Here is a 72,089-nt window from a genome sequence, read left to right as displayed (position 1 = left end):
TTTCTAAAATTGGTTTGTGCATGAACTAAAACATTTATATAATAAGGAATGCAATTTGCAAACTGTGGCTATAATGTTCATGAATCGATTCGAGTGAATCAAAACCGATTTTGCTTCGATTGTGTCTTGTATACTTCTATAAGATCTAAGCAATTGAACAACTCTCTAACTAGTTCTTTTGAGTCATTTGAACTAGTTATGGTGAAGATGAATATGGTTGATATGAAAGTGCTCATATGGCTAACCATTTGGTTAACTACTGTTGAACCAACTAGGAGTACACGTTTAGGTACGGTTACACAAACCTAAATAAACGTGCATTTCATTTTTGTATAACAAGCTAAGATTCGATCTAACGGTTGAAAGATATTAGCTTGAATCTAATCAGGTTCTCATCTAACGGTGAATATTGAATGCTTTGTTACCAATGTAGCATTGGTTGCAAACCCTGATTTGAAAACTACATAAAGGAGAACTCTAGCAACTGGGAAACCTAATCCCCACACTTCCTGTGTGATACTAGTTGTATAATCTAGAGTCGATTCTCCTTTAACCTTAGGTTTCTATCGAGACCCTGTAGGTTAACGACTTGAAGACTTCATTGTGATTGTGAAGACAGACCCAACTATTTTTTCTGTAATTGCGTGATCTGTTCTTGTTGTTTCTTTCGTATTGGGTACAATTGTAAAATTGGCTTGAGATTAATTTCTCCAATAGGCAAGATAGAAAAGTAGTCACAAACATCTTCGTCTCATCGTTTGTAATTCTGCAATATCTTGGTTCGCTAGTCGATTAAGATTATTGTGAGGTGATTGATAATTCTAGGTTGTTCTTCGGGAATATAATTCCAGGTTATCGATTGGTTCCTATTGACCTTGATTTATCAAAAGACATAACACAACTCGTAGGTATTTCTGTGGGAGACAAATTTATCTATTCTTGTAGAATTTTCTGTGTGATACAGATTTGTTTATTAAAGTCTTCGACTTTGGGTCGTAGCAACTCTTAGTTGTGGGTGAGATCATATAAGGGAATCAAGTGTGTAGTATCCTGATGGGATCATAGACATAAGGAGCGCAATTGTACCTTGGATCAGTGTGAGATTGATTGGGGTTCAACTACAGTCCAGACCGAAGTTAGTTTGTGGTAGGCTAGTGTCTGTAGCGACTTAATACAGTGTGTGTTCAATCTGGGCTAGGTCTCGGGGTTTTTCTGCATTTGCGGTTTCCTCGTTAAGAAAACTTCTGGTGTCTGTGTTATTTCTTTTCCGCATTATATTTTGTTATATAATTGAAATATCACAGGTTGTGCGTTGAATCGATCAATTGGTAAATTCAACCTTGGTTATTGATTGAAATTGGTTGATACTTGAACATTGGTCTTTGGTACCGTTCAAGTTAATTTCTCTTGTGTTCAATTGGTCTCGCAGATTTCTATTTGCTTGAGTAAGTATTGAATCGAGAAATTGAGATATAACTCCTTGATATGCTTTTTTATTAAGATTGAGTTAGACTGTGTAGTTGATTCTCTTAAAAGTATATTGTAGTTAGTTCATACAAATTGCTAAACGAATTATTGGGTAAGGTTGTTAGACCCCCACTTTTTCAAGTCATTTGATGTTAGCTCGGGAAGTTTCGTATTGATCATTCGATCACTTGAAAAGTACCTGAAGCTAATGGTATGTGTGAGATTACCATTGTCTACTTCCAAGGATGTTTCAATGATTGAAATTAGAGTTTAGAACAATTACCCATGTCTGGATACAACACGGTATGCATACCCAGTGTGCGAACTGTATTGTGATGATTCAGGTCCGGAACTCTTGTTTGCTTACCTAGAATGCAAACGGATTTACCTGAGAATGTCCAGAACTCTTGTTTGCGTACCTAGTATGCGAACAGGTTTACCTGAGTTAGGTCTGGGACAGTTGTTCCCGAACCGGGTTTGCGAACGACTTGACTAGGCCAAGGTCCGGAGCTGCTGTTCGCATACCTAGTTTGCGAATACAGTGGTGAAGTTCTAAAATCGGTTATGTATGATTCTCATATTCATGAACTAAAACTTTATGATTTAAGGAATGCAAATTAAATTTGCAAACCGTGTCTTGATATTCATGAATTGATTCTTGTACAAGTACTTTGTACGATTACGAATCAAACCGATTTCAATTCAATTTGTTCATATATATTTCTATAAGATAGTGGACAATTAAATAGTTCTATTTGAAACACTAGATTCATTTGATTATCTATCATGATTGATTCATCTTCATTTTTCATCTAGAAGTGTTAGATGAATACAGCTGAAACAAAAGTGTTGATATGGCTAACTTGGTGTAGATGGGGAAAAACGATTTACTGGTTTTTAAGGAAATGAGAAGACGACCGTACGGAGGAGACTCCTCGAACCAAGAGAAATGTTAAACCTCACACAGATGCACCGCTGCAAAGGGGGTGCTTTAGATTCGAGGTATCAATCTGTAGTACTCTGGCCTAAATCAAGACAATGACCGTTCCAGAGTAAATTCGGTCACAAGAGAGGATGGGTTGATCTGTAGGAGGAAAACTGAGAAATGTGTGGAATCAATGGTAATAAAAGATTGTGGGTGTGTGAATTCTGAATACGATAAGCTCTGAGTGATTGAAATTGCTCAATTTAGATTAGTTGCTCAATTGATGAGTTGATGATCTCGTGTTGTCGGTGAGACGTGAGATTGATGATACTGTTGATGCTGATGATTCAATCATGATTCAGAGACTTATTTATATTGCTGGAATTTTAGACACCATAATCCCATGAAGTGTGACAGTTGATGGAATCAAGGAGTGGGGAAGTGGAGATCGTGTTTGAAACCAGTTGCTCAACGTGTGGATACTTGGTCGATTTTCCACCCACTACCTCGTGGATTCCTTCAACTGATTGTACGACTTGCTCACATTTCATCGTGTGTTTGAACACACGTGTCGTAGACCGCCATACCAAAAGCCTAAGTGATATCCCCCCAAGTGACACGATTGACGTCTCGTGGTTTGTTAGTCAATTGATGACTTCGCGGTTTGATGGGACGATGAGTCCATGTAGTCGTTGAGTTGAACATGATGTTCTGAAACTCATGAATTGAACATGTCATGAGACAGAGGTCGATGGATCGCTGAATATTGATTGTTGAACCAATATTCCTTGGTTTGAGCAAATATTCATCATCTGAGCAAGTGCTGCTCATCTTATGGATTATTGGCAGCGTACCAAAAATATTAATTAGAATACTGGTCGTTGAACCGAGCATAATTAATAAAATTAATGACCATGAGGTAGTCGTAAAATTATTAAGGTTAGAATCTGGAATATGATCCTTGGATTCAGAAACCCTAATTTGATCAATTGATGATCAATTCATGGTTCGTCAGAATTTCAACCATGGGACGAATGAGGGAGCGACTACATGGACCGTGGGTCAACCATGTAGTGTCCATATGCTCACGTGAGCGAATACAAAGAACTCATGAAGAGTTGACGATTTGTTGATGAAATAATGATCAAATGCTGATTTAATCATTTATTCGAAAATGCTCGTCTGAGCCTTAGGTGAGAAAACCTAATTAATTATGACGAGGCGAGGGACCGACCATGGAGTCATGAAACCGGACCTGGGTTGTCACGTGACCGCCTGACGATCACTTCATGAAAATCCAAAGTGTTTGGAAGAGTTTTGGACCTAATACGAGCAATTGTGCAAATTAGGTCAAAATTGTGAAAATTGATGGGACCGGATTCCGTGAGCGAAAGAGCCAATATTGGTCGGTCAAGATAGCGTGCTCGTGTCCCCAAGGCGTTCGCGTCTCAGTCCTGAGAATTTTGATATTTTCTGGCATGCAATTGAGCATCCATTCGAGAAAATATGCCAAAATTAGGGTTTCGACGAAACTGAGGAAAACACCATGAGATGATAAAAAATAATTATAAAATAAAGAATGAGGAGGCGTGGGATTTCCGTGGTCAAGGCATGGTCGGCCGGTCGTGACCACGGTCCCGTGGTGCCTTTTCCTTAATTTTATAATATTTTGATGATTTTATGAAAAATTCATGAATTTTGAGAAATTTGATGAATTTATGGAGTTTCCATGAATTGAAGGAGTTTTCATGAGTTCAAGGAAGCAAAAATATTAAAATAACAAAAACAAGGGCGTGTGGGACCGAAGGCATGGCCGGCCGGCTTGGGCCCAGTCCCACGAGTTTTCCTATTTTTTATGTATTTTTGATGAATTGAGGGAATTTTTCCTAATTTGAGAGAAATACCATGAAATCAAGGAATTTGATGAATTCAAGGAAAACTAATAATAAAATAATAAAACAAAGAGGCGTGTGGGACCGGCTAGGGCATGGCCGACCGGCCAAGTCCCGGTCCCACAAGTTTTCATAATTTAGTATTATTTGATGATTCGTGCAAAATACCGTGAAATCAAGGAGTTTTTTCATGAAATTAGAGAAATAATAATAAAGATAATAAGGAACCGTGGGGTGTGGGGCCGGTTGGGACCAAGGCATGGCCGGTTGGCCAATGGTCACGCCCCATACTCCTTTCCTTAATTTATACTATTTTTTATGGATTTATGGAAGTACCATGAAACCAAGGAGTTCCCTCGAGACGAAGGAGATTTGATAAAATGAGAGAATTTTCATCAAATCATGGAAAATAATAAAAATGCATTAAAAATATAAAACTGGCGTGGGATTGACCACGACACGGTCGTTCGGTCGTGTGTCCGTGCTCCCAGCACCCTGGTCAATATTTTTAACTATTTATTATTTTCTTCCCTATTTTGCATAGGTTCATCGTTTCGTTGTATTTTTGAAATACTCGTTCGTGTAGTGACTGTTAGTGTATCGTCGTTGAATACACCTTTACCATTTGAATCGGGGCTTACTTAGAGGTATCTCAGATGCCCGGTTGATTATTTATTACTAATTTATGAAATTCAGTGGAGAATAATTCATGAAACTAAGTAATAAAATAAATAGATGTTTACTATTAATTCATAGGATCAGCTGAGGATTCGACTACGAATTCAGAATAATAAAGTGAGCATTACCATTCCATGGGATCGTAGATTCGACCACAGAATCTGAGCAATTAAGATTTATCTATTACCATTTTTGAGACCAGTTGTGGATTCGATCATGAAATCGGAGTAATGAGATAATATAGTTGTTTCATTGTTATTCTATGAGATCAAGTCGTGGATTCGATCATAGAATCAGAACAATTGTTTATTGCCATTTCATGGGATCATGTCGTAGATTCGACCATGAAATAGGACCAATTGTCATTGCCATTCCATGGGATCAGGTCGTGGATTCGACCATGGAATAGGAGCAATTGTCATTGCCATTCCATGGGATCAGGCCGTGGATTCGACCATGGAATAGGAGCAATGATAGATTATTCTGGGAATTCAGTAGTGAATGTCACGGCAGAATTAATCTTAATTAGGAATAATTAACTTTGTGGCTCTATACTAGCAGAGCAAGCTGTCTAGGAGCATTAATTATCCCGATATGAGCTTGTCGGTAAGTCATATCCTTTATATAGTCAGGGTAAACTCGTTGTTTGTTCCTGAAGACGTTATCGCTCTATACTAGCAGAGCAAGCTATCTAGGAGTCGTCCATCTCGTGATACTATGTAGAAATAATCACTGAAAGTGTTCAGTATTCATGAGATATGTCGTTGTCCAGTCGTGAGACTACATATCTACATGTACTCTGAGAGAAAGTACTCTCCGTTGAGAATTCGATGAGAGATCCGTGTCTCAATACTCACTTCTGATTACTGGATCAGAGCTTCATATAATTATGAGTTTACGATTTTAGCCCTTGTCGAAAATCCACCATCTACACTTGGGTTAACTCTTATAGAGCCAACTCAATATACACGCTCAGTTACGGTAACCCATATCTAAATATAGGTAAATTTCATTTGTGTGTAACAAGCTAAGACCATCTAACGGTGGAGATTGATTGCTTAATTTCTAAGCAGACTTAGCTTGAATCTTAAATCTGGAGTTCATCTAACGGTGAATATTGAATGCTCTGTCACTAATATATCTTAACTTTGATTGTAAGCAACCCTGATTTGAAATACTATATAAGGGAATACTCTAGCAACTAGAAAACCTAATCTAGACACTTTCATGTGTCTTAGTTGCAAACTAGAGTCGATTTTCCTTTAACCCAGGTTTTCTAAAACCATTATTAGGTTAACGACTTGAAGACTTCATTTGGGATTCGTGAAACCAGATCCAACTATTTTCTCTGTAGTTGCGTATCTGATTTTACTTGTTCTATCGTATTGAGTTTTATCTTCTCTAAGATTTACACGAGATTTATCTCCTATAGGTAAGATATAAAAACTAATCACAACAGCTCTTCTTCTCAGACTCTTGTGATTCCGAAATAACTTCTTCTGTTAATCAGTTAGGTTGTTGTGAAGTGAATAATTTTCTAGGCTGCTCTTTGGGAGTATAAGATCGGATTATTAGTTGGTTCTTGTTCACCTTGATCTATGAATCAAAAGACGGAAAAAACAGAATAAAGGATAGACGTATATGTGGGAGACAGATTTGTTTATAAGTGTTCGACTTTGGGTCGTAACAACTCTTAGTTGTGAGTGAGATCAGCTAAGGGAATCAAGTGCGCAGAATCCGGCGTGGTTATAGAGGCGTAAGGAACGCGATTGTACCTTAATCAGTGTGAGACTTGGTTAGCGCTCAACCACATTTCAGTCCGAAGTTAACTTGTAGTAGGATAGAGTTTGTAGAGGCTTAATAAAATGTGGTGTTCAAATCTGGACTAGGTCTCGGGGTTTTTCTGCATTTGCGTTTTCCTCGTTAACAAAATTTCTGGTATCTGTGTTATTTATTTTCCGCATTATATTTGTTTATATAATTGAAATATCACAGGTTGTGCATAGTTCAATCAGTTGATAAATCCGACTTGTTTGTTGGATAGAGCTTGATTGACACTTGGGTATTGGTCTTTGGAACCGTCCAAGTTATTTCTCATATCAATCGGGATCGCAAATTTCTATCTGTTTGATTTGCTAATTGTATTGAGAAAGAGATAAAAACTCTTTGATATAATTCTTGATTGAGTCTCATTTTAAGTTGGTGCTCTCGGAATTAAATTGGAGTTTAGTCCATGCAGATTGCATAACGAATTATTGGGTGTGGTTGTTATGCCCCCGCTTTTTCAATTGGTATAAGAGTAGGCAAACACGATAAACCTAATAAGTTTGTGTTTGTTTGATCATAAAGTTTTTCCTGATGCGAAATCACTTTGGGAAACTTGTTATGTGAATCTGTCACGCACTCCATAAATCCTTAAATATTGTTCAGAGTTTATTATTCTCTACAAGACCCTTGGTCTCTCAAGATAATCTCGAGTCATCTATGACATTAAAAATCTTAGCCGATGGAAAACAATATAAAGGAAAAGGAAAAGATTCCTCTAAGAAAAGTCGTTGAAGGAAACATGTGGACAAAATCTCAAGGATATGGAACCTCACTATACTGCTACTCATTCTATTTGAGGAATTCTATCATGATGGATCTATTGACAAAGATCTATTTACGGCTTTTGAATATACTTTTAAATTCTTAGAACGACTTAAATCGACTAAAGAAAAAGTTTGTCCAGGTGTTAGTTCCAATTCTGTCAAGTCATGTATTCATGATGTGCAGCCTGACCGCGCGAACAACTCATGTAAAATCGATAAAAATATTTCTACTGAGTTTGTTGCAAGTTCCAAATATCGGAAAATTGCACCCCTCAATCGCAAGAAAGAGGAGTCAAGAAAAACAATTAACCATGTGTATCATCATTACTATGATTATACCTTTGGTACATATCACAAATATCAACCTGAGATGGTGTGTGAGCAACCTCCTGCGCATCTAGCCTCTTGGTAAAGATTTGGCTCCACCCCATCTGTATATAGCTTGAGATGAGGCAAGTAACGGTCTGATTAGCTTTGTGATTTTGTATTTTTTTGGATTATATTTTTTTTTTAAAGTGTAAACTATTTTCAGTTTATAACAAAAGCTTCTTTGCAGAATGCTTCTGGTATTTGAATGTATTCAATGTGTTGAGAAAACTCAAATTGTTTCACACCTTCTATATCAGAGTATTTCTTCCCACCTGAGGTTAAATAATTTTATGTAGTTTTTCTACCATCTTATCACACTGTGATGTGATGAAAATATCAATTATTCTTGTGCTCTGAATGTTCTTGAACAGTTCATTGAGCTAAGAGTGAAAGTGATTATCTTATCACACTGATATAAAATTGTCTCAGTGTGCGAACCTCATGGTTTCGGGATTCCGTCTTGGTTTATTTTAAACCATCTAGAAATCATATTTTCTAATGGGCCACCGTACCTGCACGGGTCCAAGCCCTCTAAAGGGGATATATAGGTTACGGTTCGCATACCTTTTTTATTCCTCTCTTCGTCCGCGTACACGAACAAGGGTTATTCTAGGGTTCGCGTACCGGCTCCATTAAAGCCTAATTGGAGGTAAAAAAAAGGTGAAGAAAGAAATTTATACAAGGAAGTACATCAAGTAAGTCTCTTATCTTGTTTTTTCCCTCAATTTTATTTTGTTGCTATAATGGGAAGGTCTAATGATGATGATAAGAAATCAAGGAAAATTTCTAAAGGTATTGTTACATCCTCTCTCTCAAGTAAGATTGTTCCAATTGATCAAGGCTCTATTAGAATTGCATTTATCAACAATTCTTGTGGTTTAACCTTTGAGAAAATTTCTTCTAGGTACTTCATCCTAGAAGAAATTGGTAAAGGAAAGTGGTCATAAAGAATATTTCGTTTGTTTTGAAAAATACAATCTTGGGAACATCCTCAATGGTCTTGGTGAAGATTTTGACACTTTTACAAGGATCTTTTATGCTAATATCCATGATGTTGATCTTGATAAATTTACCTTCAAGACTATGTTTAATAGGAAAAAGATTCAAATTGATATAGAGTTTATTTCAAAAATTACCAAAACTCTCATGGGTAATTTTCGTGTTCCTAGACCAAAGGAAGAAAAGCCATCTTGTGAAACCATTTCTTATGGTCTTTTTCACAAGAATGTTGATTGGATAGAAGGGAAGTTTCTTAGTATATCTCGACGGATTTTCGGGAAACTTGGCATTTCTAATCTTTGTCCCTCCACAATCGAGAACTCTCGGAGGAGTCGTGAATTTGCGGAGTTGGTCTATTTCCTTGAAATGGGTGATCAAGGTCTTGATATTTGTGGATTTATTATTCTTCAAATGGTCTCGATAACATCACTTAACAAGAAGTTAGGCTTTCCATGCTTAATTGGGAAAATATGTCGTGAATACTCCATAAATCGTATTGGAAACTCTATTATAACTCCCAATCTGGTTCGTCCAAGTAATATCAAACGTATGAAGATGGATCACTACAAGAGACAAATATATGATACCCTTGACGGTTCTTGTGATCATACCACCTTGAGTCTTTTTCAACAAATTCACAAGGGTATGTGTAAGGTCAATTTCAAGGTAAAATGTGTGCAAAAACAATTATGTGTGATTGCTACAAAAATTCCCGAAATCAAGGAGGAAATAGATAAAGTTCAAGCTTCTTGGATGGATTCCAATGAAAATGAAGATGATGTGTAGTTCCTTATTTCATGTCATCTTAAATAATGTCTAGAAAACTTCTTATGAGAATTTATTCTTATGTTTAAGAAGGACAACTAGGGTTTGGAATATCAATTATTGTGATTACACATAGCTATTTCAACGATTTTCATCTTGCAATGTTTTTAGATTTATTTATTTAAATTCTAAAGTTATTTGGAAGATGATTTTTGCAGTATTTAATCTTTTTGATTTTATACATTGCAATTGCTTATGAGATGTATATATATATATGTGTTTGCGTTCGTGAACTGTGCTTATCGCATATATGCTCAGAAGTTAAGTCTATTGTGTCTTTATGCAAATATTGATGAAAGATAGAATGAAATTTTGAAAAATTTCGCAATATTGATCTTTCCATGATCCACTTTTATGTGAAATTACTGTATGGCTCCGTCAGTTTTCTTATGTTGAGTATTTCCGATTGAATTAATCAATAAGATCTTCTTTGTAGTTAATTTATTCGAGTTTACTGGATACAAATCCATGTGGTTTGTTAATGTCAAAAGAAATCCTCCTTTTCTTGTAAAAGTAAGGTCGCTCATGTTGTTCTCTTGGGAATGACATCAAATAGGGGAGAGTTCTTAATTGACTTGTGCTTAATTGCCATATCTTTGTGGGGAGTGCCGCTGTGGAATATTGTAGGAGTTATCTTGTATCTTTATAAACTCCTTGATGAATACACTAAGTTTTGATTATGTGAAATCATCGAAACAAAGTTGATATGTTCTCTTTTAGTCATGAAGTATCTTTTTGAAAATTTCATTATGATCCCATAGTTTTCGTACATTTGCCAATTTATATTGACAAAAAGGGGGAACATTATTTGGTAATTCACACTACATACATATGGTTTATGGATCATTATTTAAGGGGGAGTGGTATTCATTGTAAGATGGAAGTATTGACTAAGGGGGAGTGATACATATCACCACAGTATTATTTCAAAGTTATGATACAATTGGACTCTGATTATCTATAATAATACTATGACATTGTATAACAATGATCGAGAACATCTGTTTTCTTATTGTTATGGCTACGGATCTTCAACAACAATGATGTTGAGTTGAACACGTTAAAAATCGCTAGAGTACTTGGAGTAACGAAGAATTCAAGGAATGTTGGAGAGCTAAGGAAATCAAGCATGATGGATGAGAAGCTACAAAGTTTATTTATTTTGTAATCCATATGTATTGATAGTTTTGTCACTAAAATTGACAAAGGGGGAGATTGTTAGAACATTGCTCGGTCGAACTCGCAAGCGTTGCTATCTCAAGCTTGTTTGTCAAGTTTAGTTGATCAAAACTATATACTTGATTTCTAGTCTACTTATAGCTATGTCTCGGATTAGGATATAATGTGTAGTTAAGCTTTAGACTTCACGGCGTTCACCAGTTGAAGAAGAAGATCTACTGAGGAGCTTGGAGGAATTTCATCAACAAAAGGTATGTGGAGACTAAAACTTACCTATCACTCAGAAGTCTATTCCATTCTATCTTCTAATGAGATTAAGTCGTATAACTATATAGACTTTTACATTGTACACATTTAATATTTCGAGCAGAGTTTATCTCGCTTATCTATTTCTTGAAATATGTGTTGGAAACTTTTTTCTTTAGCTATGTTCATCGTATTCTTGACGAGTTTAATTGGAAACAATCTATTTGTTGGAAACTAAATATTAAGTCAAAAGATGATCATGTGAAAATTACCTTGAACATCTTATATGATTTGTGTGAGACAGTCGATCACTTGAAAAGTACTTGAAGCTAATGGTATGTGTGAGATTACCATTGTCGTCTTCCAAAGATGTTTCAATGATTGAAATGAGAGTTTAGAACAATTACCCATGTCTGGATACAACACAATATGTATACCTAGTGTACGAACTGTATTGTGATGATTCAGGTCTGTAATTCTTGTTTACTTACCTAGTATGCGAACGTATTTACCTGAGAAGGTCCGGAACTCTTGTTTGCGTACCCAGTATGCGAACGTGTTTACCTGAGTTGGGTCCGGGACAGTTGTTCGCGAACCGGGTTTGCAAACGGCTTGACTATGCCAAGGTTCGGAGTTGTTTTCCGCGTACCTAGTTTGCGAGCACAGTGGTGAAGTTCTAAAATTGATTATGTATAATTCCCATACTCATAAACTAAAACATTTATGATTTAAGGAATGCAAATTAACTTTGCAAACCGTGGCTTAATATTCATGAATTGATTCTTGTATAAGTACTCTATACCAGGGGCGTGGCCACATGGAAAGGTGGGTGTGCAATTGCCCACCCAGCCTAACTGGCTCCCAAGCCCAATTGTAATCACCTAAGCCAAATTTTTGGCTTTTAGCCCATTTGCACCCCCTAAAATATGTGTCCATTGGTAACCTGCCTACCCATTTTCTAAAACCTTGCTTCGCCCCTACTCTGTACGATTACGAATCAAACCGATTTCGATTCAATTTGTTCATCTATATTTCTATGAGATAGTGAACAATTGAACAACTCTATTTGAAACACAATTAGATTCATTTGGTTATCTAACATGATTGATTGATCTTCATTTTTGATCTAGAAGTGTTAGACGAATATGGCTAAGACAAAAGTGTTCATATGGCTAACATCGGTTAACTGTTACTGAGCCAACTCAATATACATTTTTAGGTACAGTAACCCATATCTAAATATAAGTATATTTATTTTGTGTGTAACAAGATAAGACCATCTAATAGTGGAGATTGATTGCCTAATTTCTAAACAGACTTAGCTTGAATCTTAAATCAAGAGTTCATCTAACGGTGAATATTGAATGCATTGTTACTAAGCTGTCTTAGCTTTGATTGTAAGCAACCCTGATTTGAAAGACAATATAAGAGATAACTCTAGCAACTGGAAAACCTAATCCCTACACTTTCCTGTGTCCTAGTTGCATGATTCTCATTTAACCTAGTGATGATGGTGGTTTTTAGCTTAGGGTTAAAATCGAAAAACCTTACATCTGGCATGACATCACTATGACCACTAGTGCATTTATTGAATCATTCAACATGCTTACGTAAGAATTACAAGGGTACTTTTTTATATACATGTGTCATGTTCCACGGCAGAACCCTCAGTATTGACCGACATCATCTTCGTACATACCAAACCCTAATTCTCACGCCACCGTGCCAATGGAAAACCATGCCAGCCACGTCTCCGCGCCAAGGCATGCCAACCATGCCAGCCGCACCATCGTGCCAATGGAAAACCATGCCAGCCACGTCTCCGCGTCAAGGCATGCCAACCATGCCAGCCGCACCACCGTGCCAATGGCAAACCATGCCAGCCACATCTCCGCGCCAAGGCATGCCAACCATGCCAGCCACGTCTCCGTGCCAAGGCATGCCAACCATGCCGACCGCACCACCGTGCCAATGGAAAACCATGCCAGCCACATCACCGCGCTAGTGGCAAACCATGCCATCCACGTCTCCGCGCCAAGGCATCCCAACCATGCCAGCCGCACCGCCGTGCCAATGGCAAACCATGCCAACCACGCCTCCATGCCAAAGCCATGCACGACGCTGGCTGCCAAAACGAAGGGTTGCAATAATCAACGATTACCCTTCCATCTGAGATGCATATCTCAGCCGTCCAAGTTCGCCACCCAACGCATGGCAACTTCCATCCCAAGGCCAAACTTCACGGTTTATGCAAACCCTAACTTGGCCGCGCCTAACACATGCCAAAGCCATGCACGACGCTGGATGCCAAAACGAAGGGTTGCAATAATCAACGGATACCCTTCCATCTAAGATGCATATCTCAGCCGTCCAAGTTATCCACCCAACGCATGGAAACTTCCATCCCAAGGCCAAACGTCACGGTTTATGCAAACCCTAATTTGGCCGCGCCTAACACATGCCAAAGCCATGCACGATGCTTACTGCCAAAACGAAGGGTTGCAATAATCAACGGCTACCCTGCCATCTGAGATTCATATCTCATCCCTCCAAGTTAGCCACCCAACGCATGTAAACTTCCGTCCCAAGGCCAAACATCACTGTTTGCACCAAACCCTAATTTTGCCCGCGCCTAAACTATGCCAAAGCCACGCCGGCCCTACCACATGCCGCTAGCTTCCAAAACAAAGGGTAGAAATAATCAACGGCTGCCCTTCCTTCTGAGATACAAATCTCAACCGTCCAAGTTCGCCACCGAAGGCATGCCAACCATGCCAACCATACCACATGTGCCAATGGCATACCGTGCCAGCCACATCTCCGCGCCAAGGCATGCCAATCATGCCACACATACCAATGGCATGCCATGCCGCATCTCCGCACCAAGGCATGCCAACCATGCCACATGTTCCAATGACATGTCGTGCCAGCCACATCTCCGCGCCAAAGCATGTCAACCATGCCAGCCTTTCCTTCACGTCGTTGGCTGCCAAAACGAGAGGTTGCAATGACCAACGACCGCCCTTCCGTCTAAGATGCAAATCTTAGACATCCAAGGTCAACAGCTAACGCATGGCAACCTTTGGCCCAACGCCAAGTCATAATTTTGGCCGCGCCCAAACTATGCCAAAACCCTAGTTCTTGGTCGCGCCTAAACTATGCCAAAATCCTAGCTTGTCCACGCCTAACCATGTCAAATCCATGCCGGCCATGCTTTCATGCCGCTGGCTAACAAACGAAGGGTTGCAATAATCAACGGCTACCCTTCCTCTCAAGATACAAAATCTCGACCGTCGAGGGGCACCACCAAGCTGGCAAGTCTCCCAAGCTCAACTTTCCAAACATCAGCAACATGGTACATGTTTTCCACGAAAACACTCGAGACATCAACACATGTCACAAACTGGGAGATGCTCATTAGGGTATTGGTTTGGCGGTTTTCATCGTGCGGTGTACATTGCGCCCGTTACAACACCGTGTCATAAGAATGAGGTGGTTAGTAAATATAGGGAGTAATGGTGAAACGCTTTCCTTCTCCTCCCATTTGCTCATCCGTTTCTATTTTTTACGAGACCAGAGTACGTTTCACTTCGACTTGTATGATTAGGTCTTACTTATTTCCACCGAACAACAAGTTTTGGTCAGGAGCATACAACACTCAGAAATCACTTGTTAGATTTCCCATCTGTTAGCATTCACTTTCTGATACAAGTCAAACAACTGCTCTTCCAGAATCAACTATTCTGGTCTCAACACTCTCTTCGCTTCCCTCCCAAAAAGCAACCCTTCTCCTTCACTTTGTGACCGAAGCAAGTCTGGAACGGCCATTTCTTGGTTTAGGCCGGATTTGTACAGATTGGTCTCTCAAATCTAAAGTACTCCCTTGCAGTACATTGTTTAGGATTTAAGCTCGTTTCTCACCCACAACACACGAAATTACCGAAACCAGCAGAAACTGTTTTCACCTTCAAACAATTAGCGACCATAGTGGGAGATTAATCTCTCGGTTACAATATCAATTTCCAATTTCCGATCTTATACTTCGACCCGGACATCAAGGCGGTAGAAGCAAACGATCCACTCAGGGATCGACGAATCAGTTACCGGACGTCCCGATTACCCGTCATGACACGGAAAGGCATGACTGGGGACTTCCCAGAGGTTAGAAGCAAATGATCCGACCAGGGATCGAAAACTCGGTTATCAGGTGTCTCAGGGACGACTGGGGACTTTCCACGATCACGGCGGCGTTTCCCACAAAACTCGGACTTTCACCCGAAAGATTCATTTTTCGTTAGGAGATCCGAAAAACCGAGTAAGTCTTGCCTAGAAAAAATACATGGTCTACTACTTCAAATCTTCACAGAGATGATAAAACCGATACCATATTGTTCCCGTGTTTTATTTCGTGCTTTCTACTGTCGCACAACATTCACAATTCCATGGATTTCCTGGGGTACTTATTCTACTTATAGTCATAACCAAAACAACATTATTCTAAAACAATTCATTCCAAAAGAATAATCCAAAACCCTCATAGATAACAGTTATCCATCAATTCAAATCAAACCATAAACCAGGCGCTTTGTTTGCCTTTCGGAAAAAAAAGAGAGGAAATCCAACCCCTTTTATAGGCAAAACACTTTTCGAATTTGAATAAGGAAAGGATTTCTTATTTGAGGTACGTATGGAAAGAGGCAACAGATCCCGCAAGAACAAGCCTCACGGTGCCCAACGGTCCACGCCACGCTAAGCCAGCACCGTGCCAGGCCAACAGCCAACGTCCACGCCAAGCCAGCGCCCATTCCAAGCCAATCCAGCGCTAACAACTTGCATCTTTCCGGCGCCAGCAGCTTGCATCCTTTCCGGCGCCAGCAACTTGCATCCTTCCAGCGCCAGCAGCTTGCATCCTTCCAGCGCTAACAACTTGCACTCTTCCAGCGCCATCTTCTCTGCTCCACAACCAGCCAAAGCAGCGCCATCATCACCCTTCGAAACAACTCCATGGCTCCAGCACTCTGTGATCAAAACCGTGCCATTTCTGCACGATACACCTACGATCACCAGAACCAGAGCCGCTTCCACCACCCCAACGTTTCTTTTAGTATGACAGCTCCAACCGTCACCAGAGACGCTGCTACTTCACCATCAGGGCAAGATACTGGAAGAGCCGGAAGAAGCCGGCCTCCTTTTACCACGGTTGATTTGATGAAAATACAAAAGGTTCTCGTAAGGCTCAGACAGATGTGTTTATAACTCAGGAAGAGATACCGATTTCCTCAAGACACTGACGGAGCGGCCACCATAAGAGTCACGTCAACCCAAGAGGGAGCCGACAAAGAATACTTTTAACATCCGGCGCAGACACTTCAGCAGGACGTGCGTTTATAGATGAAGAGGCTCGCGTTGCTCTTGAACGCCCAGTAGAAGGAAATCAGCAACCCTCCTGAGTTCACAGAGACCCTCTTCCCGCCAGGAGCTGCACGATTTTTGGGGACTTCGCCCACAAAGTCGTGCAGTCTATGATGAAACAGTTATGTGAGATTCTATATTTCTCCAAGGCGTAGCGTCAAGGCATATTTGCATCCTCAACCGCACTGCATCAGGAAAGCAGGTGTTTCCAGCCAGGGAAGTCGTTCCCAAACCCCAACCTCTCCTAGAAAGCACGATCGATAGATGGAACTGGGGACTCCTACCCTCTGTTCACTTGAGGGATGTCGAGTTTGACAGAACGCGGTCTCTGACTTCAACATGGTAACCGTCAAGGCTCTGAGAGTTGCAAGGCGCCGTTTCAACGTTCTCTCCAGAAGTGGATCCGCTTCAACGTTCTCCAGCAGCGGCTCCGCTTCAACGTTAACTTCAACAGCCGTTCCGCTTCAACGTTCGCTCCAGCAGCCGCTCCGCTTCAGCGTTCTCTCTATAAGCTGCTCCAGGATCCTAAGCCGAAGCTTCAGCGCTTGGCTCCTTGAGTTTCAACGTCCTCTCCAAGAGCCGAAGCCGCTTCAACACCACTCCTTCTTGCATAGGGTCGTGGAACCACACTCACCATGTAAAGGATCATGATCGCAACCAGCCAATCTTCGTAGTCATGGCCACCTTTTGATCCATCCCGCCAAAACTCGTGACCATGGACAGTTTTCTCGCTTACGCATCCAGCCAATACTTTTACTTCCATGGATGCCCATACAATTCCAACCAACCTACTTTGTTCCCACGACAATTTATTCTCTTCGGATTACATCTGCTACCAAGAAATGTTGACGCTCATTTGTTGATACCATCCAGAGCTTCACCGCAGCAGCAATCACTATAAAGGTAACGCGTACTCCTCCATATTTTAGTTCCACTTGGAAGAAGTAACAAAATCACCAGTACGAACACACGAGATGGTGATATCTTTATCATGGTCAACCCACTGACCATACAAGATGGAAACATGTAAACCATACTTGGGGACTGAGGATATACACGGAATCCCTTCATTGTCAAAGCTCAGAAGACACAGTCAACCAAAGGCCATAGCCACAACAAGGTCATCTACTCTTCAAGGGGTAGCGTAAGAATATCATCACCTCTCTGTCTAGAAGACGCCTTCAACACTTTACGAGGACGGCGATGGATCCCAAGCCTGCTCAGAGGAAAATAACTTCAGAAACTAAAAAAAAATAAGACTAGGGACTGCTCATCGCAGTCCATCCCGACGACCATAAAAGACTCATGAGATAACTCCAAAGACGCGGCTGAAACATTTTCTCGAAGAAACAGAGGGATCCACGATAAACAACATAACTCTCTCTTTCCTACCTCTTCGCCATCCAGAATATTTCGTCCATGTGATATCCTGAGCATCCCAGCGTCACATCCAGAAGAGTACAATAAGCTTGTATCAAATCTCGTGGACATGGATTCAAGGCGATGCAATGAAAGTAGGCTACACATAGGGACTACCAGCATGGGACGCTTTCACTCCCCTCAACCTGGTTATTTCTGATTTCAACATCATCACTGCCGAAGTTTTACGAGCCGCATGAATTTCTCAACATGAATCCGTACATGTGCATCGAAGACTCCAAAGGCACGCCACAAAGATACATTCACATATTCGGCCATACCATCGGATCTAACAGAAATATAACCGGGGACTGCTCACCGCATCCCATTCCATACGATAGTCCAAGATTCAGAAGCTGGTTCGAAGGATATCTCTTGGAACAAAGTCCTTGAAGACTTGATAGCATCACATCAGAAACATAATATCTCCCAACTCATCTATTTCATCATGTGGCTTCGGAAGATTTCTACCATACAATCATCCACAACATATCATCATCGCTATCACAAGGTCCAGACACTGAACAACCTAAAGTCAAGGATGGACCGGCAACACAACCACAATTTCCAAGATTAGCCCTGACATAATCGTTGTCGAGCATATATTTCATCCATCCATCCCAAGAATGCAATAGAGTTTGGTAAATTTTGGGATCCACTGGATATACACTGCAAACGAAAATACGGATCCAGACGAGCAACAGAAAGCAGAAGAGGGTTGACACCTCTTTTCATGCGGGCGGAGTTTTTAGAGTTTGAACAGAATAAAGGTTCCTTCTTTATCCATGAACGAGAATAGATGACTGAGCGCGACTATGCCACCTCGGGCCCGCAACATCCCTCCTGAGTTTTACTGTCGGGATGTTTTCGCCTCCTAAACGAACTCAAAACCTAAATGGGAAAATTAGGCTAAGGCCCAACCCATGGATAACCCATAATATGAGGCCCTTAATTAAAAGAAGTTTAAATCTAGGCCCAGAGTTACTAAAAGACATTCATACCCTTTTATATATTGTCAAGCCCCAAATTAAATAAAATTTAAATTTAAGCCCAAAATTATTAAAGTATAATGTGAATGTGTAAACAGAATTTACACATGCATATGCCATGTGTATCCAAAAGTTACACATCCTTATGACATGTGTAATGCAAAGTTACATATCAAAAAATAGACATCAAAAATAACGCATAAAAAAAGTACATGTATTACTTTAATATTCATTTATAATAATTTCTTAACGTGTGTAACTTAGCATGTGTAACTAGAAGTTACACACGCATCTGTCTAGTGTAATTGAGAGTTACATATGCATCTATCTAGTGTAATTGAGAGTTACACATGCGTCTGATTTGTGTATTCAGCGTCAACTCCAATTCCAGCGAGACCATTTAAGCAATTAGCTTTTATGAAGTTATCTGAAACCTGAAATATAACAATAAGCAATCTGCATGTTCCAGGAAAAAAAAAGGTCAAATACCACATAAAAGGAGGCAAAAGTTCGTAAACAGGTAAAATCTATGTAACCAGAAGTTACACATACAATCAACATGTGTAACTAGCAGTTACACATCTAATTAGCATGTGTAACTTCTAGTTACACATATATTTAGCATATGGGCTATGTACTAAACAGTTACACATGCATCACATGTGAACTTTTTTGGATATAAAATCTGTTCATTTTAGCATGTGTAGGAAAGAGTTACACGTGCATCTGACTAGTGTAACTATAAGTTAAAAATGCATCTTACTAGCAAAAGATTCCATCAAAGCATCATACTAACAAGGTTCAAAGACAAGTTATCTGATATTACAAGAACAATAGTTGATCATAGATTCTCAGCACAATAAATCATACATGTCAGAGCTAAAAACAAGTTTTAAATGACACAGGGTAACTCACCATCAATTATATTATACTGAATGAGGGCCTGAATAAAAGACGCATGCAAGTCTCACAAGTTTGTTCTACATATAGTTGTCCTGCAAAGTAATAAGACAAAAAGGTACCATAATATCATATTAAAATGAAGTATTTGCTCTTCTTGTTAGATGAAATCTCCTGAATTTCAATCACACTACGAAAAAGTTGTTTTTATGGTCGGATCCCAATAACAAGGCAACTTAAAAAGGAAAAAAATGCACAACTGGCAAATTAACTGCTTTACTAATTTGCAGGAACTAAGTGAATAAATTACAATTAAGAGATCAGTTGCAATAAGAACTTAAATAGATGTATAATACGACTTGTGTAACCGGAAGTTACATATGATACGACTTGTGTAACCGGAAGTTACACATGCATATGGCATGTGTAATCGGAAGTTATACATCCAATTAGATAGTGTAACTAGCAGTCACACATTCCGTTAGTATATCCTCGGACATAACTGAGGATCAACAACAACAACGTATGGCATACTTCAGTATAATAAAAAGAATAGTATCATCAAGTATGAGACTCATGCATGATACCAATTTAAAAGGAAATTCACTAGAAAATTTTAAAAACTTTGCCTAGTACTTCCAGATGCTACTGTTGCGTCATTTTTCCACAATTTATCCATGTCCAAATGAAACACATGAATATAAGAGGGACAAGTACCTTAATACGAAGTTGTAAGTACTTGACATAGTCAACGATATTATCCACTGATCACCTTGACAATAGCCAACATCCTTATCCATCCAGGCATAAACTGCTAGAGTGTCCTGTCAGTGCAGCTGATGAATCCAACTGTAACCAACTTCCTAATGTGTTTCCCTGCACAAAACAATACAAAACTAGTAGATTAGCAGACGAGTTTCAATTATATCTGCAGATATGCCTCTAAGAACTGCATATGCATATCCCATCAAATTAGCATGTGTAACTATAAGTTACATATCTAATTAGCATGTGTAACTATTAGATACACATCTAATTAGCATGTGTAACTAGTATATACACATCTATTTAGCTTGTGTACCTAGAAGTTACACATTTAATTAAGTTTCTCAAAGTGAAGGACAAAAACACTTACATAAACATTTAAGCAAAAAAAAAAAAAAAAGCAGAAAAGGAGGGGGAGATAAAACTAGAGCGGAACCCTAAGATCCCAGCAGGACTTGTCAACCTTCTTACCTACATTCTGCATAATCGCCATGTTAGAAACAGATCTCTAAGCGCCAAAAACTTCAGTCTCTACTTCTGCTGGTGTTTCCTCAGCAGGCCTGTCAACCTCCATACCCACATCTTGCAGTGCTCTGCTTCGTCGTCTCTTATATTGAGAAACACATCGTACAAATTTTCTGAATAAAAAAAAATAGTTCCTCATGAAAATACAAATCATAATACAAAATATTCGCATACATTCCACCATTCGTGTTGGATGATTTAGATATTGTAAGATGCAAATTAAACGTCAAAAACCAAAAACAACGTTGGTCCTTCCTTTTTACCCATTTTGGGCCTTCGAGAATTGGGATATCTGGCAGTTTGGAATTTATCTGAGAAGATAAACAAAAGAAGATGTTTTCAGATAAGAGTCCTAGTTAATAAAACCAGTTCCATGGGTGGTGTTGAAAGAATAGTTGCTTACCGAACAAGTACAAGTCACCTTCTATGTAGTATTTGACAGCAACCTCAGAGGCCAGCAGTTTTTTCAACTCATCTGGATTAATGAAAGAAGAAACCACTAAGAAACAGATTATTATACTGGACCACTGTGGTCTGCAAGCTTCTTAATAAAGGAAAGAAGAAGGGGACAGAAATAAAAGACACAGCTTCTTTTGCTATCCAACACAAATGGCATATTGAATTTTCACATCAAAGATACTAAATTTATAATTGCAACCAGCAGTCCTGCCAGAGTGCTGGTCCCAGCAGGGACTAAAATACCTCCTTTTGTTCAGAGCTGCTTTATCATTATGTTAAAACTACGGATTTATCAATAAATCCTTGTATACAATTTTTTAGTTACCAAATTTAAGAAACATTACGACTATCAGGCATAATCATAATACATACCTCCCTGAAGCTTTAAGAACTTGTCATGAGTTTCAAAAGCATGCATCTCCACACATTCAGAAAAATGATCTGAGAAAAAAAATTGACGACACTTGATACTTTTCAAACTTCGGGACTAATCCAAGCAGTAAGCCCCTTAAGCAGGTCAAGAACACATAAAAGTGCAAGTAAAGAGGTACACTTAAAATTTGTCATATGCTACTTACAAGCCATTCTTGGGCTTATCATATACATCACCACTATCATGAAATAATAGAATACTGCAATGTGTTGGGCAAGAAAGCAGTCAAACCACCAGGAATTTCCCCCAAGTTCCTGCACAAAAGAAGGTGAGGTGAAATGATACGAGAGTAACTTGTGAAGGGGAATTTTCTGAATTGAACTGCATAGCATCTGAATAGTAACAAGTATAAATGAATTTCCAACCACTAATGAGGCTTTGCCTGGGTTATATGAGGTGCTACAACATGATATAACAAAAAAAAATTATGATTTCCTTTCCTGCAATATACTCCTTAGAGCGTCCACAGTGGTACGATCAAGATCAAAGACCAAAACAAACGATCAAATTTGAGTTTAGTCTGTAGTGTCACGTTAAGGCAGTGGAGTATATTTAGTCGGGCGGATGTATAATCCACGCTTGCATGTGGAGCGTTGGTATAATCTTCGTTTGGGCCGGGCGGAGATATAATTAACGCTGCTTGTGGGGCGTTGATAAAGAATACGCTTGTTGTGGGGCGTACATATATTTCACGCTCGGAGAAGGGGCGTTTGTATAATCTACGCCTGGTGTGGCGAACGTATAATCAACGCCTGAATGAAGCGTTTGTATAATCAACGTCTGACGTGGGGCGGACGTATAATCAACGCCTGACGTGGGGCGGACGTATAATCAACGCCTGACGTGGGGCGGACGTATAATCAACGCCTGACGTGGGGCGGACGTATAATCAACGCCTGACGTGGGGCGGACGTATAATCAACGCCTGTATCAGGCGTACGTATAATCAACGCCTGTATCAGGCGAACGTATAATCAACGCCTGTTTTGAGGCGTAAGTATAATCAACGCATGTTTGAGGCGAACGTATAATCAACGCCTGACGTGGGGCGTACGTATAATCAACGCCTCCTCTTCTCTCAGGCGTACGTATAATCAACGCTTGGTTTGCAGGCGTACGTATAGTGTTGGACTTCCATTAACACACGTATCTATCACGTGTGGCATTAAAGCCCGGCCAATCTCTAACCACCACGTATAGCCCACGTGTTCACTTTCCCTTTACCCTAATCTTCTCCGTCTTCTTCTTTTCTACCTCCTCTTTGTTTCTTTGTTTCTACCGCCCACAAACACAGCTTCTTAACAAAAACATCACAGTGAAGAGCAGTAAAAGAAAAGAAATAACCAAGATACTTGATGAACCCGGGTTACAAAAGAGGTATGTTTTCTTTTTCTTAATCTCTTTTGTTTTATCCATATTGTTTGTATAATTTATTTAGCGTTTTATTTGTTAAAATTAGTTTATCTAAAATTTGGTTTTAACGAACAAATATGAATATGAAATTGGTTAAATTTAATTGGGTATGTGTGTTTTATGTTTTTATAGAGATTAATATGTATGTGAAAAAAACCATATTTGATGATTATGTAAATTTGGTTAAATTTTTTTTAAAAATAGTTAGAGCTTAAAAAAATTTGAGATTAATATTTGTGGGTATGTGTGTTTTATGTTTTTATAGAGATTAATATGTATGTGAAAAAATTGGGTATGTGTGTTTTATGTTTTTATAGAGATTAATATTTATTAGAGCTTCCACAGTGGTTGTAAAAATTTATTTGTGGGTATTGTAAAAATTTGATTTGTGGGTATTGTAAATTTTTGTTTGATTTATAATCTATTCACTAAAATTTATTAGAGCTTCCACAGTGGTATTGTAAAAATTTGATTTATTATTTTTGGGTATTGTAAAAATCCGTGGTTATGTAGATTATGTGGGAAATAGTTCTCACCCTTCAACTGTTTCAATCAACCTATTTCAATTGAGAGCTTCCTTTTATTGTTTTTCTTCATGTTGTCTGTTGGTAATTAATTTTAGTGAATATGGTTATCAATAATTGTAGTTATGTAAATTATTGGATTAATTTTAAATTATTGTAAATTATTGTAGTTATGTAAATTATTGGATTAATTATTGGTTTTCTGCATGTTGTATGTGAATATGGTTACCAATAATTGAATTTGTATTGTTTTTTATTGAATTTTGAGGTGATTAATTTTAGTTATGTAAATTGTAGTTATGTAAATTTTGGGAGTTACATATGTAGAAGAGCTAATTGCGTGAGTATGGAATTGATTTTTTAGTGATTTTTATGGAATCTTGAAGTGATTAAATTGGGTTGTGGAATCTTGTAATGATTTTGGAAATGCATCGGTGACGATTTAATTTGTGTTTCTGGAATTATAGAATTTGGAATTGATATGGTTTGTGTTAAGGATTTATAGTATTTGGAATATAAATGGTGATGGACTAATAAAAATATTCGTTAATGAGGGTTGGTCTTTTAATAATGTAACTGCATCTATATTGTGTGTGCACAGATGTTGAACAAATTCACAGCGCGTTTCAATGGTCGCGTGAAGACGAACAAGAAACAAAAATCTGTAGCCGAAGAGGATTATAACTTAATCGCTACCGGTACAATTAAGGAGGTTGATATTCCCCGGTTAGGGAGGTTTCCTATACTGCAAGATGATAAACCGCACGCTACTACGGACATCACATTGACAGGGGAGCACAAATTGAAGTATCAACATCGTGGATCTTTGGCATCGGTAATTCATCACTATCAAACTATTTCACAACACTGTCCTAGAGCTAAATATATTATTGAAAAAGCGGGATGGCAAAATTTACTGGACATACAATGTAGCGAAACCAATCATTCAATGGTTGATTATATTGCTGAGCGGTTTTGGGATACAACAAACACTTTTCACTTCCCATTTGGTGAGATGGGATTCACCCCCCTAGATTGGCTCATGTTGACTGGACTGAGTATCGGTGATGGGCCTGATGTTCCTTATGATTCGGGGAAGTACCAATTTGAACATGTTCGTGAGCATATCTTTCCGGATATCCAAGATGTCACGCTCTGTCCAAAAGCACCGTCGTGGGTTTCAAATTCAATTACAATTAAATATTTAAGGTCATATTTCATCGAAGACAAGTTGGTTGCGGCTGAAAATGATAGCACCCTTGCTCATAGAGTAGCAATTGCCTTTTTCATGTATGTTTTGGGACATTTTTTCTTTTCTAATGCAAAGACTTATATTGATGCTGGATGGTTAGCTGCTTTTGAAAATCTTGATGTAGTATCCACGTATGACTGGGGTGGTGCTGCGTTTTCGAAATTGTATGCGGCACTCCGTTTATCTGGGAGGAGACAGAAGGCACTATGTGGTCCATTCCAAGTATTAGAGGTATTCTTTCAATCTAGTTATTTTTCCTCTCATTGTTTATTTTGTTGCTAAGTTATTAAATTGGCTAATTATTTTGATGGAGTAGTTTTGGGGGTATGAATACCTGGGCATATTTCGACCAGAAATCCCAGAGGCGAGTACAGAACAAAAATGGCCCGTATCTTCTAAATGGAATGTACCGAAGAATACAAATGATATTTTCCGTTGTAGGGATTTACTAAGTAAGCTTACTGCTGAACAAGTGACATGGCGCCCATGGGAATCATACAGAGAAGTTCTTGCATCTGATATGGGATGCACGGCTACGCGGCTATCAGACTCGAGATATATATTTTCTTACATGGGCATTGTGAGTTAATTTGTAAATTTTATTATATAACATACTTTTTTCCTTAATAACATACTTACTAAATTCTTATTCCCTTTCTAACTGTACAGCACAACATGTATCTTGGTGAAAGGTGTTGGCGGCAAAACCATTGTACTTTCGTTGTTCCTATAAGACTACACACAGTTATAGGGGATATTGGCAATATTCAAGCCGAACGCCTAAAAAAAGAAGGTTTGGTCGATGCAACAGAGATAGTGCAAGTTGTTAAAGATTATGATATATATTTACAATACTGGAAAATGGTAACCAACTCCAAAGATTACGTGACTCATCCTATTTGGGAAGCCCAAACATATGGGTATGTCGGTGACTTGTATACGGTCCCAATTGAACAACCTGTTGAACATGTACATATCCCTCCTCCACATCTATTATCCCACGTAAGTGTACCTTCGACTTTTTATTGTACGTTCGATTTTTGTTGGTATATTTGTACTTATATATTTTATTTTTTCTTCACAGCATGAAGCTTACACATTATTTCAAGAAAATGCTGATTTTAATCAACAATTTCGCGAATTTACATTAAACCAAACGAAGGAGAGGATGGACGTTATCATGTCGAAAGAAGCAGAAATACAAAGGCTAAATAATGCGAACATTGATTTGCAGCAACAACTATCTCTTTTCCGTATGCCGCACACTGTCCAACCTCAGCTTGGATACGGTTCCTTTTCCCAAACCCTGCCATCACAAGTTTGGAGTGGTATGAATCAGGGATCAGCTTCAACAATGTCCTCAGTCAATACCAATCCGAGAACGCACATGCCTTTTGTGGCACCAAGATCGTCCACTTCGGATAATGATAATATGAAGGGTTAATTTGTTATGACTATTTAGATGAACTGTCTTTGGAGTTATCTTTTCTTATCTTATATAGTATAGTCATATCATATATAGTATAGTCTAATCATATATAGTATTGTCATATCAGGTCACTGAAAACACTTTATCTTTTTTGGAAAACACATTTGCGTGAACCCAAAAAAATATCTATTTTTTTGGTTTTTTTAATGCTCTTGAAAATGGGTTATAAATTAAAGACTGGTTTCACTCATATATGAATAACAATACATCTCTTCTGCTTCATATAGCAATGGAACAATATGAGAAAACCGCTCATTATTGCTCTTCTGTTTCTTCTTCATCTTCTTCTTCTAATAGTAGTTTTTATTCCTCGGATGATGATGCAATAGCAATTATGCAAAATAACATGGCCGTTAGTTTGGGAGTCCTTGTTACAAATTCAAAATGGCCTCAAACTCGTATCAGAATACCAAGAGATCGTGAGTCAGGGGCTGAACTTCTATGGAACGACTATTTCTCTCCGTACCCAAACCAACCACCCAATGTTTTTCGCAGAAGATTTAGAATGCGTCGACAATTGTTTAACCGGATAGTGGAAGGTGTTACCAATGCAAACAGATATTTTGTTCAAAAGCCCGATGCTTGTGGAGTTTTAGGATTAAACCCTCATCAAAAAGTAACAGCAGCAGTACGAATGTTAGCTTACGGATGTGCGGCAGATGCAATAGACGAGTACTTACGCATAGGAGAAACAACTGTGTTGGAAGCTACTCGTAGGTTCTGTAAGACGATTGTGAATTTGTATGGGAAAGAATATTTGCGTGAACCAACGGCTGGTGATATTGAACTGTTGCTCAAGCAAAACAAAGACCGGGGATTTCCTGGGATGCTGGGTAGTCTAGATTGCATGCATTGGAAATGGGATAAATGTCCGTCGGCAGAATCTGGGGCTTACACCGCGTATAAAGGGAGCGAAAGTATCGTGTTGGAGGCAGTGGTGTCGTATGACCTATGGTTTTGGCATGCTTTTTTTGGTATGCCCGGTTCTAACAACGATATTAATGTTATGAACCGTTCATATGTTTTTCGAAGTCTTGTAACAGGAAAAGCACCGCCGGTGAGCTATGAGGTGAACGGACATTCATATGATATGCCGTATTATCTAGGTGATGGAATATACCCAGAGATTCCTACTATTATTACGGCCATTAAACATCCGGTGGGTAGGAAAAAGGAAATATTTTCATCGATGCAAGAGGGTGCAAGAAAAGATGTTGAACGGGGATTTGGTGTACTTCAACAACAATTTGGAATCATCAAACAACCTGCAAGAATGTGGAATCCAGATGTGCTTGCCTATATCATGAAAACTTGTATTATCTTACATAATATGATAGTCGAGGATGAGCGTCTACCCGGTGACTGGCCACATGTTTATGAACAACGTAGCAACGCAGCACCGGTTAATATATTAAGAGGCAATAGTGACGAGTTTTCCCAAATTAGAGCTCAGCAACGCCGATGTGCAATGCGTAACAAAGATGCACATATTCGCTTGCGTGATGACTTGATCGAATATATATGGGCAGAATATGGGAATTAAAAATTGTCGTTTGTCATTTCCTTTCTATTATCTCTTTGTATGTAAACATCCTCAAGTTTTAATTAAGGTCGTATGTTTCAAAAAAGTAGAAATTTAATTCAAATCAACGGAAGTAAATTTAAAATCCAAAAATTACATAATAATAATGCTAATTGTTCAGATACTAAGAAATTTAAAACATAATAATACTAATAATACTACTAATCACTAATAGGAGAAATAATTAAGGTTTGAACTATTCCGCCTTTGTGTTAAGATTGGTTTCTTTATTCCGAACTATGTTCGCCCTGCGAAGTCGGAAGTACTCTTGTTGTACAGGTTCCATTTTTTCAAGATCCATCATAATGATGCGAAATTCTTCGTCTTCAGCTTGCTTGGCTATTTTTGCAGCATGTTCAGCTTGTTTTGCTGCAAACTCTGCTGCTCTTTGTTCCATCTTGAATCTTGATTGTGCTTGGTAATGAGTATTGAAATTTTGTTGTTCTTTAATAATTATTCCCATCAATTCCTCTTGGTGACTGGATTTCTCTCTCCCTGTTTTCTTCAATCTTTTTGCTGCTTTTTTCCCCATCTTACGAAGATATGTGTTCTCTATGTCTCCCCATCTGTGTCGTTACCGGTCTCTCCTTGAGTTGTTGTTTGCGGTCCTTCATCATCTTCCTCGTTATTCTCATAAGTGTCCAAATCATGCGTCGTATCGAATACAAAAGTCGATCGTCGATTATATTTTATATTTTCTAACACAACTTGGTAGCACTCTTCGTGCTTAAATTTTTTCCCATCGTTGCATTCCTTGAACCTCTTGTTAACTTCTTCAAGCTGTTAATGTTTTTAAAAACACTTAAGTACATGGGCGCTTATTAAATAGTAGAAAACAATGGTTGGAAAAATCAAGAATGCTTACCTTCTTTTCAGGACCCCATCCAGTATGATATTCACCTTCAACTTCTGCCTCTTTTGCCGAAAATAACGCCACATCTTTACTTATTCCCTGATATCGTTTTTGCCAAGAACTCCAAAACCGCTCTGGATTATTAGGTAAATGAAGTTCAATATCATCCTTGATACGAGTCCACAACGTCGCCTCTGATTGATCAGCTCCAACACTAGAATCTTGAGATATAGATAAATGAATTTTACACATTGTTACATCTTCGACTGTCGTAAAATTTGGACCTCGTGCTACTCTTGGTGCCATTGTAAGCGAATCCGTGAAAATTTTCCAACTGATTTGAAAGCAGAAACAATATTTCTTCTTATTGGTGTGGATAGTTTGAAGTATTGGTCGTGGGAAAATGTCACAGGATCTCATGTGTATATATAGGTGTTTCTTCCGAAAAAACCGAAATGTCTTCCAAACTTTCCAACGTTCCAAATTATCCAACGTTCCATTTTCTTCAACGTTCCATTTTCTTCAACGGTCGAATTACCAACGGTATAAAAAAATTTCAAAATCAATTTTGTCTAAGTATTTTTTTTTTTTTAAACTCAAGCTTGGGGCGTTAACTATATAAACGCCTGGCGTGGGGCATTAACTATATCAACGCCGGGATGGGGCGTTAATTATATCACCGCCTGGCATGGGGCGTTAGTTATATCACCACCTGTCTGGGGCGTTAACTATATAAACGCCTGGCGTGAGGCGTTAACTATATCAACGCCTGAATGGGGCGTACACTTTATCAACGCCTGGCGTGGGGCGTACACTTTATCAACGCCTGGCGTGGGGCGTTAAGAATATCAACGCCGGGCTGGGGCGTTTGTATAATCTTCGTCTGAATGGGGCGTTCATTTTATTAACGCCTGACGTGGGGCGTAAACTTTATCAACGTCCCAACGGGGGAACATTTTATCAACGCCTGAACCGGGCGTAACTTATATACACGCCTCTTTATGGGGCGGTGACTTTACGTACGTTTCACAACAGGCGTAGATTATATATACGCCCGATGCCAAACGGTGATTATACCTCCGCTCCACTATATATAGTTTTGGTCTTGGTCCCAGACCAAATATGGTCTGGAATTTGGTTTTGGCCCAGATTTTAGTCTTTACTCCGTCCCGTTGCGTCTCGTCCCTGGATCATAATTATAGGTTTACTCGTCCATTGCAGTTGTTCTTAATGACTTAACTGTCCATATGGTAAAGACCATATTCATTTAAGCAATGGGTTTAAACTGGTTTCAGACCATTGATACCACATTTCAAGCATGTGCCTATTGGTCGGGTTCAAAATTCACATATAATTTTGATAAGTGCTTGTAATGGCATATGCATTGGCCCCAAACAGTCACTCATGTAGCCAAATCATTAAGCAAGGTAACAATGCATGAAGAAGTCAAAACTGCTCAAAGTACGATATGAGACCAAATGGGTACGCAATCAGCTAACAGGTAATAAGAGGTCAAATAAGGAGATTAGAGGGTTGCGTGATAAATGGTCGCACCTCCATGATAAGTAGGTGATGCATCTCATTCCAGCTTTCAGCAAAATGCACTTTCAAATAATCCGCTCTTCTCCACCAACCAAAAGTCTCGTACAGGTGTAGAACAGACATAAACACTGAATCACAACAAACAACATGCCACAATTAGCAAGTACAAAGTCTTCGTATACCAATGGGGATATGAAATACCGAAGAAACTCATATTCCAGGCGTACATAAAGCACATATTGCCTATCATCTACTAAATTGGCTCGGTAAATTCAAAAGAGGCCATTATACCTAGTTTACTAATATTGATGACTAGGATATTGGTTAGCAAGGTTGATAAACAACTAATCAGATAGTTGCACCTTCGTGTTTGTTCTCCTAAACTTTTTAAAGAACCGAGCACATGACCTTGAATACTAAGTCCTGAATCAGAATGTTAAGAAAGCCAACAATTCTACAATAAAGGCACTGTTAAAAAAAATATTAACCAAGGATTTAAGAAATGTAGCACACACCGAAATAAGGAACTCTAGCAATGGTTTCGAGTACAAAGAATCTTGCATAATCTCTGTAACGGTAGAAAACATCAAGTATCTTTATCACTGAATGTTGTGTATTAAAAGAAAGAAAGATAAACCCAAAGAAGGCACAAAATATTCATGCTGAGAAGAAAAAAGAGCTTCAACCGCTCATTGTAGAATCTTCACGGAAAATGTATATATAGGTCTTTTAAACTGTAATAGATTAAAAACATTTAAAAACACCTACAAGTATTCTAACATTCGTAATTTCTCTAAAGAGGCAAGTAATTTACCGTAAGAGAAATATTCACTGATTGTTCAACCTTTATAGCCCATCTCTCCAAAACAGATGAGGACGTATCCTCACCAGTATCCTCTGCACTTGCGCTTCCTTTTCCGTCATCTCCTGGGAAACTTTTGCATTGGAACGACTCCTCTACTTTGACTTTTTCTTCATCATCTTGCAATATTGTTCTGTTCCGATCTGAACAGAACAACTAAAACAGAAATTAAAACCTAATCAAACTAATAAGAAAATAGAACTATTAAATGAGAAAAACATATAGAATCAATCGAAAACCTTACTTGAAGTAGCTTCCAAACAACAAATTGGAATCAGCTGATTGATTTGAATTCGTAGTTGTTAAACCTATTTGAATCAAATCGATTACATGGTATGTCTTCGAATCAACTGAAAAATCCAGATTAAAGGAGACAGATCAAATCGATTGGATGATTGAGCTGCTAAATCGATAAACTAATCTATAAATCAAATGAGAAGAAAGAAAACCCTAGAAAAATCTGTGTAGGTTTGGTCTGAGATTCAATCTAAAAACTAAAAATGAATGATTGATTTTGTTCATCGGTTTGTAGTCATCAGCAGAGATCGATAAAGCTAAAATCTTTCCTCTATGTAATCGTTTTCTCATGTTTGATATTAAAATCGTAAAATTCTTTCGGGCAGAGACGAGAGAGAAGTGAGAGAAAGTGAAAATGAAAATGAATCTGGAAATGAAACCTATAGCCTATTTCATTAGGTATATATAGTAAAGGGTATTTTTGGTATTACGAATTTCCCCAAACCCTAAACCTTTTTAGCAAGCCCTGAAATCTAAAGTTCGGGCCTAAAAATATTAAAAAGTGAAAGTATGGAGTTGATAGGAGAGGATCTATTTAATGGTATTAAACCCATATAGTAGGGGGTTCTAGTATTTTTCACAACCTAAATATTCTCGCGTTAACTGGTAGGAAATTCTTTTCCGACCAGAATGGAGGGGCGGACCGTCAAAATCCGAGTTCGTATGAGAATTCTACAACGATTTTAGTAAGGGGCGTTAATTAGGGTTTCTGTATGCCAAACCCTAATTTAGACAAAGTTGCCATCATTCCACGAAACTGAAGCCAGCACTCAATCCAGCGCCCACGCCAAGTTTATGATAGCGGCTCCTTTCCAAGCTGACCAATGCTGACAGCTCCCTTTCCAAGCAGACCAATGCTGACGGCTCCTTTCCCAACCGACCAATACTGAAGGCTCCCTTCCAAGCCGACCAATGCCGATGGCTCCATTCTTATCCAGTACAACGTCTGCGGATCCATTCCAAGCCAATCCAACACCTGCGGCTCCATTCCTAGCCAGTACAACGTCTGCGGCTCCATTCCTAGCCAGTACAACGCCTGCGGCTCCATTCCTAGCCAGTACGACGTCTGCGGCTCCATTCCAAGACAATCCAACACTGACGGCTCCATTGGCCAGGCCAATACCAACGGCTTGCCAAGACAAGCCAGCAACGCCAACGGCTCGCTAAGCCAACAAATCGTTTCCTAGCCTAGCCAAGATGGCGCACGGCCAAGACAAGTCAACGCCAACTGTTTGCATCACCGCCAACAAACACCTCTACCACTCTACAGCTTAGCTAGCAGCACCAAAAGAAGAATCTATGCAAGGCCGCCAACACGAGAATCACGAACTCTCCTTACCTCTCGAAAAAGGTTAGACGGGTCTTCTTGACCATCTTTTCACGACTTGTCATTTCTATTTTGCCCTCTCCTGTCACCATCTTATGCTTACCTCGCAACAATGCTCATGTTCCGGGCTAAACAGTGGACTTAATGTTGATGGTGGTTTTTAGCTTAGGTTTAAAATCGTAAAACCTTACATCTGGCATGATGTCACTATCACCACTAGTGCATTTATTGAATCATTCAACATGCCTACGTAAGAATTACCAGGGTACCTTTTTTTATATACATGTGTCATGTTCCACGGCAGAACCCTTAGTATTGACCGACATCATCTTCGTACATACCAAACCCTAATTCCCATGCCACCGTGCCAATGGCAAACCATGCCAGCCACGTCTCCGCGCCAAGGCATGCCAACCATGCCAGCCGCACCATCGTACCAATGGAAAACCATGCCATCCACGTCTCAGCGCCAACGCATACCAGCATGCCAGCCGCACCATCGTGCCAATGGCAAACCATGCCAGCCACGTCTCCGTGCCAAGGCATGCCAGCATGCCACCTGCACCATCATGCCAATGGAAAACCATGCGAGCCACGTCTCCGCACCAAGGCATGCCCATGCCAGCCGCACCATCGTGCCAATGGAAAACCATGCCAACCACATCGCCGCGCCAAGGCATGCCATCCATGCGAGCCGCATCACCGCGCCAGTGGAAAACCATGCCAGCCACGTCTCCGCACCAAGGCATGCCAACCATGCCAGCCGCACCGCCGTGCCAATGGAAAACCATGCCAACCACGCCTCCATGCCAAAGACATGCACAACGCTGGCTGCCAAAACGAAGGGTTGCAATAATCAACGGCTACCCTTCCATCTGAGATGCATATCTCATCCGTCCAAGTTCTCCACCCAACGCATGGCAACTTCCATCCCAAGTACAAACGTCACGGTTTATGCAAACCCTAACTTGGTTGCGCCTAACACATGCCAAAGCCATGCACGACGTTGGCTGCCAAAACGAAGGGTTGCAATAATCAACGCCTACCCTTCCATCTAAGATGCATATCTCAGCCGTCCAAGTTATCCACCCAACGCATGGCAACTTCCATCCCAAGGCCAAACGTCACGGTTTATGCAAACCCTAATTTGGCCGCGCCTAACACATGCCAAAGCCATGCACGACGATGGCTTCCAAAACGAAGGGTTGCAATAATCAACGGCTACCCTTCCATCTGAGATTCATATCTCAGCCGTCCAAGTTAGCCACCCAACGCATGGCAACTTCCGTCCCAAGTCCAAACATCACGGTTTGCAGCAAACCCTAATTTTGGCCGCGCCTAAACTATGTCAAAGCCATGCCGGCCCTACCACATGTCGCTCGCTGCCAACACAAAGGGTGGAAATAATCAACGACTTCCCTTCCTTCTGAGATACAAATATCAACAGTCCAAGTTCGCCACCCAAGGCATTCCAATCATACCACATGTGCCAATGGCATGCCGTGCCAGCCACATCTACGCGCCAGGGAATGCCAATCATTTCGCTCGTACCAATGGCATGCCACGCTGCATCTCCGCGCCAAGGCATGCCAACCATGCCACATGTGCCAATGGCATGCCGTGCCAGCCACATCTCCGCACCAAAGCATGTCAACCACGTCAGCCTTTCCTTCACGCCGTTGGCTGCCAAAACGAGAGGTTGCAACAATCAACGGCCGCCCTTCCATCTAAGATGCAGATCTTAGCCGTCCAAGGTCACCAGCTAACACGTGGAAACCTTTGGCCCAATGCCAAGCCCTAATTTTGGCCGCGCCCAAACTATGCCAAAACCCTAGTTCTTGGCCGCGCCTAAACTATGCCATAATCCTAGCTTCGCCACGCCTAACCATGTCAAAGCCATGCCGGCCATGCTTTCATGTCGCTGGCTACCAAAGGAAGGGTTGCAGTAATCAACGGTTACCCTTGCTCTCAAGATACAAAATCTCGACCGTCGAGGGTCACCACCGAGCTGGCAAGTCTCCCAAGGTCAACTTTCCAAACATCAGCAATATGCTACATGTTTTTCACGAAAACACTCGAGACATCAACACATGTCACAAACTAGGGGATGCTCATTAGGGTATTGGTTTGGCAGTTTACAGCGTGTGGCGTACACTGCGCCCGTTACAAGACAGTGTCATAAGAATGAGGCGGTTAGTAAATACAAAGAGTAATGGTGAAACGCTTTCCTTCATTATGGAACATCAATTCTAGGCGTTACAGGTTACCACCTCCTCCCATTTACTCATCCATTTCTATTTCTTATGAGACCAGAGTACGTTTCACTTCGACTTGTATAAATAGTTCTTACCTGTTTCAACCGAACAACAAGTTTTGGTCAGGAGCATACAACACTCAGAAATCACTTGTTAGGTTTCCCATATGTTAGCTTTCACTTTCTGATACAAGTCAAACAACTACTCTTCCCGAATCAACTATTCTGGTCTCAACACTCTCTTCGCTTCCCTCCCCAAAACCAACCCTTCTCATTCACTTTGTGACCGAAGCAAGTCTGGAACGACCATTTCTTGATTTAGGCCGGATTTGTACAGATTGATCTCTCGAATCTAAAGTACTCCCTTGCAGTACATTGTTTAGGGTTTAAGCTCGTTTCTCACCCACAACACACGAAATTACCGAAACCAGCAGAAACTGTTTTCACCATCAAACACCTAGGTTTTCCAATACCATTATTAGGTTAATGACTTGAAGACTTCATTTGGGATTCGTGAAGACAGATCCTACTATTTTCTCTGTAGTTGCGTATTCTGATCTTACTTGTTCTGTCGTATTGAGTTTTATCTTCTCTAAGATATACTCGAGATTTATCTCCGATAGGTAAGATATAAAAAGTAATCACAACTGTTCTTCGTCTCAGACTCTTGTGATTCCGCAATAAATTCTTCTGTTAATTAGTTAGGTTATTATGAGGTGACTAATATTTCTAGGCTGGTCTTCGGGAGTATTAGACCGGATTATTCGTTGGTTCATGTTCACCTTGATCTTTGTATCAAAATACGGAACAAACAGAATAAAGGATAAACATATCTGTCGGAGACAGATTTGTTCATAAGTCTTCGACTTTGTGTCGTAGCAACTCTTAGTTGTGGGTGAGATCAGCAATGGGAATCAAGTGCGCGGAATCCGTCGTGTTCTAGAGGCGTAAGGAACGCGACTGTACCTTAATCGGTGCGAGACTTGGTTAGGTCTCAACTACATTCCAGTCCGAAGCTAACTTGTAGTAGGCTAGAGTCTGTAGCGGCTTAATACAGTGTGGTGTTCAAATCTGGACTAGGTCCCAAGGCTTTCTGCATTTGCGATTTCCTCGTTAAAAAAATTTCTGGTGTCTGTGTTATTTCTTTTTCGTATTATATTTGTTTATGTAATTGAAATATCACAGGTTGTGCGTAGTTCAATCAGTTGATAAATCCGACCTTGTTTGTTTGATAGAACTTGATTGACACTTGGGCATTGTCCTTTGGTACCGTCCAAGTTATTTCTCATATCAATCATGCTCGCAGATTTCTATCTGTTTGATTTGCTGATTGTATTCTGAAAGAGATAAAAACTCTTTGATATAATTCTTGATTGAGTATCACTTTTAAGTTGGTGCTCTCGGAATTAAATTGGATTTTAGTATATACAAATTGTCGAACGAATTATTGGGTGTGGTTGTTGTACTCCCGCTTTTTCATGGCCAATGTTCATTTTAACATGCAACATAAACCTTTAACAGAGCTTAATCTCAGGGCATGTCGCATCTTTGAGCATGCGGCATGCTAAATACACGGGGTGTTACATTATTCACCCCTTTAAAGAATTTCGTACCTGAAATTCAAAACAAAAACTATTGTGAACAAACTCTTCGGTTTGGATTCCTGAGCATAATGTCCCATACCACGATGCTCAGTAGTCACAAAAGGTTTCTTCAGTTTGTCATGGAACATCAATTAGGACCTTCTGAGCAACTTCCCATACCACATGATTATAAGCTTACTTTGGTAGCTCACGAAAAGAATGGAAGTCATGTTGTAGTTATCGAACTTATGAGTTTATATGGTTATGTTTAGGTTTGATAGGGGACAAAAGCAGCATTTAGAACTCAGATCCTTCAAACAATTTTAACTTATTGTCTTCCTTTTCGACTTACTTTTGTATCACAATTTGTTTAGTTTTGTTTGGTATTAGTATTCAGAAGTGAGCTACTGTTATGTGTTAATGCCTTTTTAGTTGTTTCATTCTAAGTTTAGGGTATGTTACCAGTTTTAAAATTACAATGCCAAAAATAAATAAATGATTTTTGAGGTTTTCTCATTTGTGTGCTTGTGTTTCATATATTTCATTGCGTCAAATACCTGTAACACGAATGTGTTGTTTGATATGATCACATAACTTGTTATGAAATTGAATCTAATTCAACTTTCAGAAAGTTAAATTGTGTCTTATGCTCTTTTTGTACTATGTTAACATCATTTCGATGTCTCTAGAATGCACTTGTACAACTTTAAAAAAAACAAAGTAAAGAAGCAACCGACTGAGAAGAAAATTATGTCCCCCTTTTGCATACGAATAACTGAAAGAAACACTGAAGATAACCTATAAAAACAATAACCCATTTCTTTCTTTCAAAAGTTCTTCTGCATCAACTCCCAAATTCTCTGTTCCATGTATATCAAACCCTTCAATTAATAAACATATACAAAGAATCATAGTTACATAACGAGTTTTACATGTTTTCTCCTCGACCACGTACACACCACAAATTTGATATATGAAATCACTAAATCGCCCTTTCCAGATAATTTAGTAGATATGAGATGGAAAATCAAAGAATCGATTTAAAATTCGTTCAGTTGATCTGCATCACCTGAGAATTTGAAGGGTTTCACTAACTTATCTGAAGTGAAAACCAAAGACGTGGCGGAGATCGATGAATATTTGAGGGAAGTTATTAGTTTTGAGAAAGTCTGTATTTTTAGGAGACAGAAAATATATACTCGCATATAGTTTGGGTTGAAATATCGTATTTATTTTAATACCTTTTGTGCAAACCTTTTTTTTGAACCCACAATTGGGGGATACCACCAGAAATTGGGGGATACTCACAGTTATATAGGACTAGATTTTGGTTAGGGGGTACTTTTTCTAGTGATGAAAAGTCAAAAATGTCCTTCACTTTAATATAAACTAAAAAGAAATTATTAAAAGTATCCCCTTGTTTTCACGATTTCATCATTGGGAGATGACTTAAGCTGAACTGCAATCTATTTCTGCTTCCTTTTCTTGGCATTTTGGTGACAAAATGAGTCATTTTTACAAACAGTAAAACAAAAGACCAGTAGAGAGCAAAATGGTAGAAATCAAGGTAACAACTTTTCGTGATTTGTCTCAAGCAAATTCCTAAATTTGTGATACGACTAAAACACGAGTTAGGTAGTTAGTGACCCTGGTGAAAATTAAAGCCAAAATAAGAATAATCTGCTTCGAGCACCAACTGCCTGCGACGCTTGAGTACGAATAGATAAAGATCATCAAAAATTAAGTTAACATTTTAGCTGTCGGTATTGCTTAGAGTATGAATGCAATACCGACTGGAACTATCGGTATTGATTTTGGTTTAAACTCAATACTGAGTGCAACTGTCGGTATTGGTAGGTATTTGAAGCCAACACCGAAAGTTCTGTTTGACAATACTGAAAAAGAGTTTGAAATGAGGGTAATTGAATGAATACTGTTAAACTCACGCATTAGTTTGAAGAAGCTAGTGGAGATGAAGACCCCATTGCTGGTATTGGATTTTTCGAAGGACTTGATGATATACTTTCTTAGAATTTAAGAGTGTTTGTATGTATTGCTCCATCCAATGCTATCTAGTATCTACAGGTCCTCACCACACAATTCAGCGAATTAGTGATACTCACGCATCAGTTTGATGCTTGGTGAATGTACATGCATAGTTTTGTAATATAGGCAATGTACATGAGTTGGCTACAGCTAGACTTACAGGGTTAAACTCGATCTTCAGTTTTTTTTCATCTTCTTCTCTCTCTATTTTATTATTAACTAAAAAGATAAAATCAATATCTAAAGTTTAATCTTAATGGGGATATTCAAGGCTGGTTTAGTCATTACCTATCTTTTGGATAAAGGATTTTTTTCAATTACTTCATAATGTTTTATTTTTGTTTTTTTTTTGAGTATCCCCCAATTTCTGGTGGTATCCCCCAATTGTGGGTTCTTTTTTTCCCTAATATTTCACATTTTTATTTGGAATGATAGGGAAGCGGAAGGATAGGTAATTGTATATACATGTACAGACCATCCTAATTAATCCTAAAAAAATATCATAAAATAATACGAAATGTGTGAGATTCAGCCTAACCAGATTTTGAGGATATATTACAGGCCAACTATATTTTCACTAGAAGCAATAATTAAATTAGATAAACCCTTTTTTTGAACCTTTTTAACGAACATTAACGCCATATTATAGGTAATTTAGTTAGGTTCAGGGTTCATCATGATACAAGATAAATATTACAACGCGTGCCGTTACGACACAATTATTTCTAGTTATGATACAAATTTGAAAAATCAAAATCAGATAGATTTTATATCCGATCTAGCTGATTTTGTTACTTCAAAATCGAAGTATATTGTAATGAGCTAGGTTTTCACTTTAAACTCATTCAACTTTTAAAAAGTCGATTAGTTTCCTTTTCAAGTAATTGGCTAGTTTAGACCCCTATCAACCTAGCCGTTAAGGGACATCTGGATCAATAATAAAAACAATATGGTAGATCCGGATTTACTCCATCATGATTCATGACTCTATTATCATGAAACTTGTTTTGAGCCATACTAAATAATGTCAAAATAGGGTCACCAAATAAAAAACAACATCACCCCTTATCCATCCTTTTTGATAATGGCATAACTATCCTTACATAATTGGTGTTAATGATTATGATTAGATTTGATTAGCTAGGAATTTTAAGGATTGATTAAAAATTATATTATTAGTGGTGAATTAGTAGATAGATCAAATTTATGTGAGAGAGTTGGGATTCTTGAGAGGAAGAAGAAGAAGAAATGAAAAAAACTTGGGTTTTGAATTTTGAGATTTTAGTGATTAGAAGTGACCAAAATGTGTGATTCAAATCATCGATAGACTTCTATACGAAGTTTAGTTTCTTTTTATAAGTTGAATCTGTCAAAAAATTTAAATTTTGAAACACAGATCTACTGACCAGATGAACAGTTCGGCTGATAACTTTTCAGCCGAACTTAGGTATATTTTCAAAAAACTGAGGTTCGGCTGAAAAGTTATCAGCCGAACTTCACTCTGTAACTGACGAATTTTGGTTCGGCTGATTCGAACAAAATCTAGCAAAGTCGCATTAGCCGAACATAGTGTTTCTCTAAATCATACACTAGGTTCGGCTCAAAATTGATACTCCAAGATCAGCCGAACTGATCTTCTGAAAACCCTAATTTCATCTCTGAAATCATATTCTATTGATCAAACAAAATAAAATCGATCAAAAACAAGATGGGTTTGTTGCACATACATTCTAAAATACATCTAAGAGCAATTGAGATTTGGATTTCGCACTCCAACATCGCTCACTTCGATTCGTGTTTGCTTTGCTTGATCAATTTCTTGATTGAATTTGAGTTCATCATGTTTGAGTTTAAAGTTTATTTTGATTTTTGATTTTAGGTTTTTGATGATAAGAAGACTCTAATAATTTAAATTGTTTAAGGATATATAGGTAATTGCACTACCTTTAGACACCCTTTATAAACCCACCCTAGATAGTATAATGAATGAGTATGCCTAAAAAAATGAGTATGCCTCAAAATAGATTTCATTATCATGGAATCCCACAAATGTGTTTCTAGTTTTTGACCCAACACATCTTGGTGGACTGAGGCCTGGACCAGATGTTTTTTCTTAATCAATACAGTGGGATTGTTTTAAGAAAACTGTCATCCCATCTATAAGAAAACTGTCATCCCATCTATAGTTACGATTTGGATATAAATGGAGTTAGTGCGAGTTGATGCTAGACCGGTCACACGGCATGTCAGTGTTTCCTTTACATATTGCATAGTCCCACGTTAAAGAAACTAACATTTCTAACACCTTATTGTAGTCATCTAGACCTAGCTTTCTTACCAGGCTCCACTTACTTTCGGTTTGTATAACCTTGTTTTAGTTGCTGGTTTTTTATGCTTTAGGCCTTCGGTGGAGAATTTCAGTTCCTCGTAACCTTCTTCTTCTTCTTCTTTTTTTTTTTTTTTTTGAGTGTGCTCTTGCTTTTATGTTGCGAAGCCCCATGGACGTGTTTAGTTTTTTTTTTTTTTGAAGCATTGTACGTCTTCTTCTGTAGTCGATGGTGATTAATAAAATCTCTATTATTGAGTGCGGGATATGACTCTCGGATCAACACAGATTTGTGAGGAAGTGAGGACTTTAAAAGTATTATTGTATACTAGACATCAGTTTATCAAAAGAGAGATGAAAAAAACTTAAAAAGGTATTGAAGGCAAGGCACCTATATAAGTCTCAACATTTCTGCAAACAGCTTATTCTGGAGTTTTTATTTTTATTTTCTATTTCTTATTTCAAAGATTGAAGAAAACCAAGGAGTGCAAAATGACGACGAATTACATAACTTATTTATCCATCTACTCACAGGACATCTATTTATAGTTTTACTCAGATGAGAATTCAAACAGCATAGTGTGTTCATACTTCTCGCCTGGTTGAACAACAACAGATGGAAAGTTTGGTTGGTTAATGGCATTTGGGAAACCTTGGGTCTCCAAACAGAGTCCTGCATGTTTCCCGTAGACTGCACCGCTTTTTCCTTCAACCCCGTTCACATAGTTCCCTGTGTAAAACTGCATACCAGGGGCATTGGTCCAAAGCTTTAAAACCCTGGAGCCTGATGGATCCTTGACCTTAGCAGCACATTTTAAACCTGATTTCTCCTCTCCGCAGTCGAGCACGTAATTGTGGTCATAGCCCAGGCCTGAAACCTCATGGATTGAGGTACAAATCTTTTTCTCTGTTAAGAAATCAAAAGGGGTACCTTTAACTGGCATGATTTCACCAGTTGGGACTGTGTTCTGATCTACTGGGGTAACATGATTTGCCCATATCTCAATAGAATGCTCGAGTACGTTGCCAGAGTTGTGGCCTGCTAAATTCCAGTAAGTATGTTGCGCCAAATTGATTGGAGTAGGTTTGTTTTCAGGTGTGGCTTTCATGTCAAGTCTCATGGTTGTGCTCGATGTGAGTGTATACTTAGCAGTTATATTAACATCTCCAGGGTATCCTGATTGTAACAAAAATTTAAGAATTCTTACATCTATTAAGATTAAGATACATGATAACTTGAGAGCAGCAGAAAGAGAATACCTTCTTCCCCGTCATGGCTATGATATTTGAAGGTAATTGATGGGTTTTCACCATCGTTATGTTCAACGACATCCCAAACCACCTTGTCATATCCCTTGCGTCCACCTAAAGAATAATAAAGATGAAGATCAACAAAGACATATCAACTTTCACATGTCTTAGCCTATGTTCATAAGAAGATCCCGTACGAGGATGGTCTTTAAAATACAGATCACCTTCATAGTAATAAGTTTGTTTTGAAACCTCCAATCCTAATGACAGTGAGGTGTTATAAGCATTTTGCTGGGTTTCTATGAGAACAACTTCATAGATGAAGAGATAATAATCACCAAATTATTTGTCCAATCTCGATTTATCAATGTGAACTGTGGACCAACTAACTTGTCACTGAATGATGGTTAATCAACAATCAACGGTTTACAACATATTGAACACTAAACAAATTTGGGTTCATTCAGTAATTTATCGAAACAAGGAATTAAAAAAGAGAAGTATACTTTTGCACATATGTGATGAGAACAGTAGATGCAGTCACATAATAAAAAATATAAAAAAAGGAAAATTGCCCCTGAGACATTGACGACATTGAAGACCCATGTAACCAGAGAACTCATTGTTGCCTGAAAAACTAAGTAATGCAAAGCATAACATTGATCAGCAAAGACTCTTTCGTGGAAACTTTCTTTCTGTTACAAAATGTTTATCTGAGTTGTTCTATGAGTAAGTGACAGAAAGAATTAATAAGTGACAGCAAGAATGCCAAACGAAAAGCACGTCGTCATATCTACATCTTACTAGTCATTACCAGCGCTTATATAGTTTCTTAAACAAGGATGAAGAAACTAAATCATATATTTCACTGATATTCAACGGTAGGAATCGTGAACGAAAAATTTATAAAAACATGAAATATTGTTGTCATACCATGTAGACTATTTGGAGGCTTGTTAATGGGCAAAGAATACTCAGTTCCATTGAGAGTAAACTTTCCATCTTTAATTCTGTTGGCAACCCGACCCACAATGCAACCGAAGTAAGGTGCAGCACCTTTCTGATGAACAAATTTAGAGATTAAAAAATAAATTAAAATTACATATAAAGAGATCCAAAAACTATGTGATATAAATTGAATCCGATCCATAACTCACCAAATATGGTTCAAGGGAATCGAATCCGAGTACGACATCAGCGAAGTTACCTAAGAAGAAATTAAAGAGAGAAATTGAAATAGATCAATTTGATAATTTTTGAACACAATAAGAAAAAGAAGACGAAGAAAAGGAAAGGAAAATTCAGAAACCGTTTTTATCTGGAACAAACAGAGAAGTGATAGTGCATCCATAGTTTGAGATCTTGACTCGCATGGTTCCATTGTTGAGTTCAAAGAGTTCCGGTACATTCTGATCATCAGCCATTGCTTCTGTTTATTTGTTTCTCTATTGGTTGTTTACTGGCAGATTGAGATGGATTTCCCAAATATATAAATAATAAAATATATTGGATAACCTTCGGGGTATTTATAATATATTTAATAATCTTCCGTTACGATATCCATCTCGGCAAGAATTGACCGACATTCGAGCATCCGGAAAACTAAGCTCACCTGATTAGGATCAGCATGAACCTAGTCACCAAGTAAACTGGTATCCGACTTAGGGGTCCATTTCTACCCATTTATGATCCAAATGTTGAGAGTGTTGCCCTAGTCCATTGATTCCCCTCTTGGTGGATTTCTCGGAGGCTAACCATGGTGAGTGTAGAATCTCTTTTTAGTAGAAATTGACGTTTAGTCTCAAAGTAATGGGCTTTAGACAGTCTAGTCCTACCTTTCGAGGTCTAGTACTGTTTAGTCCTTATTTACCAAATGATGAACGGGTTAGTTCAAATCTTGACAATTCACTCCAAACTGAATTCTATTGATGACTAAATTGACCCTTCTATGTAATCTACTTTGCCTGTATTGATGCCTCGTCTCTCTTCTTCTTCCAGTCAATTTTCTCTTTACACGATCTACTTTCTTATCCACCGAAAATATTACTCCAGTCGTTTTGATCATCAAAATATGATTTTCTAATTGATTCAGTCTTTTCAAAGGCGATGAAGAGCAAATCATCGTCATCATGTGAGGAAAAAAGAGTTGATGCGTTTAACGAAGATGATGCACAAATTGGATTCTTTCTGAATCAAATATGAAGGAATTCGAAAATTCTTTTAAGAATTCCATGCAAAAGTAATCCAAGGAAGCTACTAATAAAGCTACCTTCCCGGTATATAAGCATATAGTTCTCAATTGTTGTAAGTATTTGTGTTTTACCGATTAGTTGAATCACTAAATTTAGTTATAGGATTTCTATTAGTTTCTTTAAATTATGGTTAGTTATTATCATATAAACTAATTCAATTTTGTGTGAGAAAATTCTAAGTATATCTTTAGATGATTTTTTCTTTGGTTCTGTAGATTTTTAAAAGGCATGTGCAATATTAAATTATAATCTTTTATAGTTTTTTTTTTGCATTCATTAGAATGGAGAAGAAGAAAGTTGTGGTACCAGCGGAAAATGTGACTCAAAAACAATTAAGTGTATGCCGGAACCGATTCAAGGTCAGTTTTAGATAATTTAAGTGTGTTTCAAATGAATTAAATTATTATGGTATCTAGGTCACATGAATGATTTAATCACATAAGGGAGTACGTGATTTTTTGTCGCGGCTCCACATTTAACTGGTTTTGGTTTAAAGTTTTTTGTTTGGGCAACTGAACCGTTCATAGGGTCATTATTATTCTCAATCATGAAGAACGGAGTAAAAATGAACGAGGTTGGTTTATGCAACACTGGTTTCTTCTAATGGGATTTCCTATGTATAATGCTTTTATACCATATGAGTGTCAATTGAAACTATTTATTGATCCCTTCTAATTCGCTGGTGCTAGAAATGTATTTAACCAGGCCAACTTGATGATTGGATCACTAAAAAAGATAGTAATAATGGTAGGATCGATCTTTTAGACTCCCATTAGTTAGTTTAGACTCACATTATGAGAAAGATTACATTAGACTCCCATTAGTTAGTTTAGATTTTCTTGATTCCAAATCATGGAGCACTTGCAAAGAAAAATACTTGTAAAATACAATTTTGAAACTATCTGAGCAGTTGTATTGTAAAGTTCAAATAGTACAGAAAGCGGAACAAAAGTAATTTAGATGTGTGTATAATTGTACATATGTTGATTTAAATGTGTACATAATTGTACACATGTGGATTTTTAGTGTGTACATAGTCGTACACCTGTTTATTGGTAATGTTTACGTGGCGGTACACACTAATAACTTTTGATTTTTCATGTTTTGTTTTTTTAGCTCTTTTAGAGATATTTTTCTATATCATTATATTTTGATTCTACATGTAGCAATTGTGGTAACAGTAGTGATGGAATTATTAATGTGTACATATTAAAACACACGTTGTTAATATGGTGTACATAGTTGTACACATGTTATTGTTTTTGAAGTTGGGCATATCTTTGCAATTTAGTGTTTTTTGTTTATATGTTTTTCTTCAAAGAAACTGATTGGCTAATATTTTATTTTTAAGGTTGAAGATCATGAGGATCATATCTAAGAGACCCATAGAAAATGAAGAAAATTTCAACAATGAACTCACTTCCACTTTTAACTTTTGTTTCATATCTAGGACTTTTGTTCCATGTCTATAACAAAAAAAATTTATGGATATCTTTTCCGGAGATTTTTCGGCATCATTAGCATAGGTTTTTTGGCATCACTAAAAAAATAATTCAGTATATCTTTTCAGTAGTTGAAGCTACATAGAGAGTCACCGGTAGTATAAAAAACTATTGTGAATAGTCGGTGTGCAAAATCTATTTATGCTCATGGTTATTTTTCCCGTTACCCTTGTTTATCTATTTTATTTGTGTTTTGTTTTCTTTCATCCCATGTTGGCTTGATTTCTTACATTTTTCTCAATAGGTAACAACATCGGTAATAGCAAAACGAGTTGCATCTCACAATAGTAAAGTTGGCAAGGTAAATTCTTCACATGTAGCCTCTCTAACCATTTACTCAGTTCCTTGTAAAATCGGTGAAGATAATCTGGTAGAATTCTTATGTGCGTTGCTTTTATTCTCCCGATTGTAGGAGATGTACTTATTTGTGCACCAGCTGTACACAGTGTAATTTTTACTACACCAGTTCTAAGCAGTGTACTTTTTCCCAGTTTTCGAAACAGTTAAACTTTTTGTAACAGTCTCAGTAGAGTTTTCGCTTCAGGTTTTTATTGAAACCGAATGGGTTTATTAAGTTTTCTCCAGAGAGGCCTTTTAATATTGAATACTTAATGTTCACAATTGTACACATGTTGATTCCTAATGTTTACATAGTTTGTACACCTTGTTGGTCGTTAACGTGCACATTGACGTACACCTGTTGATTATTTAATGAGTGATTTTTAACAAACATGACTAAACGAATTGAATAGGCCCATTCCGGAACAAGAAAATGACATCGTAATTTAAATTGGATTTTTGGGTTGGTATGCATACATTCATAGTTAGATGCAAGCCATGTTTGGGACACTTTTACTTTACTCTGTGTTATGCTTTTGATGCTTAACTTTATGAAGGTCTTTTTTATAAACATAATGATTGATGTTAGACGACCGTTAATTCATCAGTTCTAGTGTTCTTATTTTAGTTTCCATCCTACCTGGCTAGCATTATGGAGAAGTTTGATGAATTTAATAGAGTGAAAATTTCTGCTGAAGTTTGCCTTGATAGATCTTTAGAGATGATGTGATCCTGATATATTCATTTCTGGGTTTTAATTTAGGGAATATGAAGAATGACACAGTAAAAAAAATATTGTCAATCCAGCCATTCAGAGATTGCAGAGTTACAAAATCAGTTTAGCATCCTCATATTACAGAGCCACGTGATTATCATCTTGAGATTGCAATGCTACATGACCAGTTTGACCGTTATCGATCATCAAACCATTCTATCGAGTTACTGAGGTTTGATTATACATTATTCTATTTACCTTACATTATCAATTGGTTCAATTATATTAGCAGAGATTGTGTCCGTATTGATAATATTTTTGGAGTTATGGGTCAAAGGACTAGTCAGTAATCGTTTTGTAATACATTAAATTGCATTCTAATGAATTGGTTGGATAATGCATTCGTCGTGTTTGGAACTGCAGGTCACTTTTATTGAAATACAATTAGTTTGTAGTTGTAATGAAACTAGTTCAGCACGAGGGGGCGCCCAACAAGTTGTATGTGGTGTACAAACTGGTGCACCTTGTCTTGTCATAAGATTTTCTGGTTTTTGAACATGCACATGTTTGTATACAAGTGGAAATTAAGATTTTTAAAAAACGAGAATTACATAGTCATATAGGTACTCTTTTTGTAGCTCTCGGAAAGAGCTTTCTGAATATATAAAGTTTGTGAAATTTGGGCAAACGGTTCGAAAGATAAATTATTTTTAATATTGTTTATGTTATTTAAAATTGCTGACATCGTCATGAGTTATTTTGGATTAAACCGTAAATATTTGGACTAAATTGTAAATCAGGAAAGTTATATATGTATTTTCATATTTAAATAACTTTTGGACTAAATTGTACCTAGTTAACTCGGGATGGACTAATCCATACATTTTCATGAGTTTTTGGACTAAACTGTTTTTTCCCCTCTCTTTATCTAATCGTCTATGTTGATCCATCCACGTGACCCACCATATGGAAATTGTGAAAATCAAACAATAGAGTTATGCTTAAAAAAAAAGAAAAAGTCGACTCCTATGTTAAAATAGCGAAGGTCTAAGTTTCATGTATCAATTTTCAAAGAGCGTTCTACTGAATGGTTTTGGGTTTGTAATTCGACTATTTTCAACGAGCATTCTGCTGAAGTGGTTCCGGGTTTATAATTCAACTATTTTGATAGAGTTTTTTATTTCTGATCGAGAGGAAAGAAGGTTTTAAGAAGAGCTAGACTAGAGAGGAAAGAGGATGCTCAAATTTCTACGTAATTATGTATCGGATTTTAAAATCAGTACTATCAAGTCAGGATTAAGGGATCAAGAATCCATGGAAAACATTCAAACCTATCTTGGCCGACAAAATTTTTTTGGAAGAATGCCAAAGATATTCTTTTGTCCAGGAAAACTTTCTACTTTAATTATATAACTTAACAAGCAAACCAGGAAGCAATCGCGCCTCTGAAACCAATGCAAATGCTACCTGTGTTCTCATTTCAGAACCACCAAGCTTTATATTAGAAATCCCAAATAGGGATAGGTTTTGCGTACCACTTCTCCCAGGCAAACAAACAAGACAATGTAGAGCTTCTAATAATCTACTAAGGTTTTGTTATCAATTTTTTTGGGTCAGATATCACAATTGTCAAATGGGGTATTTGCTTGGGAGAAAATACAGGGCATTTCGAAAGTAGTAGATTTGATAGAATCAAATACGGATGTATATCTAGCTTCAACCAACAAGCCATCAAATACAAAGACAGCTTAGCAGGAATCAGGCCATCGACTCGGAGTTGGCCCGTCACTAATGCTAACTCATGCGAGATTCCTTGTTGCATGTCTGAATCAGGCATTGTTTGGTCTAATACCATCAGCATACCCGTTCAGGTTAGGTGGAAATCCCTGATACGTAATTAGAATCAAATAAGAAATGTAGACAAATACCACAAACCTAGTACTTAAATTTTCTTTCGTGTTCTCGTTAAAAAGAACGAAAGCAAGCACTTGCCTTGTCAAATATAAGTATACAAGGTAAGGCGCCATTTGCAGAATGAAATATAGTGCTTTATCAGCTTAATTGGACTTTTGAAACCAAGTCCATCCAGATCAAGTCATCAAATTTGCTCAGATTGTTTAAGAGGTCATTAGAAGAGAGAGCCTAATAAAAGGACCAGGAAAAAAATTTGTTCTTTAAAGAGGAAATTGACAACTTAACCTGACAATACTGCACAAAAGTCAACATATAATTTAAGCAAGCATACCTAAATGGTTCAAGATACACCGTAACCAATTTCTTCAGACCTCATTTCTCCAATAACAAATTTAAGTTTTGAAGTGTCTATCAACAAAAAACCAGAGAGACTATATTTCTTAGCAATAATGTTTGGCCTCAAAGTAATGTAAGTGTAAAGTGTGAACCATCTACTTTTTTCTGAGTTGTCACTAAATGTTTCAGTGCAGGAGCAGAGATACTTAAAACCTTCTCTTTGTTTCCACCTACACCATTGAAGTTCTTACTCTTCAAAGACATGTCAATTAGAAATGAGTCGCTCAGTTAAGTACTCATCAACAAAATGATGCAATAGAGTCGAAGGACCTCGAGTCTTGAAGAAGAGACTGATCTGGGAAGATAAAGAACAAAGTATTGTTGCGGCGATGATTTTTAGAGATTCACAAGAAAAAAAGAGAGGAAATAAAAAAGGTTGTGTCATTTCTACACATAGATAAAGGTCCTCAATTTAGATGTTACAGCGGAGATCCAAGCATTAACCCAAAACCCATCAAAGAGTTCATCGACAGTAAGGTGCAAATTTTGTATTACTGCATTATGTGACACTTCCACCAAGGAGAAACATACTATCCAGATATATCATGAATATCTTGGATTCAAGATGCTTGTTTTGGCAGTACAAAATGGTCAATTATGAAAACCAAGATTCTGAATCGAAGTCCAGGTGTACGACCATCTTGTAGAATGTTTGAAGGATGAGTGAATCGAAGTCCAGGTGTACTACTATGACATGGATGCAAGTGACGCATAATGATTGTGCGTTACAGAGTTGCAGGCCAAGTCAGTGTGCAGCCAGAATGACATAACACTGCGTAGACTATCAAGTGCTAAGAATGGCATAATCCTGCAGGGCCAGTGAAGCGCAAAGGTAGTGCTACACTGTAAAGACATTTGGCTAAGTAATGAAGCTTATTGGCCGACATAATGAAGCTTCATTGAGGAAAGGCAAGACAAAGCCAAGGTGGCAAGATGCAACATGCAACATGCGATGTTGGCATTGATGCGTATCCGTGGAATTGAGTTTGCCTAAAATCAAGGATGATGCAAAAGTGAAGAATAGGCCAGGAGTTGGTCTATGGCATAGTTCTAAGCTTTGGCCAAGGCTTGGACAATGCATATGCAACAATGGCGGGGCCAAATGCGCCATTGGTATCAATTGCTCAGGCAATAGGAATACAAGTGATGCATATGAAGTATGAAGTTGAACTAAGCGAGTCAAGACTCAATTGGCAGGGTATTTGGATGTTGGCATCCAAATAAGCTAAGTGCAAGTTGAGTAAAGCGCAACCATTGCCGGACATTGGCAGGACCAAGTTGCGAAGTGCAATGATTGTCGGATTTGAGTTCAAGTTGTCAGTTTCCAGTGTGTGTGCATCACACGCATGCCAAAGTGAAAGAGCAAGTTGGAGACGGATATAAAGGAGCTTTGTAACCGAGTTTGGCATGTCCTAACCGTTCAAGACAAGTGTGGCGCAATTTCTGCAAGCCATCACTAAAGTTGGAAGTTAAAAAGTAAGACTGGCGGTTAGGGAACTGCCTATGGTCAGATGGTTGTTCATAGGCGTGCAACTGTGTTGCATACAGATTGGCCCTGGTTCTTGGCATTATAAATAACCAGAGAACCCTTGTAAATGAGTGTTGTTCGTTTGAGAGAAGAACCACTAATATAGAGAGTGTTTTAGGCATTCACCAAGAGGGTGAATGGCTTGTTTTGGTCCATGAGTTGGACTGTTGTTTATAATCTTCCTTAATGCAATAAAATGGGTTTATTGTGTTATATCTTTGTGTTCCTGATGTTGCTGATCTTGTGAAGTTGTTTGAGTACATTTATGCATGGCAAACTCTTATGTTTATGGGGGCATGAAGAGTTAGAGACAAAGAAGAAAAGACTTTCGTTGTGTATTGCCTTAAGAGTGAAGGCAGATGCATACTTTGATGCAAGTGTGCAAGGCTGAGTACTTGTGGGTGAAGTTGATTAGTAATGGTGCTGCTTGAGCTGATGACAGGGAAACGTAACTGAGACGATATGGATGGATTCTCTGTTGAACTCGAGAGGAAGATCATGGTAATGCAGTTGAGCTGCTGGTTGGATGCTGCAACAGTGGGATATTGGAGGTGTTATAAACAGTGGGTTGTGATTGGTTTAGCTTCAAACCGAGAATATGGAGGAGTTGATTCACTGAACCACATAGTGTTGCCGGTCATGTCCCATGAAAATTTTAGGCGATTAAATGGGCATGTGACAGCTGGTATCAGAGATGTGTTAGGGGACACAGTTGCTGATTTTTCTCTCTTTTACTCAAGTTGGTGTCATTTGTTTGTCAAATTCAATGAAGAATTGTTTGGGTATTACTAGTATGGAGGCTAGAAGAAGTTGGTCTTGTGTGGAAAGATCAATTGGAATGAACGTTGAAGCTTGAAGTAGCAACATGCCAAGAAAGTTCATGGCGAAGGTGCCTGAATTCCAGCCCAAAGTGTTAGACGAACACGCGAGAATCATTGAAAACCGGGTTTTCAAGTGATGGAATGACACAACTAAGGAGTATGCTGACTTCTATGGTGCAAGTCAGGTGTTAAAGTCCATGTTTCTCACAAGTGTGCACAAGTTACGCATTTGGAAAGCATATCTTTGTGGTGTTATCAGTAGCGAGTACATTACGTGTTGTAATGGGAATTTTGCAAAAATTCCTGAATACAAAGAAGTTGATGGCCTTTTCAGTGGCAAAGTAGATGAAGAACATATCTATGTGATAGATTAAAGGTGTTTTCATCGTATCCAGTTGATGGAATATTATAGTTATCTCTCTCGAATGCATGTACCTTGGTGGTAATGCAAAGTCTGGTTGCGAACCAGCATGTTTGTGGCAATATGATGCCATGAAGAAAGAATTGGATGGCCAATTCTTATCTAGCATAAAGCTTATGGAAAGGCCGAAGAAATAAGCGTAAGTTAGGGAAAAATCGATACACCACGGTCTTGCGTTTGCAAAGAGTTCTTCGTTGATGTTAGATGCACACAAGGAGTGTGCTTGCACCTGGTTTATGAGTGGGATCAATATGCTTGGACAAGGGTGTCCAAAGACCTGCATTTGATCATAACCACAAACGGATGTTCTTGTCGACTGCAAATCAACAATTATTGATACTAAAGTTGATTTTGGAGAAGGGGAAAGACAAGAGTTGCCAGTTGTGCATGGACAGTAAAAATGAGTTCCAAGTGTGAAGAAGAATGCGGCATTCTTGCTTCATGGAGCGTAGGTAGTGGTGCCTCATTTGCAAGGATTATGTCCTTGTTTGCAACTGTTCAAAGTGTTTATCCGCGGAAGTCATTGAGTGATATGACTTTGCTGAGCTCTATGGTGATGCTCAGAATCACCAAGTTAAGTCCGTTCCAGTTGTGCTAAGGTGCACAAGTTTGTGTCAAGAATTTGGGCGTTAATTAGCATGGAAGATATGCGACATTAGCATGCCCCAAATGAGATTTGGGCATGGCCAGGATGCATGAGGTGGCCTCGAAATGCAAGTTAAGCCGAATTGAAGATGCATGGAGAAAGAAGGACAAAGTAGTGGTGATTCATAGAGATGGCATGTGTCCATTATTGAAAAAATCTTCATGACAACTAAAGCAAAATGATAGCATCAGTCCGAAGGAGTATTCAACTAATTGTCAATTATATTGTGCTTCGTTATGGGAGTGGCATAAGAACGTTGATAGTTGGAAGAGTGCATGTGGCGAAGTGAATTGCTACATTGGGGACAGTAAGTGATGTCTCGCTTCCTTTGTTGCTTAGAAGCGAAGTTGAAGTCAGTATTGCAAGGCTTTTTAGGTATTACAAGTTTCAATCAGTTGGCGCGACTATTTGCTCAAGTTTGAGTATACTTTCAGTTTGGGTCGAGTGGACCTTGGTGTTGGAATGAAGTCTATCTATGTAAGGTAGTAGTGAATAAGGGTATTTGAAGTGAAAGATTTTTCCTCTTTCGTTCAAAGTAAAGCTAGTTCGCGTGGAAGATGCTACATAGCATATTAAGCCAAAATATGAAATAGAAGACGCTGAAAGTGAAAAGAAGCAAATAGAGGAGTTGGTGGCATAGTCGAGTTTGCTGCTGAGAGTTATGTGGAAGTGCGAAGGCATTTGGCAGCGAATGCATGGAGTAACGCAGCAAGAATGAAGATGTAAGTCCATCAAGTATATGAGTAAAGAGTAACTCATTGCTAGGAAGAACATGATGTTGTTTTTACGCCACGTTAAAGTGTTTCAGTTTGAAAGAGCAAGTGATGCTTAAAGTATTGGTTTCAAAGGCGCGTGAAGAGGAATCTTGTCCAGTGAGGCAATAGTAAACCCCGGGTATCCTAAGTCATGGCCAATGTCATGCATTTCAGTCGAATTTGCACAAGAGTGGTGCAAAATGATTGAAGAACACTTAGTCTACAGTAAGGCCTGTTGAATTGCAAGAGTGCAATGTCAGTTGGAGTTGAAGGCAGTAAGCTAAGTTATGCATATCAGGGTGATATGTTGGTTGTTTGAAGTGTACACTTAGGCACGTAATGGCTTGAAGAAAATATTTGTGATGCGGATGCAATCGGATGAGGACCATTGGTTTAGGGTTAGCCAAAAGAGTACTGCCGAATTTCAGAGGAGTTCTGAAAATGCATGCAATAGATCACAAAATCATTTGGGTGTTGAGATGTGAATGAAGTAGAGATTGAAGCATAGTCGACGACGCGACAATGAAGCTGGAATTCATAGGATTAATGGAAAGGCAAACAAACTAAGTGGCGGCATAAAGTACTAGGCAGAGAAGTTTTGGCAAGGTTAAAGGCCAAACAAAGTTACTGATTTCTGAGAGTGGCTCAGATGTGTACAAGGCCAAGGAAAGTTCAGTAGAGACTGAACTGATGTTGCATTTGACGAGGACGTTGAACGGATTAGGTGTGCGAGGTCTATGACATGGCTGCAAGTGACGCATAATGATTGCGCGTTATAGAGTTGCAGGCCACGTCAGTGTGCAGCCAGAATGGCTCAACACTGCGTAGACTATCAAGTGCTAAGAATGGCATAACCCTGCAGGTGCTACACTGTAAAGATATTTGGCTAAGTAATGAAGCTTATTGGACGACACAATGAAGATTCATTGAGGAAAGGCAAGACAAAGCCAAGGTGGCAAGATGCAATATGCAACATGCGATCTTGGCATTTATCCATATCCGTGGAATTGAGTTGGCCCAAACTCAAGGATGATGTAAAAGTGAAGAATAGGCCAGGAGTTAGTCTATGGCATAGTTCTAAGCTTTGGCCAAGGCTTGGACAATGCATATGCAACAATGGCGGAGCCAAAAGCGCTATTGGTATCAATTGCTCAGGCAAAAGGAATACAAGTGATGCATATGAAGTATTAAGTTGAACTAAGCAAGTCGAGACTCAATTGGCAGGGTATTTGGATGTTGGCATCCAAATAAGCTAAGTGCAAGTTGAGTAAAGAGCAACCATTGATGAATGTTGGCAGGCAGGACCAAGTTGCAAAGTGCAATGATTGTCGGATTTGAGTTCAAGCTATCAGTTTCGAGTTGTGTGCATCACACACATGCCAAAGTGAAAGAGAAAGTTGGAGACGGTTATAAAGGAGCTTTGTAACCGATTTTGGCATGTCCTAACCGTTCAAGACAAGTGTGGCGCAATTTCTGCAAGCCATCACTAAAGTTAGCAGTTAAAAAGTAAGACTGACGGTTAGGGGAACTACCTATGGACAGATGGTTGTTCATAAGCGTGCAACTATGTTGCATACGGATTGGCTCTGGTTCTTGGCATTATAAAAGCCAGAGAACCCTTGTATATGAGTGTTGTTCGTTTGATAGAAGAACCACTAATGTAGAGTGTTTTAGGCATTCACCAAGAGGGTGAATGACCTGTTTTGGTCCATGAGTTGGACTGTTGTTTGTAATCTTCCTTAATGCAATAAAATGGGTTTATTATGTTATATCTTTGTGTTCCTGATGTTACTGATCTTGTGAAGTTGTTTGAGTACATTTATGCATGGCAAACCTCTTATGCTTATGGGGGCATGAAGAGTTAGAGAGAAACAAGAAAAGACTTCTGTTGCGTATTGCCTTAAGAGTGAAGGCAAATCCATACTTTGATGCAAGTGTGCAAGGCTGAGTACTTGTATGTGAAGTTGATTCACTGAACCACATAGTATTGTCGGTCATGTCCCATGAAAATTTTAGGCAATTAAATGGGCATGTGAAAACTACCATCTTGTAGAATGTTTGTAGGAAACAGAGGATCCAGTAACAAGAGATTCGGGTAATTTGTTGATCTTATCTTCCTCACACATTGCACTTTGTCACTTGTCTAGCTTCTAAATTCAAGAATTTTAAAGCTCCCCATTCAAGACGCAATTTTTTTTAACAATGGGCTAAAACCTCAATGCTACCTGACCTTGGCCTAAATGTAAAATCCCAACTTTTCTACTTTTGTCTCAAATGCTGGGAAATGCTTATCGATAGAAGTCCTAATTTTTTATCTTTGGTTAGCCTACTGGATTAATACCCAATTTTAAGTATCCAAATAGGAAAATTGAAGTACGAATTATAACAGATTTATGTAACCTTTTGCTCCCGCACATTTGAGGTATACATTAGGACATGAGTTGTTAAAAATTAATTAGAAGTACTGAATCTTTCAAGACTAACTAGACCCTTTCAGTTCAAGTTCAGGCAATTGTACAATATATGCCTCTTTCTGTAAGACGTTTATAATAATAATAATAATAATAATAATAATAATAATAATAATAATAATAAATAGACGCAAACAGTAACAACTAACAAGCGGATCGTCTTTCCTCTCTCTTTCCTCTCCTCTTTTTTTTCTCTGAACTTTTCCTAACCCTAACATCCAAAGCCTTCTCCTGCTCAGATCGGCTCCCTCGGAGCAGATTTGAGAAGGAGAAGCTCAACCATCTTCAATCTTAGATTAATCTCTGTTATTTGCTCTTTTTACAGCTTTTTAGTTCAGTTCTTAGGATTGAACCTGTTTATTTTCAAACAACTGATTCTAGGTTTAGATCTTTTAGTTAGTTTTTGGGTTTCCGCATATTTGAGTTTGTGGCTGTTCTTTTATTCTTCTAATTGAAGATATGCTCAAGTGGAAGATAATGGTTATTTATGGAAAAAAAAGCAGATCCAGTAGCAACAAGAACATCATCAACTATATCTAAGGGAACAAAGACAACAACAGAAACAAGATCAAGATCATCTGTATGTTCATCAGCTACAACAACTGCTACAAAGACTCCTACGCCGATTCAGGCCGACTCATCACGATTCAGACAACTAAAGACCGATTTAGAAGACCTTGGTTACTTGGATTCATGTTACTTGAAACTCTGTAGATACTAGTATTTCAAAAACTTAAAATCATGTTACTTAGATGTACATGTTTGTGATATCACGGGGATGGATCTGATCCAACCACTGCTTTGTGCAGTCAAACAAATTAGTTTTGTTTCAAAATTATTTTTTCCCTGTGATCCTATTTGGTTCTTTGGGAATTCTAAAATGGTGTTTAAATCTGTAAATCTTGAATGGTTAGTCAAGAACTGGAGGAGTCACTGTGAATCAGATGATTGTGTAATGAAATTGAAAAAATCTTGTAATTATTTCTGATACCCAAAATCGGTTATGTTAATGTAATGTTCTGAGGATTGATCCTCTTTTATGCAAAAAAAAAATAAGAATAAAAAAATAAGAAAATAGGAAAACTGAACTGAGAGTAATATAATAAGAAAAGTACCTCAAGTTAAGCCCGTCAAATCACAATAACTGACATTTTGTAGTCCATAAGCTATTAGTATCATCTGATGGTTCTCCAGGATTTGGTAGAAATTCAATAGATGGATAAATAACAAGATTTTGATTACGGTGTGAATTAACGGAGCAACATAAATTAGGGTGTTCAAAAGACTAGATGTATAGGATGAAAATTTCTCTCATCAACTGTTACGAGACCACTTACTTGTAAACAAGTAGCAGGCCTACTTAACAATGCAGCCCAGTCTACACCAGCCTTGTTATACTTGTATATGGGACACCATGGAGAAGATCTAAAGGCCGATATAATCGAACAATGGATTTGTGGTCATGTTGAATAAAATGAGACTTTAAATCATGTCCAATGAGCAAAAAACCCTAATAGGTAGGATCAAGTGTAAGGAACACGTGCTCATCAGGTTTTGAATGACTTTACTAGTTCACAAATTAACTTTACCCCAATACAAACTACTGTAAAGAAACCTGTTTTGAGGCATACTGATATTTTTTGAGGCATACTAAATGATGATACCATCTAAAGTATGCTTATAATGGGTGTCCTAGCCATGATGAAATTACTAGGTTACCCTTCAACTAAATTAAAAACCTAAACTAAAACTAATCAAAATCAGTTCAATCTTTCTTCTTCTCATCTCCCGCAGCCGAACTATTCCCCTGCATAAACGTTGAAATTTCTTTTCGTTGCCGATTAACCATACAAATCAAGCAATTTCTCAACAAAAGTAAAGAGTTAATCCAATTGAGCGACGTTGGAAGGAAAAATCCAAATCTCGATTACTCTCCAATTATATTAGAAGATATTTCTTACAAACCCATCTTATTTTTTATTGTTTTTACATCGTTTGGTCGATAAAATAGGATTTCTTAGATGAAACTAATGTTTTCAAAAGGGGGTTCGGCTGAGAAATTAGAGTCAAACCTAGCTTTGTTCTTCGTTTTTTGTTTTTCAGAAGATCAGTTCGGTTGATCTGGGAATATCAATTTTAAGCCGAACATAAGCTATAGTTTAAGAAAACATTATGTTCGGCTAATTCGACTTTGCTAGGTTTTCAGTCGAACCTTTGACTTGGCTAAGTTATTGAATTCATTGAAGCTCGGTTGATTCGACTTCGCTATGTGTTCAGCCGAACCTTCTGATAACTTAAGTTTTTTTGGAAGTTGCACTACAAGGTTCGATTGAACATAAGTTAGCCGAACATTTCTCTGAAACTCGCCATTTTCATTAAACCAGGAGGTTCGGCTGAAATCTATAGTAGTACGAATCAGCCGAACCACACATATATTTACAAAACCCTAAGGTTCGGCTATAGACTAGGAGCCGAACTGTTCATCGCGCCAAGTTCTGCTTTCAAAATAGCAGTCGAACCTAATGTTGAATTCTGAAAATTTTTGTAAACATTCAATTTTTTTTTTGAAGAATAGAAGCAAAATAAAATAAAATAAAATACTCCTTCGTCATTTGGAATCACCCATTTTGAATCACAGTAATCTCAAAAACCTAGTTTTCCTTTTTTTCTTCTTCCTCCTCTCAAAAAATTTGATTTCTCTACTAATATAACATTAGCAACTTAACTTAATCAATGAATTAACATTACTAATTAATCATAATCATTAACATTTAGTTATTATTATTAGAACTAATTAAATAAGGGTATACTTGCCATTATTTAAAAAAATGGGCGGATAAGGGGTGATGGTCTTTTTTATCTAGTGACCCTATTTTGTCACCATTTGGTATGCCTCGATAAAAATCAGTATGCCTCAAAACAGGTTTCACTGTAAATGATGTTGCCGATTTTGTAAACCAACTGGTAAGAAAATGTTTCAAGAGTATATCAAACAATTCTAGAAACTCATAAATTCTTCTACCACATACTGTCTCAATCATATCAGTCACCTAACCGGACAATACAAATTTCATAAAATGTATGCTGGTATCTTTAATTGGCAAACCCTTGTAGTTATGTTTTAGTCAAATTCAACAAGCACCTATACTATGTGCAACAAGGTGGGTATGTTATTGGTCAAAACACCTAACCGTGTTGTCCTGTATTTTTAAGACAGCAGCTGAGCTAGTTCCATAAAATCGAAGGCTGCAGTTGGGTACAAATGTGCAAGTGGGGTGTTTCATAATGAAATAACCTGGGGGATGGTGCAGACTTCAATTACCAGAACTTCTCTGAACTCTGAAGTGGTGAAGCTTCTGGGAAAAAACCTTGTACCAAATACTATAATGATTGACCTCTTTCTTAATTGGAGCTCGTGCTTCCCTTTGATAGCTTTGCGAGCTGCTGCATCTTACAAGAAAGAAATATCGCAGAACATATCCATCAGAAGGTTTCAAACTCTATAATGATTGACCTCTTTTTTAATTGGAGGTCGTGCTTCCCTTTGATAGCTTTGCGAGCTGCTGCATCTTACAAGAAAGAAAAAAAGAAATATCGCAGAACATATCCATCAGAAGGTTTCAAACTCTACTCTAGAGGCAGGAGCATTAATATGGAAGACATTATAGAGCAACATTGAGTTTATTTCATTTATCTTTATATCAAATTACTTTCAACAGGAGGCTCAAACTTGCTGTACATGTTTTTTCTTCAACACATTATGTTTTGTGCTATTTACACAGTAATATTGAATCGCACATACTCAAAATCTATTCAATGGCCGTCATTTGCAGAATTTTCAAATTTATCAAAATTGTCTCTGAACTAATTCATCCCTCAGGTTCCAATCATACTCCCTAAAACAAACAGACTTTTTAAGCGTAGAAATCAACAGCCAGTACTAGTGATGCCCACTTTAGCGTCCAACCTTCATCTTCATTGCTCGGTCCATTGGTAAACCCTGAATAAGATTTGTAACAGTAATTGTCTCTCAGAACAGAAGAAGAATATCAACAACTACAGGGCATCATTCATTAGCAAATGTAAGGCCTATGGTTTGCTATTTGTCCATTGCATGGAAAGAGAACATAAATCTGTGTAACACTATTTAGTACTTGCCTCGCGAAATATGAGTGACTCAAGTCTTGGTGCCAATTGTAGCAACGCACAAATCCCTGTATCGGCTGAAGTTTCAAGAACCCCAGTCACATCCAACTGGATCAAATTACAAAATGGTGCCAGATCTTTTAAGAGATCATCCGCAAAGGAGAGACCCTATTGGATGGCCAAAATATGTAAAATAAATTAGCTTTTTAATCATCACATAGACCATCAACCAACAAAACAGATTAAAATCACCAATAATATATCCACTTTTCATACGATAGAAAATATAGAAGAAAGCAAGCATACCTTTATGGCTTGACCAGAAACTTTTAGACAATTTACATTGGTGAGGCCCCTAAGAAACTCATTTACCCTTACACCTGCACTGTAACTTATCTTTGCATCCCACGTTTCAGTCAAAGTTTCGGATACGAAGTTGATATCTGCATCAACTAGTAATGGAAAGCTAGATAAATCGTATTCCCTTGCAACACTACCCTTGTACACGAGAGACACTAGACTTGGTGCATGAATTTTGACCATGCAGTCCTCTAAGCCATCCTCATAATCAACATCTTTCAAAAAGGAATTATCAATCTCCAAGCGTTTCAATGCAGGAGCAGAAATACACAAATTCTCCATATACAGCCAAGTGCAATCCCTCATAATCAAATCTTCGAGGATGGGGCAACTAGAAAAAAGTTGCTCAGTCAATAAGTCATCTCCAAAGTTGATGCCAAACAGTCGAAGAACCTTGAGTCTAGGAAAAGAGATACAATTAGGAAGACGGAGATAAAGGTTGGGTAATTGTAGCTCCAAGGAAACCAGCGATCCACAGGTAAAAAGGGAAGGAGGAATCTCATCTGGTTCGTCTGCCTCTAAGATGAGAATAAGCTCTTCAACTTTCCGGCTTATTACAGCAGAGATCCACGAATTAATCCGAAACCCATTAGAGCTTTCATCACACTTTAGATAAAACTTTCGCATATGTGACATATCACGGATCTAATCATTCTATCCATAAAATTTACGAATTTCTTGTTATCCGATTCAACATCAAGGTGATAATCAGCACCACGCCAATTAAGAAAATCAAAATTGGGGATAGATGTCCATATGTACTTCCATCTTTTGGATAAAATGCTTGTACGAATAGCCCACTTGGTATCAAGAAAAGATAGAATGTGATGAAGAAGTGGATCAGGTAATATGCTGATCCAATCGACTCTTCGATCCATATATTTTTCTGTTTAAATTACATAGTAACATCATAAGAAACTTGCTTCAAAATAAAAAATAAAAAATCATACGAAACTGCAGTTCAATTTAACGAAAAGATAACCAAGTAACCAACCTAACAGTTAAACTTAAACCTGAATATAAGGTGACCTTAGACTTGAGAGTAAACTGTTTGCTTTCAGTGATCTTCTCCTCTCCTCTTACGTTTCGAGTGCTGCAAATTATATGCATCCACAAGCAGAAATAAGTCCTTAATATCTATAAACTAGGGATTTACAAATTAATTTTACTCTTTTTCCTCTTTAAAATCAAAGTCTTGTCAATTAGCCTTTTTACAAATATACAAATCTTTAGGATATTAGGGAAAATCATACCTCTTAATTAGATTGTCTACGAATGCCGAATGATGCTCGAGAAGAGTCCCGGAAGGGTTTCTTGAAGCGAAGGGCTTACGCGCTTACGGAATTGCGGTAGAGTTTTTCTTTTTCTTGAAAGGATTTGCGGTGGACTTGTTTGGTTTTATGAGCTTTTTTTTACTTCTGATTGGTTGTTTTGTTGTACTTGGTTTTATTTTATTTGGACTCATCACAAAATAAATGTTTTTTTTATTTGTCTTACGCGTTCTAAAACACCGCTCTACTCACAGCTCAACAACATCTAAGCCCTACATCTTTCAAATGGTGAGCCCTTTTATTTAATGGTGGGTCCTGGCTGAATATCCCTGAACCACTACTCTTGTGACACCTAGCATTGAGTGGTGAATAGAGCTCTAAGTGGAGAGCTGGATATCATTCCCGTTTTTTTATAAGCGAGGGAGGAGGATCTTGTACTTTTATTACCCAATTTCGAGCGTAATTTTTGTGAATAAAATCTAAACCATTACGAATTTGAAGCTAATATTTTAGGGATATGTTTCTCTTACAAAGTTGTGTGATTTTACCGAAAATGAGGGTATTTCGAAACATATAACATCACCATCTACTATTTTGAAAATGAGTTGTCAAAAATCAAAGGATTTTTAACCATTGAAATTAGGATCGGTAAATGATTTTGCTACACCTTTCAAAATGCGCTCATTTTCGGTAGGTATGTAGAGCTTTGCAAGAGGAACATACACCGAAAAATTTAGCTTTAAATTCGTTACCATTTGATTTTTATTCACAAAAACAGCGTTTAATGTGTGAGATAGTGTGTGAATAAAAGTGTGGAGGAATCTTTATAAGCAACACACAAACACAAAACTAACTAATTAGCCTAACATTTCTCACATCAGCTCTTCCTCTATAATCATCACCAAGATGACGAGTAATCACATCGGGAGGATGAGAAAACCACACCCCCTGAATTTTCTTAGCCGCACTAGCTTTAGCAAGGTAGTTTGCAACTGAATCAGCCTTTCTGTAGCTCAGTGCTATGACAATATCGTCGAAACTCCGCATTAGAACTCCAATATCCTTGATCAGTCCTCTCATGATCAATGGTGTAGTCGTCCTTTTTTTTGCATAAATGAACAACATAAGTAGAATCAGTTTTTACTTCAATTCTCTTTATGCCAATCTCTTTCACCATCATTAATCCATCTCTTATAACCCACATCTCAGCTACATCATTATCATTCTTGTAGATATGTCTACCAAAACACGCTTGGAAGACACCATTTTCTCCTCTTATAACTCCACCAACACCTGGATCCTTTATAATATTTGAGGATCCATCACAATTTAGTTTGTTAAACCCTTATTTAGGAAAGATCCATGGAAAAATAATCTCCACAGTCCTAGCTTCTCGTTTCTCAAATCTGTTGCAAGCACTGAGATACTCCTTTGAGCTTTTTACGGCTCTAGCAGAGATCTTAGATGGAAGGAACACCTTCTTGTTAAAATCTCAATCATTCCTACCAATCCAAATGTGCCACAAAATGAAAGGAAATATATCCTTTTAATCCACTCCAGCAATCTTCCCTGCAAACCTGCAATAATTTTTCAAAGTTATGGGATTCATGTAATCCGTATTAGGTTGGAAACCAATCCAGCCTATAATCTTCTCCCATAGAGGTCTTACATTACTGCAACCAAAAAAAAAGATGGTAAGTAGTTTCGTAATCCTTGTTACAAAGACTACAACTAGGTGAAGAATAATATGTTTGCGATCGAGATACTCATTAAGATTGAGTTTGTTATGGCACAAAATCCGTAAGAAAATATCTAACTTTTTGTGGGCAACTTCGCCCATCTTATTAGAGATAAGAAATTGATAGGCCTCTCTAATAGTTACCTCACCAGTTTTACCATATGTCCAGACGAGCCAATCATCACAATCCATACTACCAATGGATATGGCCTTAATTGTCTCAGTCACCTGGTCAGAAATAAACCTATCAATGGCAGTCAAATCCCATGTCCTCTCATCAGAATTTATGAAATTTCTAACCATTAAATCAGGTATAATATGGTTGGAAATATCATCAATTACAGAAACAGGAAGGTTCGTTACCCACGAGTCATTCCACACACTCACATTCTCTCCATTCCCAATACTCCACCTAAGGAAAAGACTTCACAAAATGTCTTCCTTTAAGGATACTCCTCTAACTCACTGTACACTTTTTCTTTAGAGCACAAGTCCAAAAAACAGTATCATGGTAATACTTTGCTTTAAGTAACTTAGTGACCTTAGAATTAGTGTTGGCAAAGACCCTTCAAGCCATTTTGGCAAATAAAGCTAAATTTTTAAGCTCTAAGTCCTTCATGCCCAAACCTCCAAAATCCAGGGTCTACAAACCTTTCCCAACTAACCTTGTTCAAACTACTTTATCCTTATCACCTCCCCACAAAAAAATTCTTTTGTACCTTTTTAACTTAGAAATCAATCTTTAGGGAGTTTAAGCATGTCCATAATATGATTAGAGATGAGATCTAAAACAAATTTGATCAAAGTTGTTCTACCTACCGTAATCAAAGTTTTTTACTTCCACCCATGTAATCTATTAGTCATATTTTCAGCAATATGCAGATAAGTATTTGATCTAATCCTACCCCACTGCAAGGGGATTCCAAGATACTTAACTAGGTCCTTTGCGATTTGGACATTAAGAGCATTCGCCATTCCCTTAGAGAAGCCTTTTCCCATATTTGTTGATTTACGAAAAGTTGATTTAGCTTCACTAATCAACTGTCCTGACCACCTGCAAAAATTATCAAGAATTCTTCTTAGATTATTATATGTATTCCTATATGTATCTTTAAGAAAACAATGCAGACATCGGTATAAAGCGAATGCGTAATCACAAGGGCACCCCTGGATACTGAAAATCCAGAAATGTCTTTCTCCTTCACCCCCTTATTGATGAGTCTTGACAGGGCTTCAAGACAAATTATAAACAAAAATGGGGACGGTGGATCTCCCTGTCTGAGCCCATTCGCAGGTATAAATGGCTCACTTGGAGATCCATTAACAAGCACCTGAAACGAGACTGTATTGACAGAAATCTTAATCCAATGAACAAAAATGTTATCAAACCCCAAACAATTCAGAATTTTAAAGATAAACGACCAGTTGATTATATCATAGCTTTTTCGAAATCAAGCTTTAAAGCCATCCCCTTTTCTCTTTTCTTATGCTTGAACGAGTATATAATCTCATTGAGCTTTCTTAGTCTAAGAAGGACAATTTCCAAACTCACATGGAGCCTTGCTGAGCTCTTGCAAAGTATTTTCAATGTTCCTAGATAGGTTACCGAATACTTATTTATTTCACTTTATAGAGTTAATTTGGAATCTATTTATACTGTTGAAATAACTTTCATGTCTACTAGCCTCATTAAGGGACCAAGCCTTTTTTATCATATTAAGAAATCTGTCATCCTCGGTCCACATAGTGATAGGTGTAGAATACACCCTATTTATTAATCTATTATTTATGATTTTTTTGCTATTTTTCTTGTATATTATGTATTTTACGCGTGTTTTGAGTTTTATAGCTGCCTTAGAGTCGTGCGGATGAAAAGAAAAAGAAATCATTCAATTTAAGACGAAAGGGAAAAAATGTCATTTTACAAGCCAATAATATTGGGAGCTGAGCCGAGGTTAAGGGGCAACTCTCATTTGGAAGAATAATTAAAGACATCCAGTTGTGGTTAAGGGGATGTCAGAAGTATTGGGTGCCTAGCCCTAACCTCAGACACCCTAACCCTAAAATCGATAGATGCCTTTCTTTTTCTCATTTATTTCCGAACTTTCCACTGAAATTAAGACAAAACAAACAACCTTTGTTGTTGGGTCCGAGAAATCGAGATGATGAAATGGTGGATGTGCAGTCTGCTGATAAGGAAGATCAGATCGAATTGGATTTGAATCTGTTTGAAAGGGCAATTAACCAAGAAATCAAAGAAGAAAATGGTTGTTGTCGTTAATCGAAAGATGGAATAATTTGTTGTGAAGATCTCAAACAAGATGATGGTGATGTTGTATGTCAGAATTAGGGGTTCGATTGAAGGTTAAATCAAGGATTGGAGATGGATTTGCTGCAATGAAGATAGTCGATTGAATTGAAACAGGAAGAAGGTGGTGAAGAGTAAACTGGGTGTTGATGTTGTGGCTAAATGGGACAAGAAATCAAATGGGTTGTGGCCTGAATGGTGAATTGAAGTTGTTGAATGATGGAAAGTTTGCTTGTATTAACTATACAAGCAGTGAGCACGTGCGTTGCACGTCGACGATGCTATTTTTCTACTTTAAATAATTTGGTGGTAATTCGACACCATATTTTTATTTGAAAATTAGTCGTTGTTTGTACTTAAGAATCAATCATTTGATTTGTTTTTTCATGTAGATTTTTTCAAAATTTTTTTAAGTTATGTCTAATTTTAAGCGATGTCTAACTTTTAAGGAGAAAACATATAAGATTCGGAGACATATAAAAAAATGAAAAACAAAAATTTGATATCATTATTTGTGATCATTGCGTAGCTAATTTAAAGGGCTTTCCAAATATATAAAATTTACAAAAATCCGACATGTAGTTTAAAAGATATGAGATTTTTAAATATATAAAAAGTGCATTCACTTTTATGTCCTTGTAAACATTCTTTATACCACTTATTTAAAATCTAACAGCTGGTAAGAAAGAGGAAGTCTAATGATCTAACGGACAATAGCAATAGTTCTGACGGAATTCTATTTGTGAAATCTTAAGGTGGAATTTTAAAGTTTGGAGATCCAACGGTTATATTTATTTAAGTTTTGCAATCCTTGTTGCTACTAAAAGGGGGGAGATGTATGTTAGGAATTGTCGCAGGGAAACACTGAATAAAAATGGCCTGAAACAATGGCCGGAATTCCCTGTAAACAGCCGAAACTCGCCCAAATTTGCATTCCAACGAGTCAACTCACTGACTAAGACCGATTAGCTGAGTAAGACCTGATGATTCGGTACCGGACTCCCTTCTCTCTTGACTCCATTAACCAACGAAAGACCGTCAACTTGACAGTTAAATGTAACGGATCTGAGACGGAATATTTTGTTGCCTGAGAGAAGATTCCAATAACCAGCAATGATTTTCTGTCCGGATTCCGGTGGCACCAGTGATATTTCAGCGACCCAATTTATGCAGAATTTTGTGATGAGTATCCTAGACTCACAGGCTTGGTGAATTTGAATTGGATGTGGAATTTGATTTGAACTTGGAAAGAGAAGAGGAGGAATTTCACAAAGGCAAGGACTTGGAAATTGAATTGTTATGTGAAAGGGATCTTATTCCTAAGAAGATTGCAAGAAAATTGAATCCTTTAAATAGAGAAGTTCTCTGCAACTTTTCTCTACACCTCTATACACAACACTTTGGTTTTTACTCTATTTTTTTTCTTTATTCTTTGTGAACTCCAAGTTATATATGTGTGGTTAATTTTCTTATTGATTGAGGATGAATTCCTAGTTCTTAACATGATTTGAGTTTTTGTTTTAATTCTACTTTGAAGTTTTTCACACGATTATCGATTGTTTTCATTAATATGAATATTTATGATTGTTTGATAGGTAGTTTAGAGTGCATGCTAAATCGATTTGTTAACTCAATTTAAAGCTAGTTAAAGTTAGGGGATAAGTAATCGTTTCATGACTCTTTACACAAGTAGAAAATACGAGACCTTGCATAGGGATTATGTGGAGCAATTGTGTGTGAAAACAACGTTAAAAAGTGGACCGAGCGAACTGAGGCTAACTATTAATATCAAACCTAAATTCATAAATCTTAATGTATTAAATCGAATTACATCATGTAAGCAAATTTCAAGGTGGTTCTTTAGGATAAAATCTGATAACTAAGCGAACTTGTTATTCAATGAAAAATGAATTTTGGGGTTATCTAAGTGAACCCGTTAACCTACGGTTGGTAATAATTTGTAACTAATAACAAGTAGATGAAACATAACTTGAATCATTCTTTTGTAACGAAGAACGAATCCTTGATCTTATTTCTCTTATTAATTACAACTTTATCTTTTTATTTGCTTTGTTCATTTTCTTTTGCTTTATAAAATCTAACCCCCCCCTGTAAGATTATAAGACAACTAAAACCTCTTACTCCTCGTGGGAACGAACTTAACCGCCACCATATTACTTGTTAATTGAGTGAAAATGTTAAAGCATAGATCGGTTGAACTCACCAAGCGTTGGTATGTCAAGTTTGGTTGTCATATTTTAATACCAAAACTCATCTAGAGTTGCTTGATTAAATGCTAGAGTCAACTTCGTTTAGATTAGACTAGAAATTCTAGGAATGCTGAGACATACAAGTATTACTCTGAAGACCTGAAGAATGAGAAGAAGTAACGACTACACCGACGACATCATCCTTCCACTTAAGGTTAGTAATATTGACTTGTTTCATTCTTAACGTATATTTCAAGACGTGCTATATTGAATAAATAACATGCGAAGCTGTATATACTGTACATATTAGTCATAATATTAAGGAATTAGATTACGAAGTATAACGCTTATATTTTGAAGTTCGTAGATATGACATCGACATAATCTTGTGTATAGTTTCATGATTATGTGTATGGGTTAATGGAGAAGATTTTATCCTAGGAAACAATGTTTTACATTTGTTTAAAGGAACTACGTTCATGAACTTGTTTCATGAATCTAAAGGGAAATCAATAGGTTTATTGGTCCGGCTATTCATTGCATATTCTTCGGATGACCAATATGTGTGAGCTGGTAGAACCGATCTTAACTTAGGTTAAGTATCTTGGTATAACCGATCACAATACCTAGACTTATTATTTGGTATGACCAATCCTGGTAATTGGTGTAACCGATCCTAAGTAATCACCATTAGATGGTATGATCGATCCTTGTAATTGGTATGACCGATTCTGGTAATTGGTGTGACCGATCATAAGTGGTTGTGTGACCGATCCTTGTAATTGGTATGATCGATCCTAGTGACTGGTGTGACCGATCACAAATAGGTACCATGTTTAGGAAGAACCGATCTTAATTAGTAATGGTATAAACGATATGAACCCATGTATGTGACTTGGTAGGACCGGTCATAACTAACCATTGTGAATTCGTATGACCGATCACATAGTAGTCTTAGAAGTCAAGTATAACCAATTCCAAACTTTTTTGGAAGTGTGGTAGAACGTATTTTAAGATGCAAATCTATGTAGATATGGAATAATGATTTACAGTATAAAGATGTTAACATACTTTGAATATGAGCAGTAACTCTTATCATTTATTGTTCAAAGATATTCCTTGGTACTCATGGTGATCCTGTGCCGAAATAAATTAAGAATCTTTTAATCAAATTTTTTTGTTTTATATGATTTAATTACCAGTAACTAATGCGTAGCTCTAATGAATAAAAATTAGTAATGTGCATTTACTAATTAGAGATTTTCTATGAGAGATTTCGGAAATATTGGACCAAAATTTACTGGAATTAGGAAAACTGAATTTGGGCATTCATTGCATATCTTGAGAATATTTTCGGTTTTGGAAATTCCTTGGTGTCCAAACATCTTTGGCCTATAAATACCTAAGTTTGCATTTCTAGCAAACTATCCTAAGAGACAGGCAAACTTCATTAATTGTTGTTTCTGGTGGAGCCGTCTTTCCAGAGAGGAAAGTACCCTAATTAAGTGAAATCTCTTACGACCGCTCGTTTAAAGGCTTCTGTGGGATCAAGAAGCTCTACGAGTACCGTTGGTGGGAAACTAGATAATTGCAGGGTTATTAGTTTTCGGTTATTGATTTAATTGACTAACGGTTGTTGAATCTTTGACCTAGTTTGTTATTCCATGTTCCTTCTTTTCTGATATAAGGACACTCAAACTAGATCAAATATTTAACGTTTCTACATATCTAAGTTTTACTAGATCTGTAAGATAGATTCATTGATTTTCCATTGTTAACAGACTACGTTATGTGCGACAAATCAATTAGGAATCGAGTTTATTTTTGCAGGTTGTTACTTTGAAGATTAAATCGAAGATTGAAGACTTTGAAGATTTGAAGACTTTATTCTTGTATTTTGATATTGGTGTGACTTTCTGTGACTTGATTTTACGGGATTAAAAGGTTGTTTTTTTTGTAAGCATAAGCCTTTTGAGATCAACAAGTTGTCTGTGATTTTATCATAAACCTTGTAATCAATACTGATTATTTCGATAATCATTGTCTTGTTTGATCTCGTAACCTAGGATCTTCGGATCTGGTAACGGATCTTAAAAATAGAAGATTCGTAATTGTGTTTTTATCATATATTTCGGTATTGTGATGAGAAAGTGAGTTTGGTTACCAAACAGTTTAGATCCTTTACTGTTGGGAATACGATCCAAAGGAATCTTGTCTTTCCAGTTGAAAGATTGGTAGAAGAAGTTATTGTGAACCATTTAGAAGATATACTAGATTTAGTCCTAAAGAGAACGCCTGTTTTGCTAGGATATCTAATATAAACCGTCTATTGAGAACTTCAGTATTGCTAGATGTTGTCAAAACAAGAATACTGTTGAAGCTGAGTAACTAGGATTTTAGATTACTTGGTATCGTCTACACGAAGTTGCAGGTTTACTTTTTGTAGCGTCTTAATTCATTGATTATTCAAAAAAGGATTAGATCCCTGGTTTTTTCTACAAGATTGTAGTTTTCCTGGTTAACAAAATTCTGGTGTGTACTTTGCTTTATTTCCGTATTATAATTGTGTTTATATTATAATTAAAGTAAATACACTTGTACGTTAACTAGTCACTTGATATTGATCTTATAGTGTTTCGGTCTTATACCGTAACTATTATCAAGTAAACATTTTGTTGTTGTTTGCCGAGTCAGCTTCAATGTCTAATGGAATGGAAGCAGATATGCTCTCTTTGCCGTCATATTGTCTCGATCTTGTATCCGTAGACGATCACACAAGGTGTATTGTGATTCGCCACTTGGATTTGATTTCTCACATTGTTAGGCCAGTCCGGACTAACCCTGTTCCAAGTGGACACCGTGTTGAAATATTCCTTTAGTGATTGTTGCTTAAAGAGGTTTATACACGGTGGGTCTTGAATAGGTTGTGATCAAAATAAAAGATTGTGGTGTATTTGGGTACCCTCTTCTTTTCAAGAAAAATATTTACTAATTTTTTGTGGTTACGACTCGCATCAAATTTTGGCGCCGCTACCGGGAACCAGCAGAGCAGCTTTAGTTGTTTTTTTCTTGTTTTTTTTCATTTTGTTTTTGTTTTTGTTTTTTGATTTTATTTTAGTTTGTAATTGTTTTCCGTGTATGGTGCACAAAAGCAAGCATATTGCAACAATCAATACGGTTTTCAACCTCAACACTATGACAACTTCCAACCATCCTTAGAATACAATCAAAACCAATATTCTGGATATGATCAATTTCCTACAGAACCTTATGGGTATTCATATACATATCAACAACCTCTTGACGGGTATGTAAGTGCACAATCACAAGGATAAAAGGATGGTTTTGTAGATACCTTCTGTACTATGATAAAAGAGTGTCAACATCAAATGATTCAATATTTCCAAGTTCAGAACGAATCACTCCAACAACTTCAATAGGACATAAACAAAATACAAAGAGACATGGATCAACACAAGGAAGAGAGGGAAATAGAAGAATTTTGCTTTCGAATCAATAACTATTTTTGATGTGTCTGTGGTGTGAAGTGAATATTTCATCGATGATTATGTTGGAAAAGGTCAACCTTTGGAGACTTTTGATGACACTAGTGTAGCTTACT

At 37.7% G+C, this 72,089-nt stretch overlaps 3 protein-coding genes across 5 annotated transcripts; all 3 read right to left on the bottom strand.

The window, feature by feature from the left end:
- Positions 1 to 19,392: 19,392 nt before the first annotated feature.
- LOC113358643 (ubiquinol oxidase 4, chloroplastic/chromoplastic-like) lies at positions 19,393 to 32,875 on the bottom strand. The gene is made up of 13 exons (XM_026602289.1): positions 32,710 to 32,875; positions 31,617 to 31,733; positions 31,543 to 31,555; positions 31,244 to 31,296; positions 30,741 to 30,856; positions 22,219 to 22,327; positions 22,013 to 22,081; positions 21,585 to 21,656; positions 21,445 to 21,492; positions 21,128 to 21,294; positions 20,609 to 20,767; positions 19,907 to 19,986; positions 19,393 to 19,447 (listed from the first exon to the last, which is right to left on the bottom strand). The coding sequence occupies exons 1-10, from the start codon at positions 32,873 to 32,875 to the stop codon at positions 21,188 to 21,190; spliced, it is 870 nt and encodes a 289-aa protein (XP_026458074.1). The 3' UTR covers positions 19,393 to 19,447; positions 19,907 to 19,986; positions 20,609 to 20,767; positions 21,128 to 21,187.
- Positions 32,876 to 41,823: 8,948 nt separating this feature from the next.
- LOC113281092 (aldose 1-epimerase) lies at positions 41,824 to 44,193 on the bottom strand. Of its 3 annotated transcripts, none has more exons than XM_026529748.1 (5): positions 43,984 to 44,193; positions 43,832 to 43,881; positions 43,674 to 43,734; positions 42,684 to 42,788; positions 41,824 to 42,600 (listed from the first exon to the last, which is right to left on the bottom strand). In XM_026529748.1, exons 1-5 carry the CDS (start codon positions 44,096 to 44,098, stop codon positions 41,975 to 41,977), a joined length of 957 nt encoding a protein of 318 aa, XP_026385533.1. In that variant the 5' UTR covers positions 44,099 to 44,193; the 3' UTR covers positions 41,824 to 41,974. The 3 variants fall into 3 exon arrangements, with proteins under 3 accessions (XP_026385533.1, XP_026385537.1, XP_026385525.1); XM_026529752.1 differs by having other exon boundaries at positions 43,731 to 43,734; positions 43,984 to 44,176; XM_026529740.1 differs by having other exon boundaries at positions 43,608 to 43,734; positions 43,984 to 44,175.
- A 15,998-nt stretch (positions 44,194 to 60,191) lies between these two features.
- Positions 60,192 to 62,341, bottom strand: LOC113281082 (F-box/LRR-repeat protein At3g59190-like). Its single transcript, XM_026529731.1, has 5 exons — positions 62,194 to 62,341; positions 61,970 to 62,033; positions 60,887 to 61,826; positions 60,593 to 60,748; positions 60,192 to 60,434 (listed from the first exon to the last, which is right to left on the bottom strand). Exons 3-5 carry the CDS (start codon positions 61,574 to 61,576, stop codon positions 60,390 to 60,392), a joined length of 891 nt encoding a protein of 296 aa, XP_026385516.1. The 5' UTR covers positions 61,577 to 61,826; positions 61,970 to 62,033; positions 62,194 to 62,341; the 3' UTR covers positions 60,192 to 60,389.
- Positions 62,342 to 72,089: the final 9,748 nt, after the last annotated feature.

The sequence above is a fragment of the Papaver somniferum genome, chromosome 1 (genome assembly GCF_003573695.1).
Source record: "Papaver somniferum cultivar HN1 chromosome 1, ASM357369v1, whole genome shotgun sequence".
Lineage (NCBI taxonomy): Eukaryota > Viridiplantae > Streptophyta > Magnoliopsida > Ranunculales > Papaveraceae > Papaver > Papaver somniferum.
The sequence above is the reverse complement of the archived record's forward strand: the minus strand, read 5'-3'. Positions and strand labels throughout refer to the sequence as shown.

What these genes read in the sequence shown, in the direction of transcription:
- LOC113281092 (XM_026529740.1), bottom strand. Translation starts at nt 44,098, where the DNA reads ATGGCTGATGATCAGAATGTACCGGAACTCTTTGAACTCAACAATGGA. An exon ending in GTTTGTTCCAGATAAAAACG is followed by an intron (nt 43,882 to 43,983) that starts GTTTCTGAATTT and finishes ATTTCTTCTTAG; the next exon opens with GTAACTTCGCTGATGTCGTA. An exon ending in ATTCCCTTGAACCATATTTG is followed by an intron (nt 43,735 to 43,831) that starts GTGAGTTATGGA and finishes TTTGTTCATCAG; the next exon opens with AAAGGTGCTGCACCTTACTT.
- LOC113358643 (XM_026602289.1), bottom strand. Translation starts at nt 32,875, where the DNA reads ATGGAGCCGCAGGTGTTGGATTGGCTTGGAATGGATCCGCAGACGTTG. An exon ending in TGCTAGAGTTCCTTATTTCG is followed by an intron (nt 30,857 to 31,243) that starts GTGTGTGCTACA and finishes GTTGTGATTCAG; the next exon opens with TGTTTATGTCTGTTCTACAC. An exon ending in ATCACCTACTTATCATGGAG is followed by an intron (nt 22,328 to 30,740) that starts GTGCGACCATTT and finishes TCTTTTGTGCAG; the next exon opens with GAACTTGGGGGAAATTCCTG.
- LOC113281082 (XM_026529731.1), bottom strand. Translation starts at nt 61,576, where the DNA reads ATGTCACATATGCGAAAGTTTTATCTAAAGTGTGATGAAAGCTCTAAT. An exon ending in TTTCTGGTCAAGCCATAAAG is followed by an intron (nt 60,749 to 60,886) that starts GTATGCTTGCTT and finishes GCCATCCAATAG; the next exon opens with GGTCTCTCCTTTGCGGATGA. An exon ending in AGTCACTCATATTTCGCGAG is followed by an intron (nt 60,435 to 60,592) that starts GCAAGTACTAAA and finishes AATCTTATTCAG; the next exon opens with GGTTTACCAATGGACCGAGC.